We start from the raw sequence: 72,089 nt of genomic DNA on the forward strand, positions 1-72,089 counted from the left end.
CCTTCTCCAGGTCGAGTTGTTCTGATGTCATTTCGGATTAGGACGAGGTCATTCTCGGCAAAACCTCGTGGCACTACCTTTTAATTGTATCTTGAATCCATTCGATGTTTTAATGCCTCTTCCCTGATCTGAGCTCTTTCTCGGATTTCTGGAAGTAGGTTGAGTTCTTCCCTTTGAAATTGGGAGTTGGCCTCTTTGCTATAGTGGATCACTCTAGGCAATCCTTCTTCAACTTCTACTGGGATCATTGCCTCCATTCCATAAGCTAATCGGAAAGGTGATTCCCTTGTGGTAGAGTGTAGAGTTGTCCGATATGCCCATAGGACTTGCGAGAGCTCTTCAGTCCATGCTCCCTTTGCGTCCTGTAATCCCCATTTTAACCCGGCTAATATGACCTTGTTAGTAGCTTCTGCTTGTCCGTTGGCCTATGGGTGTTCTACGGATGTGAACTGGTGTTTTATGTTCAGATCGGCCACCAATTTTTTGAAGCCTGCATATGTAAATTGAGTGCCATTGTCTGTGGTGATGGAGTATGGAACCCCAAACCTTGTGATGATGTTTCTATATAGAAATTTCTGACTTTTTTGGGCAGTGGCGTTAGCTAGGGGTTCCGCCTCAATCCATTTTATGAAATAGTCTACCCCCACGATGAGGAATTTGACTTGCCCGAATCCTTGAGGGAAGGGACCGAGAAGGTCGAGTCCCCATTTTGTGAATGGTCAGGGTGAGGTTACGCTGATAAGCTCTTCTGGTGGGGCGATGTGAAAGTTGGCATGTTTCTGACATGGTGGACATGTCTTTACGAATTCTGCCACTTCTTTTTGTAGAGTTGGCCAATAGAATCCGGACCGGAGTACTTTTTTGGTAAGAGCCTGTGCTCCAAGATGGTTGCCGCAAATGCCGCTGTGTACTTCTTCTAATACTTCTTTTGTGTTGGAAGTCGGCACACATTTTAAAAGTGGTATTAAAATCCCTCTCTTGTATAGAGTATTGTTTATGATGGTGTAGTATTGTGCCTCCCGTTTTAACCTCTTTGCTTCCTTTGTATTTGTAGGCAGTATTTCTGTCTTGAGGTAACTGACTATGGGAGCCATCCATCCTTGATCCTGCCCTGTTTTGGCTAGGACCTTTTCTTCTTCCGAGATTGACGGGTTCTGCAGCATTTCCTGGATGAGGCTTCTATTGTTGCCCCCTGGTTTGGTGTTGGAAAATTTTGAGAGTGCATCAGCTTGAGCATTCTGTTTCCAGGGTATATGGCAGACCTCATATTCCCCGAGTTGTCCGAGCTATTCCTTGGTTTTGTCCAAGTACTTTTTCATAGTGGGATCCTTGGCTTGATAGCTCCCTATTAATTGTGAGGTGATTACTTGTGAGTCAATGAAGATGACAAGCTTTTGAGCTCCTACCTCCTTAGCCAGCTTCAAACCAGCTAGTAGTGCCTCAAATTCGGCTTGGTTATTCGAGGCAGGGAACCCGAATTTGAGAGAAAGTTCAATTTGGGTTCCCTGATTGCTTTCTATTATCACGCCTGCGCCACTTCCAGTTTTGTTTGAGGAACCGTCTACGTAGAGATTCCACTTTATAGGGATTCTGGGGTGTCCGTAAACTCTACAATGAAGTCGGCCAGGTATTGTGATTTGATGGCTGTCCGAGTTTCATATTGAAGGTCAAATTCGGATAATTCGACTGCCCATTGCAAGATTCTTCCTACTAAATCTGTTTTTTGTAGAATGCCTTTTATGGGCTGGTTGGTCCGAACCCTGATACTGTGGGCTTGGAAATATGGGCGAAGTCGTCGAGATGTTAGTATGAGGGCATGGGCGAATTTTTCTATTTTTTGATAGTTCAATTCGGACCCTTGTAGTGCTTTGCTGATGAAGTATATGGGTTGTTGGCCGCTGTCATCTTCTTGAATCAGTGCCGAAGCTACTGCCCGATTTCCTACTGCGAGGTACAATACAAGCGGTTCTCCTTCCCGTGTCCGGGTTAGAATAGGTGGTTATCCTAGGAATCTATTGAAATCCTGGAAGGCTTGTTCTCACTCCGCCGTCCATTTAAACCTCTTTCTCTTCTGTAGGGTGGCATAGAAGGGGAGAGATCTTATTGCTGATCCAGCTAGGAATCTGGACAAGGCTGCCAATCTTCCATTGAGTTGTTGTACCTTTTTAACACATGTCGGACTCTTCATGTCGAGTATAGCTTTGCATTTATCTGGGTTTGCCTTGATTCCTCTTTGTGTGAGCATAAAACCCAAGAATTTGCTAGCCTCTACTGCGAAGGTGCACTTTGCAGGATTAAGTCGCAGGCCATGCTTTCTTATGGTATTGAATACTTGGGGCGAGGTCGGATAGTAGCGACTCTCTGCTTTGTGTTTTTACTAACATGTCATCTACATATACCTCCATTAGTTTTTCGACGTGCTCTGCAAAGACTTTGTTCATTAACCTTTGGTAGGTAGCTCCTGCGTTTTTGAGTCTGAAGGGCATGACGATGTAACAGTAGTTTGCTTTGGGAGTTAAAAATGAAGTTTTTTCTTGATCAGGCGGATACATTGGGATTTGATTGTATCCTGAATAAGCGTCCATAAATGAGAGGTACTTGTAGTTGGAGGCGTCCACTAGAGTATCGATACTTGGGAGCGGATAGGGATCTTTGGGGCAGGCTTTGTTGAGATCAGTGTAGTCGGTGCACATCCGTCACTTCCCATTTAATTTTTTCACTAAGACCACGTTGGCTAACCATAATGGGTATTTGACCTCTCTGATGAATCCTGCCTCCAGTAGGTCTTGTACCTGTTCTTTGACAGTTTGGGATCTTTCTGGTCTAAGCTTTCTACACCTTTGCTGTACTGGCCAAGACCTTGGATATACTGCCAGTTTGTGGCACATTAGCTTGGGGTCTATGCCCGGCATGTCTGCAGCTTTCTATGCGAAGAGGTCGACGTTATCCTTTAAGAACTGTATGAGGGACTTTAAAAAAGGATTGCACCAACGTTGGTTGTTTTGTCCGGTAAATCTCCAATCTGGACTTTTTCTATCTCGCCTTCTGGTTTTGGACGAAATTTTTCTCGACCTCGAACTCCTCCGAGTTTGATGGTGTGGATTTCTTCTCCTTTGCCTCTGAGGTTTAGACTTTCGTTGTAACAGCGGCGGGCCATCTTCTGGTCTCCCTTTATCGTAGCGATCCCTTCTGTAGTTGGGAACTTCATGCATAGGTGTGGAGTTGAGACTACTGCTCCAAGCTGGTTTAGAGTTGTCCGACCTATTAAGGCATTGTAGGCTGAGTTCACGTCAACCACGATGTAGTCTATGTTGAGGGTCCTAGACTGGTTCCCTTTTCCAAAAGTTGTGTGTATCGAGATGTAACCAAGTGGTTGGATTGGGGTGTCTCCAACTCCAAATAAGCTGTCCGAATATGCTCTGAGCTCTTTTTCTTCTAGGCCGAGTTTGTCGAAGGCTGTTTTGAATAAAATGTTGGCCGAGCTTCCTTGGTCCACCGGTGTTCTGTGGAGATTAGCATTGGCTAATATGATAGTGATGACCATGTGATCGTCATGTCCCGAGATGGCGCCAGCTGCGTCCTCTTTAGTAAAGGTGATAGTAGGGAGGTCGGGTGCCTCGTCTCCTCCCTCGACGTGGTATACTTCTTTGAGGTGTCTTTTGCGAGATGATTTGGAGATTCCTCCTCCCGCGAATCCCCTATGTATCATGTGAACATGCCTCTCTGGGGTACGAGGTGGTCGTTCTGTTCGGCCAACCTCTTCGTCTCTTCTTCTCTTTCTGGGCTCATCTGTCTTATTGGCTAGGTACCGATCTAGTCTCCCTTCTCTTACCAATTTCTCTATGACATTCTTCAAGTCGAAGCACTCGTTGGTGGGATGTCCATAGATTCGATGGTATTCGCAATATATTGTCCGATTTCCTCCTCCCTTTTTGCTTTTAAGTGGACGGGGTGGTGGAATCTTCTCCGTGTGGCATACTTCTCTGTAAACTTCCACAAGAGACACCGAGAGAAGGGTGTAATTGTGGTATTTCTTAATCTTCTCTCCATGCGGATTGAAGAGAGAACTTTTGCGTGGTCTAGAATTTAGAATAAATTCTCGTTGCAAGTATAGCTTCTAAACCAACAAAAGTCCTTTCTTACAAACGTTTTGGTTGTCACAAGTAACAAACCCCTTAAAATTGATAACCGAAGTATTTAAACCTCTGGTCGTCTTCTCAAGGAATTGCAGGGAGGTATGTTCTAATTATTGGTTATGGATCTTGTAAATTGGGGGTTTTGAAAGTAAGGAAGAAGTATGTTAATTGACAAGTAAAATAAATAAATGACTATAAAATAAACTCTTGGCAAGATATGAGAAATTGGAAGTCCTATCCTAGTTATCTTTATCGATGGTAATGAGAATTGAGTTTTAATCCCACTTAGTTAACCTTTACTAAAGCAAAGGAAAGTCAAGTGGACTAATTAGTTTGATCCTCGGGTCCTAGCCAATTCCTAAGAAAGGACTAGAGTTATTGGAATTCAATTTAATTAGCGAACATAAAAATTATCAATCACGATGAGTTTGATAACTCAAGAGTTTCCAATTAATCAATTAAAGCCAAGAATATAAAAAGTTAGATACAAATCATATGTCTGAAAATACCTCAATTTATATCAAATAAAGAAAATCATAACATGAATGGTTATTAAACAAATAAAAGAGAAAATAAATAAATAAGACCATTGAACCTGAGATGAAGAAGATAAAAATATTCCTAAGTTCTAAAAATCCTAATCCTAAATCCTAAGAGAGAGGAGAGAGCCTCTCTCTCTCTCTCTCTAAAAACTACATCTAAAACCTAAAATTGTGATTAATGATTTAATCTCCAGTCATCCTCTGAGTCTCAGCATGTTCCCTGACTTTAATATGTATTTTTGGGCCGAAAACTGGGTTGAAATGCGGCCCAGAATCTCTGCCAGCGACTTTTGTAACTTTGCAGATCGCGCACGTCACGTGGCCGCATCATCTACGCAATCGCGTCACTCAGCGTTCTTCGTACCACGTGTGCGCGTCGTCCACGAATTCGTGTCGTTCGTGCAGCTTCCAATCCGCGCGCGTCACTCTGATTTCTTCCATTTCGCGCGGTCGGGTGAGCCATGCAACCGTGTGACTTCTCACTGGTCATCTCCTCAATTCCTTGTGTTCATTCCATTTTTGCACGCTTCCTTTTTATTCTCTAAGCCATTCTTTCCCTATGAAGCCTGAAACACTTAACACACAGATCAAGGCATCAAATGGTAATAAGAGAGGATTAAGATTAGCTAAATTAAGACCAAAGAAGCATGTTTTCAATCATAGAACTAAACTAGGAAAGAATTGTAAAATCATGCAAATCATATGAATAAGTGGGTGAAAATCTTGATGAAACCACTCAATTAAATACAATATAAACCATAAAATAGTGGTTTATCAACCTCCCCGCACTTAATCATTAGCATGTCCTCATGCTAAGCTCAAGGAGACAAAATAAATGAGTAGGAAAAAGGCAAGACTCATGCAATGCAACCTATAAATGTGAATGCAACTAGATGCTAAAATGATTCTACCTACTTGGTGAAAAAGTAAATAAATCTTTCAAGGATAAATATGAGCTGGATTTCACTAATTCAAATTACAAAATAAAGTACAGATAACTTGCAAGAAGAAGATAGCTCATGAAAGCAGGGAACATAGAATTAAGCACTGAACCCTTACTGGTAGTGTATATCATTCTAACTCTCAAGTGTCTAGGGTCAATTCTCTCAATTCTCTACTAATCTTGCTTTCTATAGCTTGCTCTTCATCTAACAATCAACAAAAATTTAATGCACCAATACACAAATCAAGAGGTTTTTTTAAGGGTTGTAATGGGGTTAGGGTCAAGGTGGGATTGTATTTGGCCAAGTGGACTAAAATCTGAATCCTTAATTAACATAAACTTTCCACCTAACTTAAGACAATCCATTTAATTAAAATACAAAATCTAACTTCCCATTAACTGTGTTTTCCACATATTCATGCATCCTAAATTTGAGTTCAGTACATATGCATTGATACCAACACTTACTTTGGGGCATTTTGTCCCCTTTTATTATTTGCTTTTTTTTCTTTTTCACTTTTTTTATTATTATTTTTTTTATTCTTCTCAATGCATATGATTAAAGTATTCAGTGTAATAATATGTGCTCAATTATTATTTTGCACATTTTCACTAAAATATACAACACCCAATTATTCAAACCAAATATTTTCAAATCCAACTTCCCCACACTTAAATCATTAGCACTTTTACTAGTCTAAGCTAACCAAGGATTCAAATTAAGGACATTATTGTTTTCCGCTTAGAGTTAGTAATGAGCTAAAGTAAAGAACAAATGGGTAAAATAGGCTCAAATTGGTTTGCAAAGGATAATTGAAGGGTAAGGCCATATGGGTATGTAAGCTTAGTGAAACAAAGCCTCAATCATATAAGTGCATGCATACATCAAATAATGGAAATATAGAATTAAGCAAGACAAAGATCACTAATTTTAGAGAGAAAAACACACACCAAAAATAAAATATTGGTTGATAGAATGCAATCAATCAAATAGGCTCAAAATCTCACTGGTTTTGTGTGTTCGAGTTTTAAACCATGTTCCAAAATAAGATTTCTTCAAACAAGTTCAATAAAAATTTTAATTCAAATTAGTGAAATACTATAAAAAGTTTCTTGAGAAAGAAAATATTACTTCAACCAAGTAATGGTAATATATGCGCAAAATCAAACAAACATACAATCAAACATGCAAATGCAACAATGAAAAATAAAAATTGGTGTTGAGAAGAAGGTGACTAACCCACGGAGATTGGTATCGACCTCCCCACACTTAAAGATTGCACCATCCTCAGTGCATGCAAAGCTGTACAGGTGGGCGGGGGTTGTGGTTCCTCAGCGGGTGCTCTTGGTATAGTCTTTCTCTTTACCCTTCCTGGTGGCCATCCTGAAAAGTGAGAAGAAAAAAGGGACATGAGGTCAAAGGGATAGAGCAGAGAGGAGCACAATATGAGTGATAATCATGCCAAAGTAAGGAAGAAAGTCGTTAACACATGGTCGCGGCTCCATGAAATTAGGACAACAATGGAAACAGGGTGGTGGGCGAAATTGTGATCATCAATGGCGCCATCAATATGGTACGCACAATTGTAATCTCAACTCTTTATCACAACTTCGCACAACTAACCAGCAAGTGTACTGGGTCGTCCAAGTAATAAACCTTACGCGAGTAAGGGTCGATCCCATAGAGATTGTTGGTATGAAGCAAGCTATAGTCACCTTGTAAATCTTAGTCAGGCAAACCTAAATGATTATGGATGATGTATGAATAAAACATAAAGATAATGATAGAGATACTTATGTATTTCATTGGTAAGAACTTCAGACAAGTGTATGAAGATGCTTTGTCCCTTTTGTCTCTCTGCTTTCCTACTGTCTTCATCCAATCCTTCTTACTCCTTTCCATGGCAAGCTGTATGTAGGGTTTCACCGTTGTCAGTGGCTACCTCCCATCCTCTCAATGAAAATGTTCAACGCACCCTGTCACGGCACGACTATTCAGCTGTTGGTTCTCGATCATGTCGGAATAGAATCCAGTGATTCTTTTGCGTCTGTCACTAACGCCCCACAATCGCGAGTTTGAAGCTCGTCACAGTCATTCAATCATTGAATCCTACTCAGAATACCACAGACAAGCTTTAGACCTTCTGGATTCTCTTGAATGCCACCATCAGTTCTAGCTTATACCACAAAGATTCCGATTAAGGGATCCAAGAGATAAACATTCAAGCCTTGTTTGCTTGTAGAACAGAAGTGGTTGTCAGGCACTCGTTCATAAGTGAGAATGATGATGAGTGTCACATAATCATCACATTCACCATGTTCTTGGGTGCAAATGAATATCTTAGAACAAGAATAAGCTGAATTGAATAGAAGAACAATAGTAATTGCATTAATACTCGAGGTACAGCAGAGCTCCACACCTTAATCTATGGTGTGTAGAAACTCCACCGTTGAAAATACATAAGAACAAGGTCTAGGCATGGCCGTGAGGCCAGCCTCCAAACGTGATCAAAAGATCTAAAATGATTCAAAGATTCAAAGATCTAAAGATTCAAAGATCTAAAGATTCAAAGATCTAAAGATAAAAATACAATAGCAAAAGGTCCTACTTATAGAGAACTGGTAGCCTAAGGTTTACAAAGATGAGTAAATGACATAAAAATCCACATCTGGGCCCACTTGGTGTGTGCTTGGGCTGAGCATTGAAGCATTTTCATGTAGAGACTCTTCTTGGAGTTAAACGTCAGCTTTTGTGCCAGTTTGGGCGTTTAACTCCCATTCTTGTGCCAGTTCCGGCGTTTAACGCTGGGCATTCTTGAGCTGATTTGGAACGCCGGTTTGGGCCATCAAATCTCGGGCAAAGTATGGACTATTATACATTGCTGGAAAGCCCAGGATGTCTACTTTCCAACTCCGTTGAGAGCGCGCCAATTAGCCTTCTGTAACTCCAAAAAATCTACTTCGAGTGCAGGGAGGTCAGAATCCAACAGCATCTGCAGTCCTTTTTAGTCTCTGAATCAGATTTTTGCTCAGGTCCCTCAATTTCAGCCAGAAAATACCTGAAATCATAGAAAACCACACAAACTCATAGTAAAGTCCAGAAAAGTGAGTTTTAACTAAAAACTAATAAAAATATACTAAAAACTAACTAGAACATACTAAAAACATACTAAAAACAATGCCAAAAAGCGTACAAATTATCCACTCATCACAACACCAAACTTAAATTGTTGCTTGTCCCCAAGCAACTGAAAATCAAATAAGATAAAAAGAAGAGAATATACAATTAATTCCAAAAACATCTATGAAGATCAGCATTAATTAGATGAGCGGGGCTTTTAGCTTTTTGCCTCTGAACAATTTTGGCATCTCACTCTATCCTTTGAAATTCAAAATGATTGGCTTCTTTAGGAACTCAGAATCCAGATATTGTTATTGATTCTCCTAGTTGAGTATGATGATTCTTGAACACAGCTACTTATTGAGTCTTGGCCGTGGCCCAAAGCACTCTGTCTTCCAGTATTACCACCGGATACATACATGCCACAGACACATAATTGGGTGAACCTTTTCAGATTGTGACTCAGCTTTGCTAGAGTCCCCAATTAGAGGTGTCCAGGGTTCTTAAGCACACTCTTTTTGCCTTGGATCACAACTTTATTTCTTTCTTTTTCTCTCTTTTTTTTCGTTTTCTTTTCTTCTCTTTTTTTTTCCGTTTTTCTTCTTCTCTTTCTTTTTTTTTTGTATTCACTGCTTTTCTTGCTTCAAGAATCATTTTTATGATTTTTTAGATCCTCAGTAACATGTCTCCTTTTTCATCATTCTTTCAAGAGCCAACATTCATGAACCACAAATTCAAAAGACATATGCACTGTTTAAGCATACATTCAGAAAACAAAAGTATTGCCACCACATCAAAATAATTAAACTGTTATAAAATTCAAAATTCATGCAATTCTTCTCTTTTTCAATTAAGAACATTTTTCATTCAAGAAAGGTGATGGATTCATAGGACATTCATAACTTTAAGGCATAGACACTAAGACACTAATGATCATAAGACACAAACATAGATAAACATAAGCATAATTTTCGAAAAACAGGAAAATAAGGAACAAGGAGATTAAAGAACGGGTCCACCTCAGTGATGGCGGCTTGTTCTTCCTCTTGAAGATCTTATGGAGTGCTTGAGCTCCTCAATGTCTCTTCCTTGTCTTTGTTGCTCCTCTCTCATGATTCTTTGATCTTCTCTAATTTCATGGAGGAGGATGGAGTGTTCTTGGTGCTCCACCCTTAGTTGTCCCATATTAGAACTCAATTCTCCTAGGGAGGTGTTCAGTTGCTCCCAATAGTTTTGTGGAGGAAAGGGCATCCCTTGAGGCATCTCAGGGATTTGATGATGAGAGGGGTCTCTTGTTTGCTCCATCCTCTTCTTAGTGATGGGCTTGTCCTCATCAATAGGGATGTCTCCCTCTATGTCATCTCCAACTAAATAACAGAGGTGACAAATGAGATGAGGAAAGGCTAACCTTACCAAGGTAGAGGGCTTGTCCGCCACCTTATAAAGTTCTTGGGATATAACCTCATGAACCTCTATTTCTTCTCCAATCATGATGCTATGAATCATGATAGCCCGGTCTATAGTAACTTCGGACCGGTTGCTAGTGGGAATGATTGAGCGTTGGATAAACTCCAACCATCCCCTAGCCACAGGCTTGAGGTCATGCCTTCTCAGTTGAACCGGCTTTCCTCTTGAATCTCTCTTCCATTGGGCGCCCTCTTCACAAATGACTGTGAGGACTTGGTCCAACCATTGATCAAAGTTGACCCTTCTAGTGTAAGGGTGTTCATCTCCTTGCATCATGGGCAAGTTGAATGCCAACCGTACATTTTCCGGACTAAAATCCAAGTATTTCCCCCGAACCATAGTAAGCCAATTCTTTGGGTCCGGGTTCACACTTTGATCATGGTTCTTGGTGATCCATGCATTGGCATAGAACTCTTGAACCATTAAGATTCCGACTTGTTGAATGGGGTTGGTAAGAACTTCCCAACCTCTTCTTCGAATCTCATGTCGGATCTCCGGATATTCACTCTTTTTGAGTTTGAAAGGGACCTCGGGGATCACCTCCTTCAAGGCCACAACTTCATAGAAGTGGTCTTGATGCACCCTTGAGATGAATCTCTCCATCTCCCATGACTCGGAGGTGGAAGCTTTTGCCTTCCCTTTCCTCTTTCTAGAGGTTTCTCCAGCCTTGAATGCCATAAATGGTTATGGAAAAACAAAAAGCAATGCTTTTACCACACCAAACTTAAAAGGTTTGCTCGTCCTCGAGCAAAAGAAGAAAGAAGAGAGTAGAAGAAGAAGAAATGAAGGAGATGGAAATGGCTATGTTGTTCGGCCAATGGGGGAGAAGGGGTGTTTAGGTTGTGTGAAAATGAAGGAGTGAAGAGGGGTTTATATAGGGGTGAAGAGAGGGGTAGGGTTCGGCTATGGGAGGGTGGGTTTGGGTGGGAAAGTGGTTTGAATTTGAATGGTGAGGTAGGTGGGGTTTTATGAAGGATGGATGTGAGTGGTGAAGAGAAAGATGGGATTTGATAGGTGAAGGGTTTTTGGGGAAGAGGTGTTGAGGTGATTGGTGAATGGGTGAAGAAGAGAGAGAGTGGTGGGGTAGGTGGGGATCCTGTGGGGTCCACAGATCCTGAGGTGTCAAGGAAAAGTCATCCCTGCACCAAGTGGCGAGCAAAATTGCTTCCTGTGCCAATTCTGGCGTTAAACGCCGGGCTGGTGCCCATTTCTGGCGTTTAACGCCAACTTCTTGCGCTTTCCTGGCGTTTAACGCCAGTCTGGTGCCCGTTTCTGCCGTTAAACGCCCAGAATGGTGCTAGACTGGGCGTTAAACGCCCATCTGCTAGCCTTACTGGCATTCAAACGCCAGCAAATTCTCCTCCAGGGTGTGTTGTTTTTCTTTCTGTTTTTGCCTTTTTCAATTGATTTTGTGACTTCTCATGATCATCAACCTACAGAAAACATAAAAATAACAAAGGAAAATATATAAAATATAACATTGGGTTGCCTCCCAACAAGCGTTTCTTTAATGTCAGTAGCTTGACAGAGGGCTCTCATGGAGCCTCACAGATGCTCAGAGCCATGTTGGAACCTCCCAACACCAAACTTAGAGTTTGAATGTGGAGGTTCAACACCAAACTTAGAATTTGGTTGTGGCCTCCCAACACCAAACTTAGAGTTTGACTGTGGGGGCTCTCTTTGACTCTGTTTTGAGAGAAGCTCTTCATGCTTCCTCTCCATGGTGACAGAGGGATATCCTTGAGTCTTAAACACAAAGGATTCTTCATTCACTTGAATGATCAATTCTCCTCTATCAACATCAATCACAGCCTTTGCTGTTACTAGGAAGGTTCTGCCAAGGATGATGGACTCATCCATGCACTTCCCAGTCTCTAGGACTATGAAATCAGCAGGGATGTAATGGTCTTCAACTTTTACCAGAACATCCTCTACAAGTCCATAAGCTTGTTTTCTTGAATTGTTTGCCATCTCTAGTGAGATTTTTGCAGCTTGCACCTCAAAGATCCCTAGCTTCTCCATTACAGAGAGAGGCATGAGGTTACACTTGACCCTAGGTCACACAAGGCCTTCTTGAAGGTCATGGTGCCTATGGCTCAAGGTATTGAGAACTTCCCAGGATCTTGTCTCTTTTGAGGTAGTTTCTGCCTAGACAAGTCATCCAGTTCTTTGGTGAGCAAATGAGGTTCATCCTCCCAAGTCTCATTACAAAATAACTTGTCATTTAGCTTCATGATTACTCCAAGGTATTTAGCAACTTGCTCTTCAGTGAGATACTCATCCTCTTCAGAGGAAGAATACTCATCAAAGCTCATGAATGGCAGAAGTAAATCCAATGGAATCTCTATGGTCTCATTTTGAGCCTCAGATTCCCATGGTTCCTCATTGGGGAACTCATTGGAGGCCAATGGACGTCCATTGAGGTCTTCCTCAGTGGTGTTCACTGCCTCTCCCTCCTCTCCAAATTCGGCCATGTTGATGGCTTTGCACTCTCCTTTTGGATTTTCTTCTGTATTGCTTGGAAGAGTACTAGGAGGGAGTTCAGTAATTTTCTTGCTCAGTTGACCCACTTGTGCCTCCAAGTTTCTAATGGAGGACCTTGTTTCAGTCATGAAACTTTGAGTGGTTTTGATTAGATCAGAGACCATGGTTGCTAAGTCAGAGGTGTTCTACTTAGAACTCTCTGTCTGTTGCTGAGAAGATGATGGAAAAGGCTTGCCATTGCTAAACATGTTTCTTCCACCATTATTGTTGTTGAAACCTTGTTGAGGTCTCTGTTGATCCTTCCATGAGAGATTTGGATGATTTCTCCATGAAGGATTATAGGTGTTTCCATAGGGTTCTCCCATGTAATTCACCTCTTCCATTGAAGGGTTCTCAGGATCATAAGCTTCTTCTTCAGATGAAGCTTCCTTATTACTGCCTGGTGCATTTTGCATTCCAGAAAGACTTTGAGAAATCAAATTGACTTGCTGAGTCAATATCTTGTTCTGAGCCAATATGGCATTCAGAGTATCAATCTCAAGAACTCCTTTCTTCTGATTAGTCCCATTGTTCACAGAATTCCTTTCAGAAGTATACATGAATTGGTTATTTGTAACCATTTCAATTAGTTCTTGAGCTTCTGTAAGCGTCTTCTTCAGATGAAGAGATCCTCCAGCAGAGCTATCCAAAGACATCTTGGACAGTTTAGACAGACCATCATAGAAAATACCTATGATGCTCCATTCAGAAAGCATATCAGAGGGACACTTTCTGATTAATTGTTTGTATCTTTCCCAAGCTTCATAGAGGGATTCTCCTTCCTTCTGTCTGAAGGTTTGGACTTCCACTCTAAGCTTACTCAATTTTTGAGGTGGAAAGAACTTTGCCAAGAAGGCATTGACTAGCTTTTCCCAAGAGTTCAGGCTTTCTTTAGGTTGTGAGTCCAACCATATCCTAGCTCTGTCTCTTACAGCAAAAGGGAATAGCATAAGTCTGTAGACCTCAGGGTCAACCCCATTGGTCTTGACAGTGTCACAGATTTGCAAGAATTAAGCTAAAAACTGATGAGGATCTTCCAATGGAAGTCCATGAAACTTGCAATTCTGTTGCATTAGAGAAACTAATTGAGGCTTAAGCTCAAAATTGTTTGCTCCAATGGCAGGGACAGAGATGCTTCTCCCATAGAAGTCGGGAGTAGGTGCAGTAAAGTCACCCAGCACTTTCCTTGCATTGTTAGCATTGTTGTTGTTTTCAGCTGCCATGGGTTCTTCTTCTTTGAAGATTTCTGTTAGGTCCTCTACAGAGAATTGTGCCTTAGCTTCTCTTAGCTTTCGCTTCAAGGTCCTTTCAGGTTCAGGATCAGCCTCAACAAGAATGCTTTTGTCTTTGCTCCTGCTCATATGCAAGAGAAGAGAACAAGAAAATATGGAATCCTCTATGTCACAGTATAGAGATTCCTTGAGGTGTCAGAGGAAAAGAAAAATGGAAGGAAGAGGAAGAAAATTCGAACTTATCAAGAAAGATGGAGTTCGAATTGTGCATTAAGGAATAGTGTTAGTCCATAAATAGGAGGATGTGAGAAGAGGGAAAGAAATTTTTGAAAATAATTTAAAAAGATTTTAAAAACATTTTGAAAAACTTTAATTGATTTTCGAAAACCAAGATTGAGAAAGAAGTAAAGTGATTTTTGAAAAAGATTTTGAAATTAGAAATTAAAAAGATATGATTGAAAACTATTTTGAAAAAGATGTGATTAGGAAGATATGATTGGTTTTAAAAAGATGTGATTGAGAAGATATGATTTGAAAAACATTTTAAAAAGATTTGATTTTAAAAAGTAATAACTTAGCTAACAAGAAAAGATATGATTCAAACATTAAACCTTTCCCAACAGAAAAGGCAACATACTTGAAATGTTGAATCAAATCATTAATTGATAGCAAGTATTTTTGAAAATAGAAAGAAATTGATTTTGAAAAAGATTTAATTGAAAAAAAATTTGATTTGAAAAAGATTTGATTTTGAAAAGATTTTGAAAACTAAAAAAAATTTGATTTGAAAACAAAATCTTCCTTCTCGTGCCATCCTGGCGTTAAACGCCCAGAATGGTACACATTCTGGCGTTTAAACGCCAGTTTGCCTTCCTCACTGGGCATTTTGAACGCCCAGCTTTTCCTGTGTAATTCCTCTGCAGTATGTTCTGAATCTTCAATTCTCTGTATTATTGACTTGAAAAGACACAAATTAAAAAATTTTTTTGATTTTTTAATAATCAACATGTAACTAAAATCAAATAACAATGCATGCAAGACACCAAACTTAGCAGTTTGTATACCATTGACACAACAAAATGAGAATGCATATGAGAAACACAAAACACTCAAGTCAAGAGAATCTAAAGATCAGAGTAATGATATCATCAAGAACATCTTGAAGATCACTTAAGACACATGAATGAATGCAAGAAGAACAGAAACATGCAATTGACACCAAACTTAACATGAGACTCTAAACTCAACAAGAAACATAAAATATTTTTGGTTTTTATGATTTTGTAATTTTTTTTGGATTTTTCGAAAATTAAGTGAAGAGGAAAAATAAAAATATCAAAATTCTTAATGAGAATTCCAGGAATCATGCAATGTTAGTCTAAAGCTTCAGTCTAAAGAAATTAAACATGGCTGAACAAGCTTCAGCAGGACATTGCATTCAAGAGCTAAATTGATGAAGATCAATCAGCTTTGGTGATGATAAGAACATCACCTTGAAACACTAGAATTCATTCTTAAGAACTCTGAAAAAAAATACCTAATCTAAGCAACAAGATGAACTGTCAGTTGTCCAAACTCAAACAATCCCCGACAACGGCGCCAAAAACTTGGTGGGCGAAATTGTGATCATCAATGGCGCCATCAACATGGTACGCACAATTGTAATCTCAACTCTTTATCACAACTTCGCACAACTAACCAGCAAGTGTACTGGGTCGTCCAAGTAATAAACCTTACGCGAGTAAGGGTCGATCCCACAGAGATTGTTGGTATGAAGCAAGCTATGGTCACCTTGTAAATCTTAGTCAGGCAAACTCAAATGATTATGGATGATGTATGAATAAAACATAAAGATAAGATACTTATGTATTTCATTGGTAAGAACTTCAGACAAGTGTATGAAGATGCTTTGTCCCTTTTGTCTCTCTGCTTTCCTACTGTCTTCATCCAATCCTTCTTACTCCTTTCCATGGCAAGCTGTATGTAGGGTTTCACCGTTGTCAGTGGCTACCTCCCATCCTCTCAATGAAAATTTTCAACGCACCCTGTCACGGCACGGCTATTCAGCTGTTGGTTCTCGATCATGTCGGAATAGAATCCAGTGATTCTTTTGCGTCTGTCACTAACGCCCCACAATCGCGAGTTTGAAGCTCGTCACAGTCATTCAATCATTGAATCCTACTCAGAATACCACAGACAAGGTTTAGACCTTCCGGATTCTCTTGAATGCCGCCATCAGTTCTAGCTTATACCACGAAGATTCCGATTAAGGGATCCAAGAGAAAAACATTCAAGCCTTGTTTGCTTGTAGAACAGAAGTGGTTGTCAGGCACTCGTTCATAAGTGAGAATGATGATGAGTGTCACATAATCATCACATCCATCATGTTATTGGGTGCAAATGAATATCTTAGAACAAGAATAAGCTGAATTGAATAGAAGAACAATAGTAATTGCATTAATACTCGAGGTACAGTAGAGCTCCACACCTTAATCTATGGTGTGTAGAAACTCCACTGTTGAAAATACATAAGAACAAGGTCTAGGCATGGCCGTGAGGCCAGCCTCCAAACGTGATCAAAAGATCTAAAATGATTCAAAGATTCAAAGATCTAAAGATAAAAATACAATAGCAAAAGGTCCTACTTATAGAGAACTGGTAGCCTAATGTTTACAAAGATGAGTAAATGACATAAAAATCCACTTTCGGGCCCACTTGGTGTGTGCTTGGGCTGAGCATTGAAGCATTTTCGTGTAGAGACTCTTCTTGGAGTTAAACGCCAGCTTTGGTGCCAGTTTGGGCGTTTAACTCCCATTCTTGTGCCAGTTCCGGCGTTTAACGCCGGGCATTCTTGAGCTGATTTGGAACGCCGGTTTGGGCCATCAAATCTCGGGCAAAGTATGGACTATTATACATTTCTGGAAAGCACAGGATGTCTACTTTCCAACGCCATTGAGAGCACGCCAATTGGGCTTCTGTAGCTTCAGAAAATTTACTTTGAGTGCAGGGAGGTCAGAATCCAACAGCATCTGCAGTCCTTTTTAGTCTCTGAATCAGATTTTTGCTCAGGTCCCTCAATTTTAGCAAGAAAATACCTAAAATCACAGAAAAACACACAAACTCATAGTAAAGTCCAGAAAAGTGAGTTTTAACTAAAAACTAATAAAAATATACTAAAAACTAACTAGAACATACTAAAAACATACTAAAAACAATGCCAAAAAGCGTACAAATTATCCGCTCATCACAACACCAAACTTAAATTGTTGCTTGTCCCCAAGCAACTGAAAATCAAATAAGATAAAAAGAAGAGAATATACAATGAATTCCAAAAACATCTATGAAGATCAGCATTAATTAGATGAGCGGGGCTTTTAGCTTTTTGCCTCTGAACAGTTTTGGCATCTCACTCTATCCTTTGAAATTCAGAATGATTGGCTTCTTTAGGAACTCAGAATCCAGATAGTGTTATTGATTCTCCTAGTTGAGTATGATGATTCTTGAACACAGCTACTTATTGAGTCTTGGCCGTGGCCCAAAGCACTCTGTCTTCCAGTATTACCACCGGATACATACATGCCACAGACACATAATTGGGTGAACCTTTTCAGATTGTGACTCAGCTTTGCTAGAGTCCCCAATTAGAGGTGTCCAGGGTTCTTAAGCACACTCTTTTTGCCTTGGATCACAACTTTATTTCTTTCTTTTTCTCTCTTTTTTTTTTCGTTTTCTTTTCTTCTTTTTTTTCTGTTTTTCTTCTTCTCTCTCTTTTTTTTTGTATTCACTGCTTTTTCTTGCTTCAAGAATCATTTTTATGATTTTTCAGATCCTCAGTAACATGTCTCCTTTTTCATCATTCTTTCAAGAGCCAACATTCATGAACCACAAATTCAAAAGACATATGCACTGTTTAAGCATATATTCAGAAAACAAAAGTATTGCCACCACATCAAAATAATTAAACTGTTATAAAATTCAAAATTCATGCAATTCTTCTCTTTTTCAATTAAGAACATTTTTCATTCAAGAAAGGTGATGGATTCATAGGACATTCATAACTTTAAGGCATAGACACTAAGACACTAATGATCATAAGACACAAACATAGATAAACATAAGCATAATTTTCGAAAAACAGGAAAATAAGGAACAAGGAGATTAAAGAACGGGTCCACCTCAGTGATGGCGGCTTGTTCTTCCTCTTGAAGATCTTAGGAGTGCTTGAGCTCCTCAATGTCTCTTCCTTGTCTTTGTTGCTCCTCTCTCATGATTCTTTGATCTTCTCTAATTTCATGGAGGAGGATGGAGTGTTCTTGGTGCTCCACCCTTAGTTGTCCCATATTGGAACTCAATTCTCCTAGGGAGGTGTTCAGTTGCTCCCAATAGTTTTATGGAGGAAAGTGCATCCCTTGAGGCATCTTAGGGATTTGATGATGAGAGGGGTCTCTTGTTTGCTCCATCCTCTTCTTAGTGATGGGCTTGTCCTCATCAATGGGGATGTCTCCCTCTATGTCAACTCCAACTGAATAACAGAGGTGACAAATGACATGAGGAAAGGCTAACCTTGCCAAGGTAGAGGGCTTGTTCGCCACCTTATAAAGTTCTTGGGATATAACCTCATGAACTTCTATTTCTTCTCCAATCATGATGCTATGAATCATGATAGCCCGGTCTATAGTAACTTCGGACCGGTTGCTAGTGGGAATGATTGAGCGTTGGATAAACTCCAACCATCCCCTAGCCACAGGCTTGAGGTCATGCCTTCTCAGTTGAACCGGCTTTCCTCTTGAATCTCTCTTCCATTGGGTGCCCTCTTCACAAATGACTGTGAGGACTTGGTCCAACCATTGATCAAAGTTGACCCTTCTAGTGTAAGGGTGTTCATCTCCTTGCATCATGGGCAAGTTGAATGCCAACCGTACATTTTCCGGACTAAAATCCAAGTATTTCCCCCGAACCATAGTAAGCCAATTCTTTGGGTCCGGGTTCACACTTTGATCATGGTTCTTGGTGATCCATGCATTGGCATAGAACTCTTGAACCATTAAGATTCTGACTTGTTGAATGGGGTTGGTAAGAACTTCCCAACCTCTTCTTCGGATCTCATGTCGGATCTCCGGATATTCACTCTTTTTGCGTTTGAAAGGGACCTCGGGGATCACCTTCTTCAAGGCCACAACTTCATAGAAGTGGTCTTGATGCACCCTCGAGATGAATCTCTCCATCTCCCATGACTCGGAGGTGAAAGCTTTTGCCTTCCCTTTCCTCTTTCTAGAGGTTTTTCTGGCCTTGGATGCCATAAATGGTTATGGAAAAACAAAAAGCAATGCTTTTACCACACCAAACTTAAAAGGTTTGCTCCTCCTCGAGCAAAAGAAGAAAGAAGAGAGTAGAAGAAGAAGAAATGAAGGAGATGGAAATGGCTATGTTGTTCGGCCAAAGGGGGAGAAGGGGTGTTTAGGTTGTGTGAAAATGAAGGAGTGAAGAGGGGTTTATATAGGGGTGAAGAGAGGGGTAGGGTTCGGCTATGGGAGGGTGGGTTTGGGTGGGAAAGTGGTTTGAATTTGAATGGTGAGGTAGGTGGGGTTTTATGAAGGATGGATGTGAGTGGTGAAGAGAAAGATGGGATTTGATAGGTGAAGGGTTTTTGGGGAAGAGGTGTTGAGGTGATTGGTGAATGGGTGAAGAAGAGAGAGAGTGGTGGGGTAGGTGGGGATCCTGTGGGGTCCACAGATCCTGAGGTGTCAAGGAAAAGTCATCCCTGCACCAAGTGGCGAGCAAAATTGCTCCCTGTGCCAATTCTGGCGTTAAACGCCGGGCTGGTGCCCATTTCTGGCGTTTAACGCTAACTTCTTGCCCTTTCCTGGCGTTTAACGCCAGTCTGGTGCCCCTTTCTGGCGTTAAACACCCAGAATGGTGCCAGACTAGGCGTTAAACGCTCATCTGCTAGCCTTACTGGCGTTCAAACGCCAGCAAATTCTCCTCCAGGGTGTGCTGTTTTTCTTTCTGTTTTTCTTTCTATTTTTGCCTTTTTCAATTGATTTTGTGACTTCTCATGATCATCATCCTACAGAAAACATAAAAATAACAAAGAAAAATAGATAAAATATAACATTGGGTTGCCTCCCAACAAGAGCTTCTTTAATGTCAGTAGCTTGACAGAGGGCTCTCATGGAGCCTCACAGATGCTCAGAGCCATGTTGGAACCTCCCAACACCAAACTTAGAGTTTGAATGTGGGGGTTCAACACCAAACTTAGAATTTGGTTGTGGCCTCCCAACACCAAACTTAGAGTTTGACTGTGGGGGCTCTGTTTGACTCTATTTTGAGAGAAGCTCTTCATGCTTCCTCTCTATGGTGACAGAGGGATATCCTTGAGTCTTAAACACAAAGGATTCTTCATTCACTTGAATGATCAATTCTCCTCTATCAACATCAATCACAGCCTTTGTTGTGGCTAGGAAGGGTCTGCCAAGGATGATGGACTCATCCATGCACTTCCCAGTCTCTAGGGCTATGAAATCAGCAGGGATGTAATGGTCTTCAACTTTTACCAGAACATCCTCTACAAGTCCATAAGCTTGTTTTCTTGAATTGTCTGCCATCTCTAGTGAGATTTTTGCAGCTTGCACCTCAAAGATCCCTAGCTTCTCCATTACAGAGAGAGGCATGAGGTTACACTTGACCCAAGGTCACACAAGGCCTTCTTGAAGGTCATGGTGCCTATGGCACAAGATATTGAGAACTTCCCAGGATCTTGTCTCTTTTGAGGTAGTTTCTGCCTAGACAAGTCATCCAGTTCTTTGGTGAGCAAATGAGGTTCATCCTCCCAAGTCTCATTACCAAATAACTTGTCATTTAGCTTCATGATTGCTCCAAGGTATTTAGCAACTTGCTCTTCAGTGACATACTCATCCTCTTCAGAGGAAGAATACTCATCAAAGCTCATGAATGGCAGAAGTAAATCCAATGGAATCTCTATGGTCTCATTTTGAGCCTCAGATTCCCATGGTTCCTCATTGGGGAACTCATTGGAGGCCAATAGACGTCCATTGAGGTCTTCCTCAGTGGTGTTCACTGCCTCTCCCTCCTCTCCAAATTCGGCCATGTTGATGGCTGTGCACTCTCCTTTTGGATTTTCTTCTGTATTGCTTGGAAGAGTACTAGGAGGGAGTTCAGTAATTTTCTTGCTCAGTTGACCCACTTGTGCCTCCAAGTTTCTAATGGAGGACCTTGTTTCAGTCATGAAACTTTGAGTGGTTTTGATTAGATCAGAGACCATGGTTGCTAAGTCAGAGGTGTTCTGCTTAGAACTCTCTGTCTGTTGCTGAGAAGATGATGGAAAAGGCTTGCCATTGCTAAACCTGTTTCTTCCACCATTATTGTTGTTGAAACCTTGTTGAGGTCTCTGTTGATCCTTCCATGAGAGATTTGGATGATTTCTCCATGAAGGATTATAGGTGTTTCCATAGGGTTCTCCCATGTAATTCACCTCTTCCATTGAAGGGTTCTCAGGATCATAAGCTTCTTCTTCAGATGAAGCTTCCTTAGTACTGCCTGGTACATTTTGTATTCCAGACAGACTTTGAGAAATCAAATTGACTTGCTGAGTCAATATCTTGTTCTAAGCCAATATGGCATTCAGAGTATCAATCTCAAGAACTCCTTTCTTCAGATTAGTCCCATTGTTCACAGAATTCCTTTCAGAAGTATACATGAATTGGTTATTTGCAACCATTTCAATTAGTTCTTGAGCTTCTGTAGGTGTCTTCTTCAGATGAAGAGATCCTCCAGCAGAGCTATCCAAAGACATCTTGGACAGTTCAGACAGACCATCACAGAAAATACCTATGATGCTCCATTCAGAAAGCATATCAGAGTGACACTTTCTGATTAATTGTTTGTATCTTTCCCAAGCTTCATAGAGGGATTCTCCTTCCTTCTGTCTGAAGGTTTGGACTTCCACTCTAAGCTTACTTAATTTTTGAGGTGGAAAGAACTTTGCCAAGAAGGCATTGACTAGCTTTCTTTAGGTTGTGAGTCCAACCATATCCTAGCTCTGTCTCTTACAGCAAAAGGGAATAGCATAAGTCTGTAGACCTCAGGGTCAACCCCATTGGTCTTTACAGTGTCACAGATTTGCAAGAATTAAGCTAAAAACTGATGAGGATCTTCCAATGGAAGTCTATGAAACTTGCAATTCTGTTGCATTAGAGAAACTAATTGAGGCTTAAGCTCAAAATTGTTTGCTCCAATGGCAGGGACAGAGATGCTTCTCCCATAGAAGTCGGGAGTAGGTGCAGTAAAGTCACCCAGCACTTTCCTTGCATTGTTGGCATTGTTGTTGTTTTCAGCTGCCATGGGTTCTTCTTCTTTGAAGATTTCTGTTAGGTCCTCTACAGAGAATTGTGCCTTAGCTTCTCTTAGCTTTCGCTTCAAGGTCCTTTCAGGTTCAGGATCAGCCTCAACAAGAATGCTTTTGTCTTTGCTCCTACTCATATGCAAGAGAAGAGAACAAGAAAATATGGAATCCTCTATGTCACAGTATAGAGATTCCTTGAGGTGTCAGAGGAAAAGAAAAATGGAAGGAAGAGGTAGAAAATTCGAACTTATCAAGAAAGATGGAGTTCGAATTGTGCATTAAGGAATAGTGTTAGTCCATAAATAGGAGGATGTGAGAAGAGGGGAAGAAATTTTCGAAAATAATTTAAAAAGATTTTAAAAACATTTTGAAAAACTTTAATTGATTTTCGAAAACCAAGATTGAGAAAGAAGTAAAGTGATTTTTGAAAAAGATTTTGAAATTAGAAATTAAAAAGATATGATTGAAAACTATTTTGAAAAAGATGTGATTAGGAAGATATGATTGGTTTTAAAAAGATGTGATTGAGAAGATATGATTTGAAAAACATTTTAAAAAGATTTGATTTTAAAAATTAATAACTTAGCTAACAAGAAAAGATATGATTCAAACATTAAACCTTTCCCAACAGAAAAGGCAACATACTTGAAATGTTGAATCAAATCATTAATTGATAGCAAGTATTTTTGAAAATAGAAAGAAATTGATTTTGAAAAAGATTTAATTGAAAAAAAATTTGATTTGAAAAAGATTTGATTTTGAAAAGATTTTGAAAACTAAAAAAAAATTTGATTTGAAAACAAAATCTTCCTTCTCGTGCCATCCTGGCGTTAAACGCCCAGAATGGTACACATTCTGGCGTTTAAACACCAGTTTGCCTTCCTCACTGGGCATTTTGAACGCCCAGCTTTTCCTGTGTAATTCCTCTGCAGTATGTTCTGAATCTTCAATTCTCTGTATTATTGACTTGAAAAGACACAAATTAAAAATTTTTTTGGATTTTTTAGTAATCAACATGTAACTAAAATCAAATAACAATAAATGCAAGACACCAAACTTAGCAGTTTGTATAACATTGACACAACAAAATGAGAATGCATATGAGAAACACAAAAAACTCAAGTCAAGAGAATCTAAAGATCAGAGTAATGAAATCGTCAAGAACATCTTGAAGATCACTTAAGACACATGAATGAATGCAAGAAGAACAGAAACATGCAATTGACACCAAACTTAACATGAGACTCTAGACTCAACAAGAAACATAAAATATTTTTGGTTTTTATGATTTTGTAATTTTTTTTTTTGGATTTTTCGAAAATTAAGTGAAGAGGAAAAATAAAAATATCAAAATTCTTAATGAGAATTCCAGGAATCATGCAATGTTAGTCTAAAGCTTCAGTCTAAAGAAATTAGACATGGCTGAACAAGCTTCAGCAGGACATTGCATTCAAGAGCTAAATTGATGAAGATCAATCAGCTTTGGTGATGATAAGAACATCACCTTGAAACACTATAATTCATTCTTAAGAACTCTGAAAAAAATACCTAATCTAAGCAACAAGATGAACCGTCAGTTGTCCAAACTCAAACAATCCCCGGCAACGGCGCCAAACACTTGGTGGGCGAAATTGTGATCATCAATGGCGCCATCAACATGGTACACACAATTGTAATCACAACTTCGCACAACTAACCAGCAAGTGTACTGGGTCGTCCATGTAATAAACCTTACGCGAGTAAGGGTCGATCCCACAGAGATTGTTGGTATGAAGCAAGCTATGGTCACCTTGTAAATCTTAGTCAGGCAAACTCAAATGATTATGGATGATGTATGAATAAAATATAAAGATAAGATACTTATGTATTTCATTGGTAAGAACTTCAGACAAGTGAATGAAGATGCTTTGTCCCTTTTGTCTCTCTGCTTTCCTACTGTCTTCATCCAATCCTTCTTACTCCTTTCCATGGCAAGCTGTATGTAGGGTTTCACCGTTGTCAGTGGCTACCTCCCATCCTCTCAGTGAAAATGTTCAACACACCCTGTCACGGCACGACTATTTAGCTGTTGGTTCTCGATCATGTCGGAATAGAATCCAGTGATTCTTTTGCGTCTGTCACTAACGCCCCACAATCGCGAGTTTGAAACTCATCACAGTCATTCAATCATTGAATCCTACTCAGAATACCACAGACAAGGTTTAGACCTTCCGGATTCTCTTGAATGCCGCCATCAGTTCTAGCTTATACCACGAAGATTCCGATTAAGGGATCCAAGAGATAAACATTCAAGCCTTGTTTGCTTGTAGAATAGAAGTGGTTGTCAGGCACTCGTTCATAAGTGAGAATGATGATGAGTGTCACATAATCATCACATTCATCATGTTCTTGGGTGCAAATGAATATCTTAGAACAAGAATAAGCTGAATTGAATAGAAGAACAATAGTAATTGCATTAATACTCGAGGTACAGCAGAGCTCCACACCTTAATCTATGGTGTGTAGAAACTCCACCGTTGAAAATACATAAGAACAAGGTCTAGACATGGCCGTGAGGCCAGCCTCCAAACGTGATCAAAAGATCTAAAATGATTCAAAGATTCAAAGATCTAAAGATTCAAAGATCTAAAGATAAAAATACAATAGCAAAAGGTCCTACTTATAGAGAACTAGTAGCCTAAGGTTTACAAAGATGAGTAAATGACATAAAAATCCACTTCCGGGCCCACTTGGTGTGTGCTTGGGCTGAGCATTGAAGCATTTTCATGTAGAGACTCTTCTTGGAGTTAAACGCCAGCTTTTGTGCCAGTTTGGGCGTTTAACTCCCATTCTTGTGCCAGTTCCGGCGTTTAACGCCGGGCATTCTTGAGCTGATTTGGAACGCCAGTTTGAGCCATCAAATCTCAGGCAAAGTATAGACTATTATACATTGCTGGAAAGCCCAGGATGTCTACTTTCCAACACCGTTGAGAGCGCGCCAATTGGGCTTCTATAGCGCCAGAAAATCCACTTTGAGTGCAGGGAGGTCAGAATCCAACAGCATCTGCAGTCCATTTTAGTCTCTGAATCAGATTTTTGCTCAGGTCCCTCAATTTCAGCCAGAAAATACCTGGAATCACAGAAAAACACACAACTCATAGTAAAGTCCAGAAAAGTGAGTTTTAACTAAAAACTAATAAAAATATACTAAAAACTAACTAGAACATACTAAAAACATACTAAAAACAATGCCAAAAAGCGTACAAATTATCCGCTCATCACAGGGCATGATAAATTGAGGCAATTAAATGCAAGATGTTTATTGGCATGATGGAAAAGGCATGAGTAGCGTAAATCAAGCATTAAAAGCCATAATGTATTATTAGTCGTAAGAAACTAACAATAACGTTTGTATTGACAATCATTTTTAATTAATAAAATATTGGAAAGGATTTTGTGAAAAAATAGGGATTAGAGTAGAAGGATAGAATAATGAAGAATGCACAATGCCATACGGGCTTTTTCACAAATACATAGCGTGCATGGTAAATAAGTTATTGAAAGTGTTAAATTGAACATGCAAGCACCCTATAAAAAGCAATATATAATTGTCAAACAATTCCTTAATAATTCACAAGCAAAATATGAAAAATAATGACCCAAATGAATTTTCAACACCAAATAAAAGAAAAAGAAAGAAAAAGAAAAGGAAGGAAGAAAGAAATAAGAAGGGAAAGGAAAGATTTAGATTGGGGAAGAAAAGATAAGATATTTGGCTGTTTTGGATAAGCTATGCTGCGCAGGCGACGCGAGCGCGTGGGGCATGCGGTCGCGTGGATAGCGCTTCGATGAAGTGACGCGAACGCGTCATCCACACGGTCGCATGGATCAGTTTGTGCCATTAGCGCGAGGGCAGCCTCGCGGTCGCGCAACTCTCTGTTTGAAACTTATGTTCCCAAATCTTTGGGTGACGCGATCGCGTGGATGGCCTGAATTTGAAAATGGCGCGGACGCATGGGGCACGCGTACGCGTGGCAGGGCTTGTGCTTCTAGCACGAGTCCAGCACAATTCTAGCTCAACATTCGGCCATAAACCCTTTTTACGTCGATTTTGAGGCACGTGCTCGCGTGGGTGACGCAGACGCGTGGGAGGCATTTTTCCCACATGACGCGACACGTCATCGTCGCGGTTATGTGGATCAATTTGTGCCAAAGGCACGCCTCCAGCTGCGCTTTTGCGTGACTCTCTGTTCAGTTTCCTTTTCTTCCCAACGTACATTTGACGCGGACGCGTCAGCGACGCTTACGTGTCGCGTGCGGAAAATTTTTTTATGCAGTATGCAGAATGCAAAATGCAATGAATGTCATGCAAAAATTTCAGGTTCAATCAAAATTCAAAAATAGACTAAAATGGAAGAGGAACAATCATACCATGGTGGGTTGTCTCCCACCTAGCACTTTTAGTTAAAGTCCTTAAGTTGGACATTTCGTGAGCTTCCTGTTATGGTGGCTTGTGCTTGTACTGATCCAGGAATCTCCACCAATGCTTGGACTTCGAATAAGCTCTATCAATACCAAGTAAATTTACCAAGCGTTGATGAAGTTCTCCACATGCTTCGAGCTCCCAAAGTTGATCCTCATATATTCCTGGATCCCAAATCTTGTTTCTACACCCATCTTCAAGTTGATTATTATAATTCCATCCGGGTGGAAAGTAGTCTGAATTCTCACTAAAGCGGCCAAACAACTTCTTAGACCCATTGATAAACCACTATTTTATGGTTTATCTTATGCTCAATTGAGTGGTTTTTATCAACTCTTTACTCACTTATTCATACAATTCGCATGTTTTACATTTTTCTTCCTGATTTTGTGCTATAATTGAAAACATGCTTCTTTGATCTTATATTTGCTTATTATTAATCCTCTCTTATTACCATTAGATGCCTTGATATGTGTGTTAAGTGATTTTAGGGATTACAGGGCAAGAATGGCTTAGAGGATGGAAAGGAAGCATGCAAAAGTGGAAGGAATACAAGAAGTTGAAGAAACTGCAAAGCTGTCAGCCTGACCCTCTCGCACTAAAACGATCATAACTTGAGCTACAGAGGTCCAAATGACGCAGTTCTACTTCTGTTGGAAAGCTAACATCCGGGGCTTTGATTTGATATATAATTTGTCATAGTGGCCGTACAGATAGGCGACGCGAACGCGTCATCCACGCGGACACGTCGCATCTGTGAAAATCAGCGTGGCAGAATTCGCAAACAGCGAATCCTGGGCTATTTCCAGCCCATATTCAAGCCCAGAAAACACGGATTAAAGGCTGCAAAGTGGAGGAATGAAAGGAACTTCAGATTAGGCTCTCATAATTCATAATTTTAGTTTTAGATGTAGTTTTTAGAGAGAGAGAGGTTCTCTCCTCTCTCTTAGGATTTAGGTAGGATTTTTAGAAATTAGGATTTAATTCGACTCTTCATCAGGTTCAATATTTCCTTTACTTTATATTTATCTCTTATCTTAGATACTTTAATACTTTTATTGGTATTTGATTTGTGTTGCCCAATTGGCTTATGAACTTTTCATGTTAGGATTATACATTATTGAGATGTTTTTAGATTTATGATTTCAATTTAGCTTTCCACCTTTTTGGTCTTGGTTAAGAAATCAGTAACTCAGGAGTTATCTTAGCTCAACATAATTGATAACTGTTATCTTTGCTAATTGAATTGAACTTCAATAATCCCAACATTTTCTTAGGAAATAAATAGGATTCGAAGGTCAAACTAATTAGTCCCTTGACTTTCCTTTGGTTTAGCAAAGGTTAACTAAGTGGAATTAAGATTCAACTTTTATTATTATTGATAAGAATAACTACGTCTGGACTTCCAATTTCTCATACCTTGCCAAAGGGTTTGCTTTACAGTATTTATTTATTTTAATTGTCATTTGAATTACTTGTCATACTTCTTACTTATTTCCAAAACCCCTAATTTTACCTTTTTCATAGCCAATAATAAGAACATACCTCCCTGTAATTCCTTGAGAAGATGACCGAGGTTTAAATACTCGGTTATCAATTTTAAAGCGGTTTGTTACTTGTGACAACCAAAACATTTGCACGAAGGGATTTCTGTTGGTTTAGAATCTATATCTACAACGCGACTATTTTTATAAAATTCTTTACTAGCAAAAATCCTAAGGTCAAAATGGCGCCGTTGCCGGGGAATTGCAAACGTGTGCCTTATTATTGGTTATTGTAAATATTTTTCAAAAAAAAAATTTCCTTTTTTTTGTTAGTTTTTGTTTTTATTATCTCTCACTACTATGAACTCTCACTCCTTTGGCTATGAGTCTGGGTATAATTATGTTGCAGGAAGAGGAGATTATAATGACAATATGCATCAAGGTTGGAACAATCAAAGATGGGAGGAGCCACAAGGATTTGATCAACCCTCATGGCAACAACCACCTCCAATGGACTATCAACAACCACCACCATATGCCTATGAACCCTCTCCTCAATATAATTTTGAACCACCATACTCACAAGCTCCTTTCCACCAAACACCTCCGTATGACCCTAATCCATATCCACCATACCAACCACCTTATGAGCCAAATGAACCATACAGAGAACCACCACCTCAATATACACCATCTCCTTATCATTATCAAAATGAACCCTCTTTTCCACCCCAAACCTCCATGGAAAAAGTATTTGCCGATTTAAACTCTACTATACAAGCTCTGGTCACCCAAATCGGACCACTGAATACCTTTAACAATCAACCCTCAAGCTCTAGTGCACTTCCTTTTCAACCATATAATGATCCACCCATTCCATCACCACCCATCCCATCACCACCATCTATGGAAGAGCACCCACATCCATCAATCCAAGAGCAAGATGATCCTAGTTATTGATGCCAGGGCATTTTGGCCAGTTTCACTGACCTTTTCTTCACTGTTTTTAAGGTAGTTTCATGCATTTTCTTAGGAAATAAGCTAGTTTTGGGTAGAATTTCACTTACTTCTTGATTCAAATATACATTGTGCACTTTACATGATTTCATGAGGATTTTGCATGAATTATATGATAAATTAGATGATGCATGATCCCATGATTAAGAGCAAGACTTTGATGCACTCTGTTTGTTTGATTTCAGGCAAAAAGAAGCAGAGAAGAGCCACGTTAGTGGCTACGTTAGTTACAATAACGTGGGCACTAACGTGGAAGGAAGGAAAGTTGGAACGTTAGTGGCATTAACTTTGAAGAAAGGAAATGGAGCCAACGTTAGTGACACTTAACATTATCACTAACGTTGGACCAAGCTCATAAGTGCCACGTTAGAGTCCACGTTAGCTTAGTTAACGTGGTCTCTAACGTTAAAAGGGGGAAGGACGCCAACGTTAGTGACATTCAACATTGTCACTAACGTTGGCCTAAGTGCAAAATGCAACGTTAACTCCCACGTTAACTTGGTTAACGTGGGAGCTAACGTAAGAGGCAAGGGTGGTCGACAACATTAGTGACACCCAACATTGTCACTAACGTTGAAAGCAACCACACAACCCCCAAGGAAGCCACGTTAACTTCCACGTTAACTTAGTTAACGTGGAAGCTAACGTGGATGAAAGAAGGTGATGGCCAACGTTAGTGACACTCAACATTGTCACTAACGTTGGAAGGAGCCACACAAGCCACAATGAGCCATGTTAACTCCCACGTTAACTAAACGTGGGCAAAAGTCCCACCTGGCAGCCTGACCATGCCTTCTTCAAACATGCATAACTTGAGCCACAAAGCTCCAAATGAGGTGATTCCAGTGGCATTGGAAAGTAGGATTCCAAAGCTTTCCAAGAATATATGGAACTACATGGTTGACACTAAAGTTGAGGGAGAAAACCTGCCCCGAAAGTGCAATGATGAACATGGTATCAACCTGATTTAAGGCCAACTGACCTCTTCACCTTCCAAGAAGTATAACTCGAGTTGTAGAGCTCCAAATGATGCGCTTCCAAAGGCATTGGAAAGTAGATATCCAAGGCCTTCCAAAAATATATAATAGTATGGGGTGGACACTAAGTTTGAGCTTCAAACACGGGAAATTGCTGGCGTTATTGAGACTCAACATTTTCATTAACGTTGGCGACCATGTGAGCGACCATGTCCAATTCAAAGGAGCATAACTTGAGCTACAGAGGTCCAATTGAGGTGATTCTTGTTGCGTTAGAAAGCTGACATTCAGAGCTTTCCAACGATATATAATACTCTATAGTGGGCATGAAATTGGAGCACAAACAAGAGGCATCTTTTAAGCCCCAAAAACACTAACTGGGCAGCAAGTGCAACGTTAGCCACAATAACTTTAGCACTAACGCCACACTTAGCGTTAGTGTGGCTAACTTTAGCTCTAACTTTAGCACCTAGACCTCAACCTGAATCACTTCTCTCTCAAGTCCACTTAAAAGCCCAAGCAAGCAAGCCCACAATTGTCAACCAATCAAGACTACAAGAAGCATCTAGAATAGGAATTTTCATTTAATTGTAATTTACTTTTAATTTCATTTTGTAATTGAGGAGAGCCTATATAAAGGCCTTAGTCTTTACATTGAAAGCATTCTGGAATGGGGGATTGACGAGGGGTCTTCGGACTTTCCCCCCTTCACACACCATCTTTGATTTTGATTTCTAGAGCTATGAACAATTAAACCCCTTTCATTGGGTTAGGGAGCTCTGTTGTAATTTGATGGATCAACACCAATTTTTTTCTTCTTCTTCTATATTTCCTTTTGATTTTACTTGAAAGCTTTCGATCTTCATCCAATTGGATAGTGATCTTGGAAAAGAAGCTATTCAAACATGGATCTCTTCGGATCCTTGAAAGAGGAATGAAGAGATTAGCTAGAAATGCTTTCTCATGCTGGACCAAATTGAGTGTGGATGGGTATGTGGCTATAACCCTCTAAGCATTTGATTTGGGAAGTGCATGTGGTATAATCAGTGACCACACTTCATCTCGTCTCATGAGCAATTGACCAAGGAATTGGCTATTGATCAAGATTTGAGAGATTGAATTGCAAGAAATTGTGATTCAATCACTTAAGATTGCCAAGGAGATCAATGAGTGCATTGATTGAGGAAGAGATGAAAATGAAATTGATCCGGAGAATGCAACATCTCCTAAGCCCAATGAACTCCCCATTTCTGATCTTACCCATTCTCTTTATTTTCTGCAATTTACTTTTATGAGCAATTCCCCTATTCCTATTTACAATTCTGCCATTTACTTTCAGTCATTTACTTTCTTGCCATTTTAATTTCTGCAATTATCAACTCTCTTCATGGATTCGCTCAACTAGATCATTCCTCTAATTAAAGTTGCTTGATCAATCAATTCCTGTGGGATTTGACCTCACTCTATTGTGAGTTTTTACTTGACGACAAATTCGGTACACTTGCCGAATGGGAATTTGTTGAGAGACAAGTTTTCCCCCGATCAAGTTTATGGCGCCGTTGCCGGGGATTGATTGTGCATCGACAATGATTAAATTAGAGGATCACTAGATTGAGTATTTTTATTTTTTTGCTTTAATTTTCTGTTTAAGTAATTTACTTTCTGTCTTAGTTAATTTCTTTCCTTCACCCTGTTTCTTAGTTTTTCTGTGTTATTTACAATTCAGTTCACTAACCTACTAACTGTTTGTGATATTGCCTCACTGGGAATTTCCTCATCTGTGACAATGGAGATTCCAATTTCTTTTGGTGATTATTGTTTGAGATAGAGCTTTCTGCAGGAAAGAAAGGAGCATCCATCATCTTTTGGTGATTATTGTTTGAGACAGAGCTTTCTCCAGGAAAGAAAGGAGCATCCATCATCTTTTGGTGATTATTGTTTGAGACAGAGCTTTCTGCAGGAAAAAAAGGAGCATCCATCATATTTTAGGCAATCAAATTTCATGGGAAACTCTCCACCACCCCAGAATGATTCACTTTACTATGCTCATGGTGGGTGGGAGTATCAAGAACATGAAATGGGGTACTTTCCAGAGCCACAAAATGATCCATATTTTGGTGAAATTGATCACTACTCAAGTTGTGGCTGGGAAGATCATAATCAAAGAGATTTCACTCATTCATACCCCATTCATCAAGAGCCATCACCTCTCAATTATATAACCTCACCTCCAAGTTTTACATGCCTAAATTCTTCATCACTTGATTATGCCTCAACACAAAGTCCATACAAGTCATCCCATCAATCACACAACTCATTTCACACCCCTCAGCACAACTTCACCACAACACATCCATGTCACCAAGATTATTCTCAACCTTCATACATAGAAATACATAGAAAACTCGTGGAAAGATACACACGACCCCAATCCTGGAAAGAAATCATCCTCAAGAAGATGAATGGGCCCTTAGAGCAGACAAGGGGGAACTTAGAACCATCAAACAGTGAGAATGAAGACCAATTTGTGGGTGAGGAAGTGGAAAAACAAGAACAAAAGATCCCTGTGTCAAGTGAAATTGCAATAAAAGATGAGGAACATGCAAACTCACTCCCAAAAGACACAATGCAACATCATGTAGAAGAAAGGGAGGAAGTCAATCAAGGGAGTCCACACTACTCCAATAAAACAGAGAGTTGCATAGAGGGTGAGTTCATTGAACCACCAATTCAAGAAGTTCTTGATGAAGATGTTGCTCCAACCCTCATACAACACCCAAGTACTGAAACTAAGGTGGTGAAGGCAATCAACATGAGCACTAAAAAGAGGATGGTGACCAAGAAAAGAAGGACAATATCCATGAAGAAGAAAAGGTCAACCAAAAGCCATCCCACCCCTACCCCATCAAGCAAGTTCACACAAGCTAACAACAGAAGAAGGCTTGCTGGAGAGAGGCACTCAAAACAAGGGGCATTAACTGGCTCGTCTTTCCTCTTAAGGTCATTCCTCTTAACAAACTGGAAGAAGAGGAAGAAAGTCATGAACAACATGTCAAGATAATGACATTAAAAAAGCGCTTGTTGGGAGGCAACCCAACCGTAGGTAACATTTCCTTGCTTTGCTTAGTTTGCTTTCAATAATTTGGCATATGATTGCATTCTATGTTTGGTGTTGCTATGCAACAATTTGATTTTCAATCTTCACTGGGTACTTGCAACATTCTAAATTGATAGTGGCACACTAAGTTTGGTGTTGCCACTTAACTTTCAAGCAAGTACCATGCCAACACCACTTATTAATGCAATCAAAATGTCTCTGTTTGTATCTTTTGTGTCTTTATTGTATCCTTAACCTTGCTTGCTAAAACACATGCATACTCACACTTCATTCTAAGACATTCATGATCCATCATGGACCCCATCACCACTGTTTTAATTGTTGCTTGAGTATAAGCAATCATTCTATGTCTGGTGTGGCAAGGGGAAGAATAGGAGGAAAAGGGCAACAACAATGAAGATAAAATACAAGGTGGTAAAGTTCCTTTCTCCTCTTACTTATTTCCAGCACTTTAATTTGCATGATTGTCTTCTAAGTTCTTTGTATGTATGTGTGCTTGCTCCTTGTGAATAAGCATGTCAATTCTGTCTTTTTAAACATTTTATTGATTAAGGCTGTGTTTTCTAGTCTGAATGTCATTACTGCATCCTTACTTTGCTTACTTGTATGCTTGTCCCTTTTGAATCAAATGAAAAGAGAATGAGTGTTTTATAAAAGACCAGAGTGGAGTTCATACTATGGAGTAAGTTCCTGAGTTTGTGGTGTGGTAATAAGTTGGCTAAGTTGGTTCAACCACAAGGTGGAGGACAACTATCTGTCATGAATACTATGCTGGAGACACACCCCATGAGACTAACTAAATAAGAAGATCCTAAGAAGAAAAAGGGAAAGAACAATAAAGGTTGAAAAACAAAAGAAAAAGAGTAAGCAATAAGGCTAGGCACCAATGGTTTTGAGCTTGAGGCATGTGTCTGTGGTGCTCATGTGTGAGGGATCTACTTGGATGAATAAGCTCTTTGGGGTGCCTTATCACTTGGTAACTTGGGTTAACTAACTCGGGATTATCAGCTGAAAGTCCACTATCAAGAGTAACCCTCACTACAGAGCATTTAGTAACCCAAAGAGGTCCTGGACACCAAGGTCTTAAGAAAAGAAAATAAATAAACTATATGCCTGTGGTGTGTATGTATGGGGGAGAGACTTGAGCAAGTAAGTCCTTAGAGGTGCTTCAACACCTAGCACATTGAACCAACTGGTTCGGGAGTGTTGGCTGAAAGCTTATTTTAAAGAGTTGCCCCCTTACAGAACACCTACCCCAAGAACACAAATAAACCCTGAATTGACAACAAAATGATCAATTAATAGAAGTCTCATGGTATGCAGTCACAGTGAGTATTCTAGGACATGATAAAGGTCTGAAAGCCAGGAATGAACCTAAGTTGCTATGCATGAAACCACCATAAAACCAGGGACATGACTTCCACAAGAACGACTCATTACTCTTGGCATTCCATTCATCATTCTCTTGTTCCAGTACTTGCTTAGGGACAAGCAAGCTTTAAGTTTGGTGTTGTGATGCCAGGGCATTTTGGCCAGTTTCACTGACCTTTTCTTCACTATTTTTAAGGTAGTTTCATGCATTTTCTTAGGAAATAAGCTAGTTTTGGGTAGAATTTCACTTACTTCTTGATTCAAGTATACATTGTGCACCTTACATGATTTCATGAGGATTTTGCATGAATTATATGATAAATTGGATGATGCATGATCCCATGATTAAGAGCAAGACTTTGATGCACTCCGTTTGTTTGATTTCAGGCAAAAAGAAGCAGAGAAGAGCCACGTTAGTGGATACGTTAGTTACACTAACGTGGGCACTAACGTGGAAGGAAGGAAAGTTGGAACGTTAGTGGCATTAACTTTGAAGAAAGGAAATGGAGCCAACGTTAGTGACACTTAACATTATTACTAACGTTGGACCAAGCTCATAAGTGGCCACGTTAGAGTCCACGTTAGCTTAGTTAACGTGGCCTCTAACGTTAAAAGGGGGAAGAAAGCCAACGTTAGTGACATTCAACATTGTCACTAACGTTGGCCTAAGTGAAAAATGCAACGTTAACTCCCACGTTAACTTGGTTAACGTGGGAGCTAACGTAAGAGGCAAGGGTGGTCGACAACATTAATGACACCCAACATTGTCACTAACGTTGAAAGCAACCACACAACCACCAAGGAAGCCACGTTAACTTCCACGTTAACATAGTTAACGTGGAAGCTAACGTGGATGAAAGAAGGTGATGGCCAATGTTAGTGACATTCAACATTGTCACTAACATTGGAAGGAGCCACACAAGCCACAATGAGCCACGTTAACTCCCACGTTAACTCAGTTAACGTGGAAGTTAACGTGGGCAAAAGTCCCACCTGGCAGCCTGACCATGCCTTCTTCAAACATGCATAACTTGAGCCACAAAGCTCCTAATGAGGTGATTCCAGTGGCATTAGAAAGTAGGATTCTAAAGCTTTCCAAGCATATATGGCACTACATGGTTGACACTAAAGTTGAGGGAGAAAACCTGCCCCGAAAGTGCAATGATGAACATGGTATCAACCTGATTTAAGGCCAACTGACGTCTTCACCTTCCAAGAACTATAACTCAAGTTGTAGAGCTCCAAATGATGCGCTTCCAAAGGCATTGGAAAGTAGACATCCAGCGCTTTCCAACAATATTTAATAGTATGGGGTGGACACTAAATTTGAGCTTCAAAAATGGGAAATCGCTGGCGTTATTGAGACTCAACATTTTCATTAACGTTGGCGACCATGCCAGCGACCATGTCCACTTCAAAGGAGCATAACGTAAGCTACAGAGGTCCAATTGAGGTGACTCCAGTTGCGTTAAAAAGCTGACATTCAGAGCTTTCCAACGATATATAATACTCTATAGTGGGCATGAAATTGGAGCTCAAACAAGAGGCATCTTTTAAGCCCCAAAAACACCAACTGGGCAGCAAGTGCAACGTTAGCCACAATAACTTTAGCACTAATGCCACACTTAGCGTTAGTGTGGCTAACTTTAGCACTAACTTTAGCACCTGGACCTCAACTTGACTCACTTCTCTCTCAAGTCCACTTCAAAGCCCAAGCAAGCAAGCCCACAATTGTCAACCAATCAAGACTACAAGAAGCATCTAGAATAGGAATTTTCATTTAATTGTAATTTGCTTTTAATTTCATTTTGTAATTGAGGAGAGCCTATATAAAGGCCTTAGTCTTTACATTGAAAGCATTCTGGAATGGGGGATTGACGAGGGGTCTTCGGACTTTCCCCCCCCTTCACACACCATCTTTGATTTTGATTTCTAGAGCTATGAACAACTAAACCCCTTTCATTGGGTTAGGGAGCTCTGTTGTAATTTGATGGATCAACACTAATTTTTTTCTTCTTCTTCTATCTTTCCTTTTGATTTTACTTGAAAGCTTTCGATCTTCATCCAATTGGATAGTGATCTTGGAAAAGAAGCTATTCAAACATGGATCTCTTCGGATCCTTGAAAGAGGAATGAAGAGATTAGCTAGAAATGCTTTCTCATGCTGGACCAAATTGAGTGTGGATGGGTATGCGGCTATAACCCTCTAAGCATTTGATTTGGGAAGTGCATGTGGTATAATCAGTGACCACACTTCATCTCTTCTCATGAACAATTGACCAAGGAATTGGCTATTGATCAAGATTTGAGAGATTGAATTGCAAGAAATTGTGATTCAGTCACTTAAGATTGCCAAGAAGATCAATGAGTGCATTGATTGAGGAAGAGATGAAAATGAAATTGATCCGGAGAATGCAACATCTCCTAAGCCCAATGAACTCTCCATTTCTGATCTTACCCATTCTCTTTATTTTCTGCAATTTACTTTTATGAGCAATTCCCCCATTCCCATTTACAATTCTGCCATTTACTTTCAGTCATTTACTTTCTTGCCATTTTAATTTCTGCAATTTTCAACTCTATTCATGGATTCGCTCAACTAGATTATTCCTCTAATTAAAGTTGCTTGATCAATCAATCCCTGTGGGATTCGACCTCACTCTATTGTAAGTTTTTACTTGACGACAAATTCGGTACACTTGCCGAATGGGAATTTGTTGAGAGACAAGTTTTCCCCCGATCAGTTATGCTATTGAAATGGAACAAGAGTCAAGGGATCGTCTCAAGGAAACAGTAGATCAATTTCATGCAACCCTTCATCAATTGGAGCAAGTAATAAATCAATTACCTTCTAGAAGTTCGGACACTCAAGGAACCCCCATGGCTTCATGTGGAGAATCTAATGAAGAACGTAGCATGAAGGAGACACTAGAAACTCCAGTGGACAGTAAGGAGCATGACTTCGTACTGGAACAAGTGGAGGAAGCCATAATTATTGAAGAGGAAGAAGCGGTTGCAGACTTAGGAGATGCAGAACCTCCATGGGAAATTCAAGTCATAAAACCTCCTTCCAAGGTATTTGAAATTGATGTTGAGGAGGGTGTACAACCTCCAAGGCATGTCATAATAGAAGACTTGGAAGAGGTTAATCCAGAGATGGAGATTCAAGAAGAAGAGACACAACCTCCCATGCCCTTGGTGCGCAATAAAGAAGAGATTAAATTGGAAGAAAGCTACCAAGAGGAAGAGGTTGAAATTGAAGAAGCTTGCAAAGAGGTGGAAGATGTCAAAGAAGAGCACAAGGGAGTGGAGCTTGCACGTTTATTAAAAACACCTCCCCCTAAGTTGCCATCATCCTTCACAACATTCAAGTGGGTAAAATTCATATCCCTTAACTTTCCAATTCCACTTGAATATGGGCTACTGGAGATGGATGGTCAACTTAGAGCTCTTTGTGACATTAAGAGTAAGCGGAAGATGGCCAGTGGTAAGAATTGTCTTGCAAGATTCATTATGGTTGGAAGCTTTAACTTTAAACGCAAAGGTCGGTGTAAAGCTCAACTGAATGGGTCTAGGAAGCTGTTTGGTCACTGCAGTGAGAATTCGGATCACTTTTCACCCGGCTGGAAAAATGCAGATCGAGACAAAAACGGGTGTAAAAGTAAGGTTTGGGATCCTGGAATCTGTTTTGACATTTGTCACCCCGGGAGCCTAAGAATCTGTTTGAAGCTTCTTAAGGGCTTTAGATGCTTAGTTTGGGACCCTGGAGGCTACTGGAAGTACAAACATTGGTGGGGATTCCTGGATCAGTACAAGCATAAACCACCATAACAGGGAGCTTACCAAATGTCCAACTTAAGGACTTTAACTAAAAGCGCTAGGTGGGAGACAACCCACCATGGTATGATCGTTTTTTTTTTTCATTTTTATCTAGTTTTATTTGTTTCCAAGTCTTCTTTTATCTTATTATATTGAACTTGGAGTTTTGCATAATATTCATATTAGCATTGCATTCTGCATTTTTCATGCATATAAAAAAAATGCCACGCGACGCGACCGCATCAGCGACGCGTCCGCGTCGCAAGGAGAGGGGAGAAAATAAAAACGAACAGAGAATCACGCTGGAGCGTGGCTGGAGGCATGCCAGTGGCACAAATCATCTCACACGACCGTGTCGCTGACGCATCCGCGTCACATGGGAATAATGGCCTCCCACGCGACCGCGTGCCCCATGCGGCCGCGTGCCCTGATTTTTCGACGTAAAAAGGGTGCACAACGAATTATTGTGCGAGAGTGGTGCTGGATTGGTGCTGAACGCACAATTCTACCCACGCGGACGTATGGTTCACGCGTCCGCGTCATTCCCTTCTAAAGCCCACTCACGCGATCGCATACCCCAAATTTGGAAAATAAAATAATTGGAACAGAGAGTTGTGCAGGCGCGAGGCTGCACTCGCGCCAGAAGCATAACATGTGTCACGCGACCGCGTGACCAACGCGACCGCGTCGATTAACTTAAAGCGCAAGTCACGTGACCGCGTCGCTTGCGCCGCACAGCTTATCCTAATTTGCCAAATATATTATCTTTTCTTTCCCAATCCTAATTTTTCCCTCCCTCCTTTCTTACTCACTTCTTTCCCTTCTCATTCTTCTTATCTTTCATTTTATTGATTTGCATATTCCATTCATTGCATTTTAATTTAGTGTATATTCTTCCTTCTTTTCTAAATTCATTATTTTTCCTTTGGTGTTCAATTTTCTTATTTAACTGTTGCATCTTCTCTCGAATTATTTTGAGTGCTTAGTGACTTGTTTTATTCTGGTTAGGTAATATTATTTAGATCAATGCCAATCTTTCATACATGTATCACTTTTGCATTGACATGAATTTATATTATCTCTCCTTACCCACACTCTCTTCCTTCATTTTTGCAAATTTTTACATTATTGATATGCCATGTGTCTCTACTATTTTCTCACTTGCATGTTGTAGCTACCATGTAATTAAGACCCCCATTATTTGGCATTAACCCACCCAGACTTTATTTATATTCTTATTTTTATTTCTGGGTTACTTTTTCTTTTTTTTTCCCTCTTCTTTCAAGATGGCCACCACAAAGGGAGAGGAAAAGCTTTTTACTGGGGAGACAAACAAGTTCATCTGCTCAATCTTTGGAGAAAAGCATCAGTTGAAGCAACCCGTCCACCTGCACATCTTAGCATGCATCGAGGACGGTGCAATCTTTAAGTGTGGGGAGGTCGATACCGATCTCCATAGGTTAGTTACTCTTCTATCTCAACACCAATGGTTTATTTTCCTTGTTAGTTATTGCATTTGCATGTTTGATTGCATATTTTACCACTTGGTTGAAGTAATAAATTTCTTTTCAAGACTTTATTTTATAATATTTCACTAATTTAAATTGAAAATTTTTGTGTTAAATTTGTTTGAAGTTGTATTTGGAACATGGTTTTTGAGCCAAAGAACACACAACCTGTGAGATTTTAAGCTTATTTACATGGTTACATTATTTAACCATAAATTTTTATTCTTGTGTGTTTTCTTCTCTATAATTGTAATCTTTGCTTTGTTCCATTCTATATGTCCAATATTTAATATATTTACATGGTTGCATATGATTGAGGTCATTGTTTGATTCTAGCTCACTTATCCCAAAATTAGCCTACCTTTTACATCACCCTTATTAGCCCCCTTGAGCCTTTAATTCCCTCTTATTCTATAAACCACAACACTAGCCTTAAGCAGAAAAACAAATTTAAAATCCCAAGTTGAATCCTTGGTTAGCTTAAGATAAAAATTGTGTAATTGTTTAAGTATGGGAAACCTATTGGGAACATGGATGATAAAACCAAAGGGTGGGAAGTTGAAAAGAATGAAATAATCCAAAATAAATTTTTTTGGGAAGCATGCTCATGTGAAATCAAAATAATTGAATTACCATGTGCATTAAATAAATAAATAAATAAATATAATTCAGTATTTGAATAAAGGGGATACAAAAGAATTCCCCATATGCAAAATAAAGCAATGCACATGGGACAAAATTAAAACTAATGCATGAGCATGTAACATCAAAAGTGGAAAAAATATGGGAGAATAGGTAAAGAAGCTTTGCTTTACAAAGTATGTATGTTAGGTGAGATCTTAGACTAATCAAGGATTCACTTAATTAGCTCACTTAGCCTTGTATATATATCCCTACCTTTACCTCAGCCCCATTACAACCCTGAAAAGACCTCATGATGTTTGCATTAGTATACTAAATATTTGTTGATTAGTTAGATGAAGAACAAATTTTTAGAAAGCATGATTAGAGAAGAGTAGAGAGATTGACCCTAGACACTTGAGAGATTTGAGCGCATATACACTACCAGTGAGGGTTCAATGCTTGATTCTATGTTCCCTGCTTTCATGATCTATCTTCTTACAAGTTTACTTGTTTTCACTGTATGATTTGAATTAGTGAAATCTGATTTATGTTTGTCTTGGAGAACTTATTTATTTTTAACCAAGTAGGTAGAAACATTTTGCATTTAGTTGCATTCATAGGTTGCATCTCATACATTCTATCATTCCTCTTCATCTCTTTATAGTTTCTCTTGAGCTTAGCATGAGGACATGCTATTGTTTAAGTGTGGGGAGGTTGATAAACCACTATTTTATGGTTTATCTTATGCTCAATTGAGTGGTTTTTATAACCTCTTTACACACTTATTCATACAATTCGCATGTTTTACATTTTCCTTCCTGATTTTGTGCTATGATTGAAAACATGCTTCTTTGATCTTATATTTGCTTATTATTAATCCTCTCTTATTACCATTAGATGCCTTGATATGTGTGTTAAGTGATTTCATGGATTACAGGGCAAGAATGGCTTAGAGGATGGAAAGGAAGCATGCAAAAGTGGAAGGAATACAAGAAGTTAAAGAAACTGCAAAGCTGTCAGCCTGACCCTCTCGCACTAAAACGACCATAACTTGAGCTATAGAGGTCCAAATGACGCGGTTCTACTTGCGTTGGAAAGCTAACATTCGGAGCTTTGATTTGATATATAATTTATCATAGTGGCCGTACAGATAGGAGATGCGAACGCGTCATCCACGCGGACACGTCGCATTTGCGAAAATCAGCGTGGCAGAATTCGCAAACAGCGACTCCTGGGCTATTTCCGGCCCAGTTTCAAGCCCAGAAAACATGGATTAAAGGCTGAAAAAGTGGAGGAATGAAAGGGACTTCAGATTAGGCTCTCATAATTCATAATTTTAGTTTTAGATGTAGTTTTTAGAGAGAGAGAGAGAGGTTATCTCCTCTCTCTTAGGATTTAGGTATGATTTTTAGAAATTAGGATTTAATTCGACTCTTCATCAGGTTCAATATTTCCTTTACTTTATATTTATCTCTTATCTTAGATACTTTAATGCTTTTATTGGTATTTGATTTGTGTTGCCCAATTGGCTTATGAACTTTTCATGTTAGGATTATACATTATTGAGATGTTTTTAGATTTATGATTTCAATTTAGCTTTCCACCTTTTTGGTCTTGGTTAAGAAATCAGTAACTCAGGAGTTATCTTAGCTCAACATAATTGATAACTGTTATCTTTGCTAATTAAATTGAACTTCAATAATCCCAACCTTTTCTTAGGAAATAAATAGGATTCGAAGGTCAAACTAATTAGTCCCTTGACTTTCCTTTGCTTTAGCAAAGGTTAACTAAGTAGAATTAAGATTCAACTTTCATTATTATCTGGACTTCCAATTTCTCATACCTTTCCAAAGGGTTTGCTTTACAGAATTTATTTATTTTAATTGTCATTTGAATTACTTGTCATACTTCTTCCTTATTTTCAAAACCCCCAATTTTACCTTTTTCATAGCCAATAATAAGAACATACCTCCCTGCAATTTCTTGAGAAGACGACCCGAGGTTTAAATACTTGGTTATCAATTTTAAAGGGGTTTGTTACTTGTGACAACCAAAACATTTGCACGAAGGGATTTCTGTTGATTTAGAATCTATATCTACAACGCGACTATTTTTATAAAATTCTTTACTAGCAAAACTCCTAACGTCACCCATTCAGTTGAGCTCTACACCAACCTTTGCATTTAAACTTAAAGCTTCCAACCATAATGAACCTTGCAGGACAATTCTTACCACTGACCATCTTCCTCTTACTCTTAACGCCACAAAGAGCTCTAAGTTGACCATCCGTCTCCAGTAGCTCATATTCAAGTGGAATTAGAAAGCTAAGGGATATGCATTTTATCCACTTGAATGTTGTGAAGGATGATGGCAACTTAGGGGGAGGGGTTTCTAATGAACCTACAAGCTCCACTCCTTTGTGTTCTTCGTTGACAACTACCACCTCTTTGCAAGCTTCTTCAATATCAACCTCTTCCTCTTGGTAGCTTTCTTCCAATTTAATCTCTTCTTTATTGCTCACCAAGGGCATGGGAGGTTGTGCCTCTTCTTCTTTAATCTCCATGTCAAGTCCAATGGGAGAGGATTCAAATTTAGATAAGAATTCATCAATGATTGAATCCATCTCTTGATTGTCCCCTTCAAAGTCTTCAACCATGATATGCTTTGGAGGTTGTACACCATCCTCAACATCAAATTAAAACTCCTTAGAAGGGGCTCTATGAATGGACTTTCCAATGGAGGCTCAGCATCTCCTAAGTCTTCGACCACTTCTTCTTCTTAAATAATTCCGGCTTCATCCACTTGTTCTAGTACAAAGTCATGATCCTTACTGTCCACTGGAGTTTCTAGTATCTCCTTCATGCTACGTTCTTCATTAGATTCTCCACATGAAGCCATGGGGGTTCCTTGAGTATCCAAACGTCTGGAAGGTAATTGATTTATTGCTTGCTCCAGTTGATGAAGGGTTGCATGAAATTGATCTACTGATTCCTTGAGGTGAGCCTGTGATTCTTGGGTCGATCCAAAAATTGGCAGTGGTGGTTCTTGGGAGTAATTGGGGTGGTTCTATATATGGTTCATACGGTTCATAGGGTGGTTGGTATGGTGGATATGGGTTAGGGTCATATGGAGGTGAATGGTTGTAGGGGGCTTGTGAGTATGGTGGTCCAATGCTATGTTGATGAGGGGTTTCATAGGTGTATGATGGTGGTTGTTGATAATCAAAAGAGTGCTCACCATAGCCGTTATCTTGGTATGCATCACAGAATGGTTGTTGATAGTCCATTGGAGGTGGTTGTTGCCATGAGGGTTGATCAAATCCATGTGGCTCCTCCCATCTTTGAGTGTCCCAACCTTGATGCATGTTCTCATTGTAATCTCCTCTTCCTGCCACATAGTTATAACCATACTCATAGCCAAAGGGGTGAGAGTTCATAGTAGTAGGAGAAAATAGAAATAAAAACTAACAAAAAGAAAATATTTTGAAAAAGATAAGATTTTGAAAAAGATAAGATAGGATTTTGAAAAAGATATAATTTTTGAAAAAAGATTTGAATTTTGAAAAATAAGATAAGATAAGATAAAAATTTAAAAAAAAAATTTGAAAAATATTTACAATAACCAATAATAAGGCACACGTTTGCAATTTCCCGGCAACGGCGCCATTTTGAAGAGAGAACTTTTGCATGGTCTAGAATTTAGAATAAATTCCCGTTACAAGTATAGCTTCTAAACCAACAAAAGTCCTTTCTTACAAACGTTTTGGTTGTCACAAGTAACAAACCCCTTAAAATTGATAACTGAGGTATTTAAACCTTAGGTTGTCTTCTCAAGGAATTGCAGGGAGATATGTTCTTATTATTGGTTATGGATCTTGTAAATTGGGGTTTTGAAAGTAAGGAAGAAGTATGTTAATTGACAAGTAAAATAAATAAATGACTATAAAATAAACTCTTGGCAAGATATGAGAAATTGGAAGTCCTATCCTAGTTATCTTTATCGATGGTAATGGGAATTGAGTTTTAATCCCACTTAGTTAACCTTTACTAAAGCAAAGGAAGTCAAGTGGACTAATTAGTTTGATCCTCGGGTCCTAGCCAATTCCTAAGAAAGGACTAGAGTTATTGGAATTCAATTCAATTAGCAAAAATAACAATTATCAATCACGATGAGTTTGATAACTCAAGAGTCTCCAATTAATCAATTAAAGCCAAGAATATAAAAAGCTAGATAAAAATCATATGTCTGAAAATACCTCAATTTATATCAAATAAAGAAAATCATAACATGAATGGTCATTAAACAAATAAAAGAGAAAATAAATAAATAAGAACATTGAACCTGAGATGAAGAAGATAAAAATATTCCTAAGTTCTAAAAATCCTAATCCTAAATCCTAAGGGAGAGAAGAGAGCCCCTCTCTCTCTAAAAACTACATCTAAAACCTAAAATTGTGAGTAATGATTGAATCTCCAGTCATCCTCTGAGTCTCTGCATGTTCCCTGACCTTAGTCTGTGTTTATGGGCCTAAAACTGGGTTGAAATGCGGCCCAAAATCTCTGCTAGTGACTTTTGTAATTCTGCAGATCGCGCACGTCACGCGGCCGTGTCGTCCACGCGATCGCGTCACTCAGCGTTTTTCGTACCACGCGTGCGTGTTGTCCACGCATTCGCGTTGATCATGCAGCTTCCAATCCGCGCAGTCGCGTCAGTCACGCAAACGCGTCACTCTGATTTCTTCCATTTCGCGCGGTCGCGTGAGCCATGCGACCGCGTGACTTATCGCTGGTCATCTCCTCAATTCCTTGTGTTCCTTCCATTTTTGCACGCTTCCTCTTTATTCTCTAAGCCATTCCTGCCCTATGAAGCATGAAACACTTAACACACAGATCAAGGCATCGAATGGTAATAAAACAGGATTAAGATTAGCAAAATTAAGACCAAAGAAGCATGTTTTCAATCATAGAACTAAACTAGGAAGGAATTGTAAAATCATGCAAATCATATGAATAAGTGGGTGAAAAGCTTGATAAAACCATTTAATTAAATACAATATAAACCATAAAATAGTGGTTTATCACGGGTCATCTTTTTTCTTGGAATCTTTGGCTTTATCTCAGGAGGAGTTGGAGAATCCAGATTTTGGGGTTTCTCCTAGTTGAGTGTTTTCCTCCATGTTAATGTACTTTTCTGCTCGTTCTTGTACCTCATTTAGAGATGTGGGATGTTTTCTCGATATGGAGTGACTAACAGGTCCTTCTCATAGGCCATTGATGAGTTCCATAATGGCTGCTTCTGTTGGTAGATTTTGTATGTCCAAACATGCCTCGTTGAATCTTTCTATGTAGCTACGAAGACATTCCCGATCTCCTTGCTTGATCCCTAGTAGACTTGGGGCGTGTTTAGTTTTGTCCTTTTGGATGGAGAATTGATTTAAGAGATTTGCTCGATGGTCTAGATTTTCTTCTTATAGAAAAGAATTACTTCATTGCAAGCATAGCTCCAAACCAACAAACAATTCTCCCAATAAAAAATTTTGAGTTGTCACGTGTACAAACCCCAAATAAGAATTAACCGGAGTATTTGGACTCCGGGTCGTCTCACGAGGATTGCAACGAAGTGGTCAATTATTGGCTATGAAGGAATATTTTGGGGTTTTTGGAATAAGAGACATGAAAAGTAAATGATAAGGAAATTCAAATAACAAAAAGGCCATGGCAAGGGTTGGTAGTCAAGGATCTCTATCCTTATCACTAACTACAACATGAGAATTGGCATGGATCAACCCCATTAAGTCATCCTCTAAATGATAAAGGAAAGTCAAATGAGCTATGTCAATCCAAGTCCATAAGTCCTAGTTCTCCACCAATTCAATTAGTGAGATCTAAGGTCAATAGCTCCCAATCATCAATCACTTGGACATTAGCAACTCAAGAGTTCCTAAGTTACCTTCCCAAGCCAAGAGCATAAAATTCTACTTTAAAACTCAACCAAATATTTTGTCAAACACTTGGTGGGTACAAATGGAAAGCATGGTAAATTGCAAGGAAGATAAAATCTACCAACTACCAATTGCAAGAAAAGTAAAATCACAACTCCATTCAATAATAAAAGAAACATCAAACATTAAATTGCATTAAAAATGAACCGAATCCATCATGAGTGCATGATTACAAAAGAGAGCAAAGAGGAAAATTAACACTACAAACCATGAGAATGAAATAGTAGAAGCAAGAAATCATAAAGGAAATGAGATGGAAACATGAAATTATACCTAGATCTAGAAGAGATTAACCTAACCTAACCTAATTCTAGAGAGAAGATGGAGCTTCTCTCTCTAGAAATTACACTACATGATGCTAATACTACAACCAATTGGTCCCCTTGCTTGGCCTTCAATTCTGCATGAAATACACTCAGAAACATGTTGGAATTGGGCCTGGGCTGCTCAGAAATCACCCCCAGCGTTTTGCCTTTAAGTGAGTCACGTGCGAGTATCGGCGCGTACGCGCCATGTGCGCGTGCGCGTCGATTGGCTAATTCGTCATCCCCGCGAACGCGGCATGTACGCATGCGCGTCCTTAGGCGAACTCACTTTTGCGCCTGCGCTTTATACGCATGCGCGCCCATTGATGCATTCCCAATCTTGGTTTCTTCATGCATTCTCCACTTTGTATGTTTTTCTTCTTATTTCTTCCATCCAATACTTGCCCTATGATCCTGAAATCACTCAACAAACATATCAAGGCATCGGATGGAATTAAAGTGAGTTAAAATCACCAATTTAAGGGCCTAAAAAGCATGTTTTTACACTTAAGCACAATTCAAGGGAGAATTACAATACCATGCTATTTCATTGAATAAATGTGGGAAAAGGTGATAAAATCCCCTCAAATTAAGCACAAAATAAACCACGAAATCGGGGTTTATCAAATCTCCCCACACTTAAACTAAGCATGTACTCATGCTAAAATTAAGAAAGAAGCAAAGGGGTATCAACATTTATTCAATGCAAACTAACTAAATGCAACCTATCTATGTGCAATCTATCTATATGAATGCATCCACTTGGTCAAAACAAGTCAATTTTCAAGAATACATATATAAGTACAAGGGCTGAGGGAATAGCAACCAAATCAACCCACAATTGAGTTGAATCATTGAAAGATTTTACAAACTTGCAAGAAAAGATGATCATGGGTAGAGACATGTAATTGAGCGATCGAACCCTCACCGGATGTGTATCCGCTCTAGGCACTCAAGTGTATGGGGTTGATTCACTCAATTCTCCCCTAATCATGCTTTCCAAGATTTGTTTTTCATCTAACAATCAACAATTATTTCATGCATGCATACAAATATCAAGAGGTCTTTCCATAGGTTGTGATGGGGCTAAGGTCAAGGTAGGATGCATATAGTCAAGTGGACTAGAATTTGAATCTTTGATTAACCTAACCTTTCCACCTAACCTATGACAACCTATAAAATTCAAAGCTAACCTAACTACCCATTCTTCACTTTTCACACACACTCATGTATTCTCTTTTTGATCACCACACATATGCATTGATTCTTATTGAGCTTTACTTGGGGCATTTTGTCCCCTTTTTTATTGCAATTCTTTTTCTTTCTTTTTTTTGACATATATATATATATATATATATATATATATATTGTATATATCTTTTTTTCTTTTTGCAATAAAGTATATACAAAAGTATCAATGCATATGGTTTTACATTCAAAGCATGAGTATGTACCCAATTCCTAAAATTTGACAAAAATACAAAAATACACTTTCATCCCAACCAATGTTCCCAACTCTCCCAAACTTGAATGATAAGCACTCTCACTAGCCTAAGCTAATCAAAGATCCAAACAAGGGACATTTATTGTTTTTCGCTTAGGCTTATAATGTGCTACAATTAAGAACAAATGGGTTAAGCATAGGCTCAAAATTGGCTAACAATGGAAGATAAAAGGTAGGCTATTTGGGTAAGTGAGCTAATGAAACAATGGCCTCAATCATATAAGTGCATATATGCATAAAATAATGGACATATAGAATTAAACAAATCAAAGATCACAATCATAGGAAGAGAATAATGCACACAAGAATGAAAATAAGTGGTTATGTATGATGTAACCACACAATTAGGCTCAAATCTCACATGCTTGTGTTCTTAGCTCAAGAATATGATCCACAAAATATATAATTCAAGCAAGTTCTGAAAAAAAAAATTTCAATCAATTGTGGTGCCCTATAGATAAAATCCTTGGAAAATATCATGATTTTGACTAAGCTTAATATATACATATGCAAAATAAGAAAATGCAACTAAAAATCCTAAAATAAAATGCAAAAGTGTTGGGATTAGAAACTTGTCACCCAAAAACGCCGAGTGGTCGGATGACCTCCCCACACTTAAAAGTTTGCACCGTCCTCGGTGGATTCAAAGATGAGCAAGGGGGGTACGGCGACTTTCCTAGTTGCTACCTTCAGCTGGTAGGTCAACTGGTGCTGCATGTCCTTCTCTTGCTTCTATTTTTGCTTATGATGATTCATCCTGAAAATAGAAAACAGGAGATATTAAGACAAGTAAATGTACAAGCAAGGAAGCATAGATTGTTGGAATGAGGTAATTCACTAGAATTGAGTGGGTGAATTGGTGTGACATTAATGAGAGATAGGTGTGTGGGTTCTAAAATTGCGCGCGATTTAGAATTCACATACACTAGTACAGAAAGTTATGTCACAATTACACAAAAGAAAACATGCACTTCACTCATTCTAGTGTGCTTGAGATACTTTAAAAGACTTGTAGGTTAAGGCAACCAAACAAGTAGTGAAGAAGCATAAAAGCATTCAAGCAAAAATCTAGCAATTGTGAAATTGGATAATGCATGGACATTGATTGATGTGTAAGTGAACTTAATGAACATAATGGTATATGAAACTTACACCACAATCAATGACACCTATTGAAGTTATTGCAACACCTAAGTGACATAGAGGTGAAACACATGGATGCTATGGAACTTAGGGAAAAGAATATAGAAGTCAAAATCAATCACATAGCAAACATGGTCCACAAAGTTTAGAAAGCTCAAAAATATGTCGCTAGGCAAGCTTTCGATCCAATTTCATAATTCCACAATCTCAATGTATAAAATAGGTAGTATGAACAAAGGGTAGATCACAAACAAGCATCACCTAAAAAAATGCAATGATAATATACAATTGTCTAGCAATGGATGATGAATGCATGGTGGCCAAAACATGCAATTCAAGAGGTAAGACGCATGAAGGCAATGTAACATGTACTTAGTGTTCACAAATATTAAACATGAAAACTCAAAACCAAGTGACAAAATATAACCTCAACAAAGAAATCCAATAATGAAAATTAAAAATAATGATGTTAAAATAACATCTCATCAATAATCAGCAGCAAGAAATAGTAAACAATATTAATAATCCAACACTTATAAAGAAAAATAAAAAATAAAATAAAAATGTACTAATTAAACAATTAACTAACTAACTAAAAGAAGTGGTTATGGATAGTATTTGGTAGTGTTGGATGATGATTGAAGGGTGGAAAGAGAAGAGAAGAAGGAAAGAAATGGAATGATGAGAAAAAAAGAAGGTGGGTAAAACAGGGCAATACACGCGTACGCATCATGTACGCGTAAGCGTGGATTGATGAAATGGTAGCGACGCGTACGTGAAAGGTATGCATGTGCGTCGATGGGTTATTTCGCAACGACGCGTACACGTGAAGTGCGTGTATGCGTGCATTGGGCACAAAGTTGGCACACTTCAGGCACAACTCTCGGGTGAATGTATGGGAAGTGGAAAACTTCAATCCACGCATGTGCGTGCATGACGCGTGTGCGTGGATGGTTGAAATTACTTGGGTCATGCGTACGCATGGAGTGCGCGTGCGCGTGGATGGTGCTCTATTTTTCAAAATTTTTCTATGTTTTTGCACCAAACTAAGAATTCCAAACCTCCAAACAACTACCAAAACATCATAAAACCTTATTTAACATACTAAACTCCCAAATAAACATATCTAACTAAACAAAACATAAAATTAAACTAATTATTAGCAATATTTACAAAAAGAAAAAAGGAAAGATGTTACCATGGTGGGGTGTCTCCCACCTAGCACTTTTGTTTATTGTCCTTAAGTTGGACTTATGGGGAGCTCTTATCGAGGTGGCTTGTGCTTGAATCTATCCTTGAACATCCACCAATGCTTGGACTTCCATTGTGCTTCATCATTCAAAGTTACTATCTCCAAGCTTTGATGGAGTTCTTCACAAACCATGAGCTCCCAAAGTTGATATTCCTTGTGCGATCCAGGATCCCACACTTTGTTTTCACACCCGTCCTTAAGTTGATCATGGTGATTTTCTCTGGGTGGCAAGAGAGATGAATTCTCATAGAAGCACCAAACTAACCTCCTAGACCCATCAAATTGAGCACTAGTCCAACCCTTGCTCCTTGAAGCTTCAACCATAATGAGCCTAGACTTACAACGCCAACCACTAAACATCCTCCTCTTACGCTTAATTCCGCAAAGCACCCTAAGTTGGCCATCCGTCTCAAGCAAACCAAATTCAAGTGGGATAATAAAGCTAAGAGTTAGAAGTTTTACCCACTCAAATGAAGGATTAGATGACAACCTAGGTGGAGGAGTTCCCAATGATCTTGACAAGGCGCACTCTACTCCCGTCCATCCTCTTCTAGAGGCTTTCACCACTTGGCAAGGTTCTTCAAGCTTTACCTCTTGCCAAGCTTTCTCAAGTTCCCATTCTTATTCACCAATGCCTTCAATCTCTTCCCCATCACTCAAATCATAGATAAGAGGTTTAGTAAAATCTACCTCGTCATCAATTCCAAGTCCAATGGAGAAGGATTCTTTCAGCTCAAAAGGATCATGTGTTGATGCGGAATCATCATAAATAGGAGGGCCTATTGCTTGGGACACTTCTTCCGATTCTTCAATCACATTGTGCCTTGGAGGTCGTATGTCCTCGACAACTTTGCTTTCTAATTCACTGGAAGAAAGCTCAACAAGATCATCAAGGTGGTTGATCAACGTGGACAAAAAATCACTAGTGATGGAATCCATTTCTTGATCAATTTCCTCCGACTCTCTATCTATTTTCTCAATATCACTTCCGTCCTTAATACTCCTTCCACTCTCCGTGGAAGAGGGTCTTTCAAATTGAGATTCCTTTATGTGTTCAACATATCCTAAACTTCCAACCACTACTTCCTTTGGTTCAATCATCTTTACCTTCTCCTTTTGTTGCACTTCTTGCTTTAGCTCCTCTTTTTCACCTTGGAGTTTCAAGTTCACTCCCTCACTAAGCTCCTTGGTTACTTCTCCACATTTAACAATGGGAGTCCCTTGGTCGCATAAGCTTGGGCGGAATGAGACCATGTTACCAATGGCTTCTACCATGATAGCCATTTTTGCTCTTAACTCCACAAACTTCTTTTCATCCTCCTCTTATTGCCTTAAGCGATGAGATTCAAGATCTCTCAATTTTAGCATGGGGGCTTCATCAGGAGGCGATAGTGGAAGAGAGGGTTCATTGTTTGAGGAAAAGTTGTTGTAATTGAAAGGTGGTTCATATTGGTGAAATTTTTGAGGTGTTGTGTATGGACTTTGTGGTTCATGGGAGTATTGGTATTGGAATAGTGGTGGTTCTAGATATGGTTCATATGGTGGTTGGTATGGTGGATATGGGTTAGGATCATATGGAGGTGGTTGGGGGTATAAGGTTTGTGAGTGTGGTTGAGGGTTATGTTGAAGAGAGGGTTCATATGCATATGATGATTGTGGTTGACAACCACAATAAGGATCATCACATACATTAGATTGGTATGCATCAAGATTTGAATTGTACTCATAAAAAGCTGGAGGAGGTTGTTGCCAAGAAGGTTGTCCATAAGCTTGGGGCTCCTCCCACCTTCGATCTCTAAATCCTTGATGCATGTTGTCATTATAATTTCCATCTCCTACAACATAGTTAGAACCACACTCATAGCCAAAGTCATGAGAATTCATAGTAAAAGAGAAAATAAAAACAAAAGCTAACAAGAAACAAAGAGAACAAAATCCTACAAGTAGCAAAAACTAACAAACAAACCAAAAATCAAGATATTCACAATATATATAATAGCCAATAACATTGCACCATTGCGTTCCTCGGTAACGGCGCCATTTTGATTTAAGAGATTTGCTCGATGGTCTAGATTTTCTTCTTATAGAAAAGAATTACTTCGTTGCAAGCATAGTTCCAAACCAACAAACAATTCTCCCAATAAAAAATTTTGAGTTGTCACGTGTACAAACCCAAATTATTATTAACCAGAGTATTTGGACTCCGGGTCGTCTCACGAGGATTGCAATGAAGTGGTCAATTATTGGCTATGAAGGAATATTTTGGGGTTTTTGGAATAAGAGAAATGAAAAGTAAATGATAAGGAAATTCAAATAACAAAAAGGCCTTGGCAAGGGTTGGTAGTCAAGGATCTCTATCCTTATCACTAACCACAACATGATAATTGGCATGGATCAACCCCATTAAGTCATCCTCTAAATGATAAAGGAAAGTAAAATGACCTATGACAATCCAAGTCCATAAGTCCTAGTTCTCCACCAATTCAATTAGTGAGATCTAAGGTCAATGGCTCCCAATCATCAATCACTTGGACATTAGCGACTCAAGAGTTCCTAAGTTACCTTCCTAAGCTAAGAGCATAAAATTCTACTCTAAAACTCAACCAAGTATTTTGTCAAACACTTGGTGGATACAAATAGAAAACATGGTAAATTACAAGGAAGATAAAATCTACCAACTACCAATTGCAAAAAAAGTAAAATCACAACTCCATTCAACAATAAAAGAAACATCAAACATTAAATTGCATTAAAAATGAACTGAATCCATCATGAGTGCATGATTACAAAAGAGAGCAAAGAGGAAAATTAACACTACAAACCATGAGAATGAAATAGTAGAAGCAAGAAATCATAAAGGAAATGAGATGGAAACATGAAATTAGACCTAGATCTAGAAGAGATTAACCTAACCTAACCTAATTCTAGAGAGAAGAGGGAGCTTCTCTCTCTAGAAATTACACTACATGATGCTAATGCTACAACCAATTGCTCCCCCCTTGCTTGGCCTTCAATTTTGCATGAAATACACTCAAAAACATGTTGAAATTGTGCCTGGGCTACTCAGAAATCGCCCCCAGTGTTTTGCCTTTAAGTGAGTCACGTGCGAGTATCGGCGTGTACGCACCATGTGCGCGTGCGCGTCGATTGGCTAATTCTTCATCCGCGAGAACGCGGCATGTACGCTTGCGCGTCCTTAGGCGAACTCACTTTTGCGCGTGCGCCTTATACGCGTGCGCGCCCATTGATGCATTCCCAATCTTGGTTTCTTCATGCATTCTCCACTTTGTATGCTTTTCTTCTTATTTCTTCTATCCAATACTTGCCCTATGAACCTGAAATCACTCAACAAACATATCAAGGCATCGGATGGAATTAAAGTGAGTTAAAATCACTAATTTAAGGGCCTAAAAAGCATGTTTTTACACTTAATCACAATTCAAGGGAGAATTACAAAACCATGCTATTTCATTGAATAAATGTGAGAAAATATGATAAAATCCCCCCAAATTAAGCACAAAATAAACCACGAAATCAGAGTTTATCAAGAATCTGGCTAGAAACGTTTTGGCTAAGTCGTCAAAGCTTGAGATGGACTTGGGGGGCAGGTTGTCAAACCATTTAATCGCCGTTTTTGTCAGAGTAGTTGGGAAGGCTTTGCACCGAATTACATCTGAGGTGTCGGTGAGATACATTCTACTTCAGAAGTTGCTGAGATGATGGCTGGGATCTGTCGTGCCATCGTACAGGGTCATGTCGGGAGGTTTGAAGTCTTTTGGGATTTGGCTATCATGATCTCTTTAGTGAATGTGTCTTGGTCTTTGCGGGAGCTATCCTCGTGGCTGGATCGGGTAGTTTTAGTTTTGAGATCGGCTTCGATCTTCAGGAGCTTGTCCTCTAATTCGCGACGTTGCCTAGCTTCTCTTCGTAAGTCTCTCTCGGCTTCCCGCTGGTACTCGACCTCCTTTTCAAGTTGTTTTAGGCGATCCTGAAGTGCCTCCATGGCTCCCGTGCTTGGGGAGTTCTTGTTTTTGTTAGGTTGAGAAGTGTCATCTAGTGTAACCTCTGCGTTCTTATGTGGCGTTTGGTTCTCTAAATCAGAGTTGTGGTCGTTGTCCAGGTTGTCAGCCATGATGATGGGATGACTTCCAGGTTCCTCGGCAACGGCGCCAATGTTCCGAGGGTTACTTAAAACTGTAGGTCAATCTTGGACGAGATCTTCTGTACTGATCAGAGATGACGGGTCCGGCCTGTGCGTGGCGGCCAGAGCTGTCGTGTCCGACTTGTTGGACTGGCAATGCTATTGATCCTTTGTCACCGAAGGGTGGTGGTACCTGTAAGGGACTCCAATGCTTAAGTTAGCATGGGTATTAAGCAGGTTTTATGTGGAATTAGAGTATGAGTTATACCTGGGTGCTCTAGTGTATTTATAATAGTGTGGAATGATCTTTCTGGAGATAAGATAGTTATCTTATCTTATCTTTGAGTGAAGTCATCTTATCTTTAAAGGAACCGCCCTTATCTCTCTAGGCTTTAGGCTGCCTTTAGATTTGGGTCGTGTTCCTTTGTTTGGGCCTGCTTGGGCCTCTTATGGCGATTTGGCCGAGCTCTTTAAGAAGAGGTCGGATAGCCCTGACCTGAAGAGGTCGGTTGACTTGTCGTTTAAACATCCTAGGTCAGACAGTTCGACCCAAGGTATGAACAAAACTATTTGATATTTTTGTATTTAATATAATTAAAAGATGTCCTATGTAAAAAAATATATATGTTTGTATTAAAAAACATGTATTAAATGAAAATATTTTAATTTGGATTTATATTAAATACATGTTTCTTTTAATACAAACATATTTTTTAAAATAAGACATTTTTTATTATATTAATTACAAGAGTTTCAAATGATTTTAACCTTAAATTTCTTGTAAAATAATTTCTAATAAATTTATTATTATTATTATTATTATTATTATTATTATTATTATTATTATTGTTGAGTGATTATATATATATATATATATATATATATCTAATGAATAAATTTATCATTACTTTTTATTAAAAAATACAAAAAATTATAGTACAATATTATTATGTAATTAATAATATTAATAATTATTTTATTTTATTTTTGAACAGAAAATTGTTATGTCTAAGAGAAAAAAATATTGAGAATTGATTTGTACATTAATTGTTCTTGAATACTAAAATATGTATTTTCAAAATCCTTGGGATGAATCTATTTTTTGGATATGTTTTACTCTGGTGTCTTTGCCTAAAAGTACCATACCATCTTAGTAATTTTTTTTGACCAACTTTATGATGCCTAATTTTTGTTTAAATTACTTTTTATAGTAACTTTAAAATATTTAAAATTTTTTAACTTTTATACTTTTGAATTTAAAATTAATTATTTTACCTATTTTAGTAATTAGACAATACTTTTTAGACACCATAGCAAACACCTTTTTTTTTTTACCTTCTTCCTGACTTTGCCGTGTTCGGCGGCTGTTCCATACCAAGTTAACACGTAAAAGTATTTTGTAACTTGGGTCAATATTTTTGGAGAAGGCTTTACCTAATTACAACTCTTCCACACCTAACTCAAACACTGCATGATTAATTCCTAAAGGGGGGAAAAAACGGAGGTAATCTGTCTAAATGAAATGAAGGAAAAGGACAAGCTTTTAATGAAATTCCTTCCCATATTTAGCACACAACACACTAGTACGGAGGCAACCTACTAGCAAAAACAAGGCTTAAACATGTGAATTTAATTCTAGCTTGCCAAACATCACTATTATTTTCTCTTGCTGATGCGGCAAGATTAATTTTTTTACGTGAAATGAAACATTTTATAATTAGAAACCAAACCCATTCATCATTAAACGAATACTAGGTATCTCATATAGACGTGCACCGCTCACTCTCAAAGCCCAAGCAAGCTTGAATGGGTTAATATCACACAAAGGATCAAATTTCATGAGCATTTGATTGATGGGCCATTTGGCTAGGGCACAAATTCAGAACAGAAGGAACTCAAACTAGAGAGGGAAAGTGGAATGAGTTATTAGAATATCTGGACTTATTTATAATTCCCAGTAAAAAAAAAAAAAAAAAAAAAAAAAAAAAAAAAAAAAAGAAGAAGAAAGAAAAAGTAAGTTTTGAATTTATATCGCCCTCCATTTTTCGCTATTTGCTTCAGACACTTCCTGCGCACATGTGGATGTTGTTATATCTGGTTTGTTTGTAACTAACTTCATTCAAATCCATTAGGACCTTTGCACTTTCAGATGTCAAGATTTGAGCATCCACAAACAGTTGCTATTTTGAGGCAACACTGTTCTGCCTCTTTTGGTGAGCTATCCAATTTTCTATTTTTAAATCCCAAAACATTGCTACTCATATACCAAAATGAACCGTGTATATGATTTAATTTAACCAATCCCGGGTTATCAAAAATCATCATTATTTCCTTAGCTGATGGTACAAGACTAATTTATCACGGTATGAGGCTTTGTAATATCTAAAGCCAAAGTCACAGTCAATCAAGTGCATGCAAATCTTGATTCATTAGCCTTCACCTTAATGTTTCAGGAACAAACAGAAAAGGGATCACTGCAATAATTTCATCCCCTTTCTAAATACACCCAAAATTACAGAAGAATTAGGCTCAATAACTGGTATATGAGTATACAAATGTAATAACAATACAATCTGATGGAATTCTTGTATCAATATCAAGAATGATGCAAGTTAAATCCTGTGCTAATGGAGGTGAAAATGCAAATATGATCAGAATAGTTGCAAATTAGACTAACCGTAAATATCCAACAAAAGAATGTATCCAACAATATGCCTAACCTCCTTATAGAGAAAGATGGGTTGTTTTGGGCACTATAATTGATTGATTGGAAAAGATTAAAAAGAAAAACTTTGCTTGTTGGAGATATTGTTAAGCACATTTGATTGTATGATATAGCAGTACTCATATCCAATTTAAGGATGTGGGGAACTAACAAACCATCGGAAGATCAAAAAAGTCATGACGAAAAATAAAGAAATCCAACAGTTCAAGTAAAAGAATATGATTCTTAAAAATAAGAAAGAAATCTGATCTGAAATTCTGTATTGAATAAAAGTACATCACTGTGATATCAGCAGGGTCATTGTTTCTACAACACACCTAATAGAAACAAACTCAATTCCCCAATTTAGTGCTTTTAGGGAACTAGCAAACTGACAATAGGAAAACAAAGTAAAATAAAAATGAAAATAAGAAAGACCTTGAAATTGTTCTGAACCATAAAAAAATATTGAAGTGCCTCAGCCATGAGTATTAACAGCTTCCCACAACAAATTTTGGGGAGCAGGGTTGGTTAGGTCCCTGGCTTGCAAAGCAGCCTTCCTTAATGTCCGAATAGTCCACCGATTTGCCTCCCAGAACGACAAACTCCTGTAAGGCAAATTGTGCTTCTTGCAGAGAGCCTGTACCAAAGGCGAAATCTGCCTCAATTGGCACCTCGGCAACCTCGGAAACAAATGGTGCTCAAGCTGGAACTGCAAACCCCCAAAGAACCAATCCATCCAAGTCACGCAACTGATATCCAACGTCCCACTCGTCTGCTTCTCAAACCAATCATTCCCACTTGGCTTACCAAGATACACATTTGCAGCGAAATGGTTCAAACAGAACTGAATATGCTGGATAGAACAAACAGCAAAACTAGCAAGCACAAACATGATCCTTTCGCCGCAATTCGGCAAACAGGAAACAAGGAGAGGGAACCAAGTCCAAAACACAAGGATCCCAATTATGTTCAATGCCCTATCAGGCACACTCCGCTTAGTTGAAAACAACAACAAGAAAGTCTGAACATACAAGTTGATCCTAGCAATGCACATAACAGGATAGAAAGTCCAATGCTGGTAACTAATCAAGAACCTCGCCAAAGAATCAAACTTCAACTCCCTACCATAAAAACGAGAAGTAATCGAATTAAAGAACCTCGAGGAGACTGCAAAAACCGGCATGTGCTGGAGATCAGGGTCATGATCAAGGCTATTGCAGGCAATGTGATGAGCATTGTGAGTCCATTTCCACCACGCAATGCTGATCCCAGTCAAGCAGTTCCCTGCAACGATCTGCGCAAGCTTGTTAAACCCTTTGTTAGTCATAACAACATAGTGGCCGGAATCATGACCCACATAAGCGCTTTGCATCCAAAGCAAACCAAGCATCATACCGGAACCCAAATGGGCCCAAACACTCTGACACCAAAGAACTCCATATATCACAACCAGGAACATCACTGAAACCGATAAGAAAGTAAAAGATGTTACATGGTTCTTCTTATCAAAGAGTCCATGCTTCGAGAACTGAGAAGCAAGGTTCCTGTAGTCTCTTGAAACCTCAGAGACCTTGAAGTCCTTGAGATGGTAGCCAGTGAAGAATTTGTCAAGGTAGGACCATGCAGTTCCTGGATGGTATGCTATAAATGCATCTGTGACATCTTGGCCAGCCAGGGACAAAATGGGAACATCACCACCAGGGTGTTCTTTGGCCCAATCTGTGACATTGTAAACTTTTCCTTGGATTGAGATCCATAGATCCCCTGGCTTGTTGTGGAGACTTAACTCTTCTTGCGTTATGTACTCTTTTTGCTTCTTCTGCTCCTGCTGGCTCTTCTTCTCAATCTCACCCTCCATATCCCAAAACAACAGAAGAAAGAGACGACAATGAGAATGAGATTGTGAACAATGAAAGAAGGGTATATAATATATATGAATCGGTGAAAAGAAGAGAAAAAAGGATAAATGTGGGGTTTGTTAATGTTGTTTGGTTTCTGATTCTACAATGCAAAACCAAAGGGATCACCTTTTTTTTCTTTGTATTTCTGAACTGGAATGGGGTTGTCGTTGTTCAGAATGACAACCCCATAGAAAGTGATATTTGTAATTTGAATCGTTCGGGGGGTTGAGGAGGGATCTCTAATACCCAATTCAAAGTACCTAATATCTCTGTTCAATATCTTCGGTTTGTTTTGAACTTTATTCTGTTTTATTGTTATTGTTATTGGTATTGGCTGTTATACGGTTTGAAATTGAAACGTTTAGAGTGTATTTGGAAAGCATTTAAGTGAGAAAAAAAATTATTTTTTTAAGAAATGAATTTTAGTTCTATTTCAGATTTAAATTCATGATTTGAAATAATTAACTGCATGAATAAAATTTTGTCTGTTTTTAATTGTTTTGTCTTTGTGATTTCTTTATTTGTCTTTATTTATTTATTTATCAAGAATAATTTTGACATTTTAATTTTTAGTAATAATGGAATTGCAAATTAGACTTTTTTTTAGTTTGATTTAATAATTTGAACACTAATGCAAGAATTAAAATTCTCTTGAGAATTTTTTTGTGAGAATTTTATTCTCAAAGGGTTACAAATACATTCTTAATGTTTTTACCATAGATGTTATGTATCATTCTAGCTCATAATGAAAACAGTTTAGATCATTCAGTTTTTTTTTTTTTTATTGAAATATTAATGGTGTTATTATTATTTTATTCAGTTTTGGAGAACTGCATTAAATTTTGTTAATTAATTAATGCATTTTATTTATCTATTTGTTCCAAGATCAGAAAAGAGAAGTGTAGCAAAATCACAAGGTGAGTTCTATGGTGTTTTTTACCATGGTGTTTAAATTGCCTAACTTACTTTTAAAAATAAAAAATAAAATGTTTAAAGCAAAAAATAAAATATTTAAAATTTACTACATATTATCTATTTGCCTTTTCTAATAAGTTAGGCACAATCTCAAAGGCACCATAGCATTCACCAAATCACAATGCTAAGCTAAGAGAGGGTATTTCATCACCACTAGGAGTGGCAAACGAAAAAGTTCTGTCTCGTTCCGCCAAAGGTTCGCTATTTGACAGGTTGGCTCATTCCGTTCCATCTAGTGAGACGGTTCTTAATTCTTTTTCAGTCTTGTTTAACGGCAGGCTAGCAGGTTGGCAGGCCAAACCCGACAAATTTTTTTATAAACCATTAAATATTAAATAATATATAATTTCACAACCATTTTAATAAAGTTATAATTTCTAAAGACATAAAAAACTTATAATTTTTAAATTCACAAACATTAAAGTCTTTACAATTAGAAATATGTAATAAATATAATCATAAATAAAATTTTTTGAAACAAAATAATAAAATCAATATTATCCAAAGCAAAACAAACATTGTCCAAAACATATAATTAAACATCTTCAAGTTTATAACCAATCAAACATAAAATATAATCCAAAATATAACTTAGAACATCTTTAATTATCATCTTCATCCTCTTGTAGATCAATAATATATAGAAATTTGTCAAAATATGCTTAGCCCATCGGAGAAGCCCGCCCCATCTCGCTGAAGCCCACCAAAGCCCATGGATTAGGCAATGCGGGTTAGGTGAACTTTTTAAATTTGATAGTTTTAAATCTCCAGCCCAACCCGCCTTTTTTGGCAGGTTACACGGACCAACCCAACAGATTTTAACCCATTTGCCACTCCTAATCACCGCTAGAGAGGTGTGTCTGCAAGGCTAGGAATAGAACATACGCTTATTGTTCTTAGGCTTAGTTTGATAAAGTTTACCTTGTAAAAGTAGCTTAGAAAAATTAATTTTAAAAAATAATTTTTTTAAATAATAGTATTTATATTCGTTAAATCAAATTAAAAATAATTTTTAATAAATACAAGTAACAATAATTACGTTTGGTAAAATAGTTTTTAAAATTAAAAAATACTGTAATAGATATAAATATAAGAGTTAAATTTGGTATTAATTAAAGTATGGGATTATATTAGACTTGTGAATTTTTTAAATACAAGCTAACTTTAAAAAATTTCATTAGGTGCTTTCAAAAGCACCTAAATTTTTAAAAACTGTAAATATAAGCACTTTTTAATTTACTAATGAGCGGATATTTTATACGCTTTTTGGTAGTGTTTTCATATAGTTCTTAGCATGTTTTATTCACTTTTTATTATATTTTTATTAGTTTTTATGCAAAAAATACATTTCTGGACTTTACTATGAGTTTGTGTATTTTTCTGTAATTTCAGGTATTTTCTGGCTGAAATTGAGGGACCTGAACAAAAACCTGATTCAGAGGCTGAGAAAGGACGGCAGATGTTGTTGGATTCTGACCCTCCTGCACTCGAAGTGGATTTTTTTGAGCTACAGAAGCCTAATTGGCACGTTCTCAAATGCGTTGGAAAGTAGACATCTTGGACTTTCCAGCAATGTATAATAGTCCATACTTTACCCGAGATATGATGACCCAAACTGGCGTTAAATGCCAGCCAGAGACCCTTTTCTGGCGTAAAACGCCAGAACTGGCACCAAAACTGGAGTTAAACGCCCAAACTGGCACCCAAGCTAGCGTTTAACTCCAAGAATGGCCTATGCACGTGAAAGCTTCAAAGCTCAGTCTAAACACTCACCAAGTGGACCCCGGAAGTGGATTTCTGCACTATCTGTACTTAGTTACTCATTTTCTATAAACCTAGGTTACTAGTTTAGTATAAAAACTACTTTTAGAGATTCATTTTGTAACTTATGACATTTTACATCTCTTATTGTATCTTCTACGGCATGAGTCTCTAAACTCCATGGGTGGGGATGAGGAGCTCTGTTGTGTTTCAATGGATTAATACAATTACTACTGTTTTCTATTCAATCACGCTTGCTTCTGTTCTAAGATACTCATTCACACTTTAATATGAAGAATGTGATGATCCGTGACACTTATTATCATTCTTAATTTTATGAACGCGTGCCTGACACCCACTTCCGTTCTATTTGAGCTCAACATATTTATTGGGCGACAGCTTGAGTGCGTATCTCTTGGGTTTCCGATCCACATTTTTGAATTGCATCTCTTGATAATAGATCATTCAAACCCGTGAGATCAGAACCTTCGTGGTAGAGGCTAGAACCAATTGGCAGCATTCCTGAGATCTAGAAAGTCTAAACCTTGTCTGTGGTATTCCGAGTAGGATCTGGGAAGGGATGACCGTGACGAGCTTCAAACTCACGAATGTTGGGCGTAGTGACAGTGTGAAAAAGGATAGAGAGATCCTATTCCGACACAAGTGAGAACCGACAGATGATTAGCCGTGCGGAACCCGTACCTGGACCATTTTCACTGAGAGGACGGAAGGTAGCCATTGACAACAGTGATCCACCAACATACAGCTTGCCATAGAAAGAGCCATGCGTGTTTAGAGAAGAAGATAGTAGGAAAGCAGAGATTCAGATGACAGAGCATCTCCGGAACCTTAACCTGTTCCTCATTACTGAACCACAAGTATCATTCAATTTATGCTCTTTTACTTTTTATAAACAAAACCCTTTTTATTATTAATTTCCTGACTAAGAGTACAAGATAACCATAGCTTGCTTCAAGCCGACAATCTCCGTGAGATCGACCCTTACTCACGTAAGGTATTACTTGGACGACCCAATGCACTTGCTGGTTAATTGTCCAGAGTTGCAAAAGTGTGATTGCAATTTCATGCACCAAATTTTTGGTGCCGTTGCCAGGGATTGTTCGAGTTTGGACAACTGACGGTTCATCTTGTTGCTTTGATTAGGTAATTTTCTTCTTGTTTCAACCTTTATTTTCTTTTAAAAAAATATTCAAAAATCTTTGAAAAAAATTTTGGGTTTCTTGTTTGTGTCTTGTGTCAAATTTTAAGTTTGATGTCAATTGCATGTTTTAATTTTTCTAAAATTTTCGAAAATATATGCATTGTGTTCTTTCTTGATCTTCAAGTTGTTCTTGTTTATTTTCCTTGTTTGATCTTTAGTTTTTCTTGTTCGGTGTCTTTCCTTGTTTTTCTTATCCATTTTCGAATTATTAGTATCCAAAGTATAAAGTTTTTTAAGTTTGGTGTTTTTTGTGTCCTTATTTCCTTAAAAATTTTTAAAATTTGTTCTTGGTGTTCATCTTGACATTCAAAGTTCTCTTGTTTGTTTTCTTTGTTTTGATCTAAAAATTTTAAGTTTGGTGTCATTTTAGTATTTTTCTCTTTCCTCATTAAATTAAAACAAATATCTTTTCCTTTCTTTACTCATCAGTCTCGAATTCCTTAGGTTGACTTAGTCAAAATTTTTAAAAATTTGGTAGTCTCTTGTTAATCAAGTCAAAATTTCAGTTTTAAAAGTTTACCTTTTTAAATCTTTTTCAAAACAAATTCTTCTTCAATTTTCTTTTTATATTTTTTGAAAATCCTTTATAAACTTTTTTTCAAAATCTTGTTCTTTTTTTATATAATTTTCGAATTACTTGTCTTAGTTTATTATTTTGATTGAAAAATTTTAAATTTGGTGCTTTCTTGTTAAGAAAGTTTCAATCTTTAAAATTTTAAAATCATATCTTTTTCAAAATCTTTTCTTTTATTTAGTTTCTTACAAGTATCTTTAATTTTAAGATATATCTTTTTCAAAACTTCCTAATCACTCTCTCTCTTCATTTTTCGAAAATCCACACCTATAATTCTTCAAATCTTATTTAATTAATTATTTTAGTTTTTAATTTTCTTTTATTTATTTTTCTAATTTATATTCAATTTTTCATTTATTTTATTTTATTTTATTTTCTTTTAATTTCGTTTTTTTTTTAAAAAGATATATATAAATAAATATTTTTATTTGTAATCCACATCATCTCCCTTTCTCCATCATGGACCTAAGTGAAAATGAATAGTCCAGATAGACTCTGGGGTCATACGCTAACCCCACTACTGCTTCATATAGGAGTAGTATCTGTATACCTCTCATCAGAGCCAGCAATTTTAAGCTAAACCCTCAGCTCATTAACATGGTGTAGTAAAATTGCCAGTATTCCAGTCTTTCACAAGAAGAACCTACTGAGTTTCTGGCATAGTTCTTACAAATTGCTAACACAGTGCGTGATAAGGAAGTAGATCATGATGTCTACAGATTATTGCTATTTCCATTTGCTGTAAAAGATCAAGCTAAGAGGTGGTTAAACAATCAACCCAAAGCTAGCATAAGAACATGGAAACAGTTGTCAGACAAATTCATGAATCAATATTTCCCTCCAAAAAGGATGACACAACTAAGGCTGGACATCTAAGGCTTTAAACAAGAGGATAATAAATCTCTTTATAATGCCTGGAAGAGGTACAGAGAGATGCTAAGGAAATGTCCCTTTGAAATATTTTCAGAATGGGTGCAGTTAGACATCTTCTACTACGGGCTTACAGAAAAGGCCCAGATATCTCTAGACCACTCAGCTAGTGGATCTATACACATGAGAAAAATAGTTGAAGAGGCTCAAGAGCTCATTGATATAGTTGCTAGAAATTAGCATATGTACTTAAGTAGTGAATCCTCCAGGAAAGAAGAGGCTAAAGCAGTATCCACTGAACCTAGTCCTCCAAAACAAATTACTAAACTCAATCAGCAATTTCTTTTTCTAACAAAACAGTTAGCGGAATTCAAGGAGATGCTACAAGATACCAAAAATGCTAACAATAATATGGAAGCACAATTGGATCAGACAAGATAGTAGTTATCTAAATAGATAACAGAAGAATGCCAAGCAAATCATCTAAGGAGTGGAAAGACATTGAATGTCTCAACTCAAAGTAGCAGAAAGCCAAGAAAGGAACAACTGAAAGAGGATGATCAATTCACTGCCCAAAATCCCTCTGAGGATAGTAAGAGCCCAGAGAGGAATGATTCTGGCGTTCAAACGCCAGAAAAGGATCAGAAGTTGGCGTTAAACGCCAATACTGCAGTCAATTATGGCGTTCAAACGCCAGAAAAGGGTGGCAACCTGGCATTAAACGCCCATACAGCACCCAATTCTAGCATTCAAACGCCAATGAGGGCTCAGACACCTGCAAGTGCTGATAACAACCCCTTAAGCAGGCTTCTCTAACCACTTTTGTAGGAAATAAACCTGTAGCAACTAAGGCTGAAGAATATAAAGCCAAGATGCCTTATCCTCAGAAACCCCGTCAAGCGGAACAGGATAAACAATTTGCCTGCTTTGCAGACTATCTCAGAACTCTTGAAATAAAGATTCCGTTTGCAGAGGCACTTGAGCAAATACCCTCTTATGCTAAGTTCATGAAGGAGATCTTAAGTCATAAGAAGGATTGGAGGGAGACTGAAAAAGTTTTTCTCACTGAAGAATGTAGTGCAGTCATATTAAAGAGCTTACCAGAGAAGCTTAAAGATCCTGGAAGCTTTATGATACCATGCACATTAGAGGAAGCTTGTACCAAGATAGCTTTATGTGATCTTGGGGCAAGTATCAACCTGATACCTGCATCCACTATTAGAAAGCTTGGTTTGACTGAAGAAGTCAAACCAACCCGAATATGTCTCCAACTTGCTGATGGCTCCATTAAATTTCCATCAGGAGTAATTGAGGACATGATTGTCAAGGTTGGGCCATTTGCCTTTCCCACTGACTTTGTAGTGCTGGAAATAGAGGAGCACAAGAGTGCAACCCTCATTCTGGGAAGACCTTTCCTAGCAACTGGACGAACTCTCATTGACGTCCTAAAAGGGGAAGTAACCCTGAGAGTCAATGAGGATGAGTTTAAGTTGAATGCTGTCAAAGCTATGCAGAAAAATAATATCACCCAAAGTAAATGGTGATAGCAATGCATATGTACTGTACTCAAATCAGGATGCATGAATATGTGGAAAACATGGTTAATGGACAATTAGATTTTGTATTGTGATTACATGGATTGTCTTAAGCTAGGTGGGAAGTTTAGGTTAATTAAGGATTCAGATTTTAGTCCACTTGACCAAATACAATCCTACCTTTACCTTAACCCCATTACAACCCTCAAAAGACCTCTTGATTTGTGAATTTGTGCATTAAATTTATGTTGATTGGTAGAAGAAGAGCAAGTCTTAGAAAGCAAGATTAGTAGAGAACTAAGAGAGTCGAACCTTAAACACTTGAGCGATTAGAGTGTATACATTTCCAGTGAGGGTTCAATGCTCGATTCCTTGTTGCCGGCTTTCATGAGCTATTTTCTTCTGCAAGTCTACTTGTACTTTATTTTGTGATTTGAATTAGTGAAATCCAGTTCATATTTGTTCTTGAAGGATTTGTTTACTTTTAACCAAGTAGATAGAAACATCTTAGCATATAGTTGCATTCATATACATAGGTTGCATTGCATTGCATTGCATGAGTCTTACTTTCCCCCATTCACTCTTTTAGCTTCTCTTGAGCTTAGCATGAGGACATACTAATGTTTAAGTGTTGGGAGATTGATAAACCACTATTTTATGATTTATATTATGCTCAATTGAGTGGTTTCTATCAAGTCTTTGCTTACTTATTCATATAAATTGTATGGTTTTACAAATTCTTCCTTATTCCTTAATATATGTGAAAATATGTTTCCTAGACCATAAAATTATTAATTTTAATTATCCTTTATTACAATTCGATGCTGTGATCTGTGTGTTGAGTATTTTTAGCCTTTATAAGGCAGGAATGGCTTAGAAAATAGAAAGGAAACATGCAAAAGTGGAAGGAACGCGCAAAAATGAAGTTTTGACAGAAATGGCAGTGATGCGCATGCATGGACGATGCGGACGCGTGACTCGCGCAGAACCCAAGCGACACGCACGCATAGACGACGTGAACGCATGTCTAGAGCAAAACACAAGCGATGCGTACGTGTGACAAGGAAAACTTCCAAATGACACGCATGCGTGACCCACGCGCACGCGTGATGGATGCCACATGCAAAAAATTGCAGAAAAAGTCCCCGACGATTTCTGGGCTATTTTTGGCCCAGTTTTCGCCCCAGAAAACACAGATTAGAGGCTATAAAGTGGAGGAATTCATTCATTCATGATACAACATTCATTATTCACAATTTTAGCTTTAGATGTAGTTTTCTAGAGAGAGAGGCTCTCTCCTCTCTCTCTTAGGTCTTAGGATTTAGGATTAGGATTCCTCTTAAAGGTTAGATTTACTTCTTCTTCATTCCAGGTTCAATGTTCCTTTACTTTGGTTTCTCTTCTATTTTTATTTATTCTATTACTTTGATTTATGAATTCTCATGTTAGATTTGATTCTATATTTAATATAATTTGAGGTATTTAAAATTTATGACTTTTTTCTTCCATTCATGATATAAATAATTTGGATATTCCCCTTTTGGCTTTGGTTGAGTAAGTGGTGACACTTGAGTTATCAAACTCAGCTGTTGATTGAAAATTGAAGTTTGCTGGTTGATTTGGATCCCTCTAAAGCTAGTCTTTCCATAGGAGTTGACTAGGACTTGAGGAATCAAGTTGATTAGTGATGACAGGTCATCATATACCCATTTTTCAAGCTAATTTCACTTGTTTTGTTAGCATTTATGCACTTTCTTGCATCCTAAGTAAGTGATTTGGAGTGAAAATGCATAACTTCTTTAAATCAAGCAACCACCATGAATTTAATGTTAATCATTGAGGTTTGAGCTAATTTTAATTGCATTTTAATTGATTTATAAGCCTCTTGAATTTAGTGATACTTTGAGTGGTTGTTTGGTTTATTATAGGTGAAGAAAAGAAAAGAAAATGAAAAGCGTGGCCTAAAAAGTGTGACACAAGAAAAGGAAAGCGTGGCCAAAGAGGAGAGAAGCGTGCCGCATCACAATGGGGAAGCAACATTGCCCTCCACAAGGGCAGAATGCCCTCTAGGAGGGCAGCATTAGGTGACCAAGCAAGCATAGGCAACTCTGCCCTGCCCACTCCAAGGGCAGAGCACAAAATGGTGCCTTGGAGCCAAGAGAAGCAAACTCTGCCCTGCCCTTGTGGAGAGCAGAATCGGGCATCTCAAGGAAAGAAATCAAGAAAAAAAAAAGGTCACCTATGCATGCCACAAGGTTCGAACAAAGAACCATGAGGAAGCCAAGCCTTGAGACCCACTACCGTGCCAAGAAGCCAAAAAAATAAAATAGCGTGTTTGCACTCTCCCAGGATCGAACCCGAGACGTGAAGGAAGGACCCTGCCCTGCCCTTGGCGCGGGCAGGGCAGCAATTGAACTAGGCGCACCAATTTTGAAATCTGGCGCACCAGCGTTCCTTCCCTGGCGCACCAACCCGTTCCTGCCCTGCCCTTGGCGCGGGCAGGGCAGCGTTTAACGTCCCACGCACCAAACACTCTTCCTGGCGCACCAAATTTCCTTCTGGCAGCACCATCCGCACGCACGCCTCACATCCTGGCGCATCAGCTCTCCCGCCCTGCCCTTGGCGCGGGCAGGGCAGCCTCTGGCGCACCAACCTCGCACCAGACGCGCACCAACTCGCACCAAAACGCACCATGGCCGCACCAATTGCTAGCACCAAGCATCAATTTTCTGCCCTGCCCTCCACAAGGGCAGGGCAGCCTCCTGGGAGTGAATCTTTTTGGGCCAAAATTCAAATTAAAATTTCTTTTGAACTCATTTCTTCACCAATTCAAAAGCCCATCCAAATCCCATTATCCAAGAATAGAAAGTGTATAAATAGGACTTAGTTTGATGTAATTAGGACTTTTAGCTACCTTTACTTTGAGCTTTGAATTTTTACTCTTATTTTTGAGAGCTTTTGAATTTCCTTTGTCTTTGAGCTTTCTTGAGAGACTTGTCCGAGAACTAAGAGGATCAAGGGAGAATTGAATGATCTCCTTCCTCATTTCCCTTGGGCAATTCTACTCTTCTGTTTTCTGAGTTGTGGGTGTGTGAAATTGGGGAAATTCTGTCCCAATTCCCATTCAAGCTCTTGGCATTTTGTTTTCTGCATAATTGAATTCCAAATCTGTTCTTCTACTGCTTCATCTTTAATTTTCTGCCAATTGCTTAGATAATTCAGATCTGGGAAGGAAATTGGGTTTTAGGCTTGTTACCTAAGCCCTTGGGATCCTGAGATCACTACTCATTTTGGGTTCTTCTGTGAACCTCTGCTACATTTTATTTCAATTCTGTTTGAATGCTTATTGCTTCTGATTTACTTTTTGCTCAACCATTTACTGCAATTTACTTCTTCTTTGTTTAGATCCTGCAATCCCATTCCTCAATCCCCTTTTATATTCAAGCCATTTATCTTTCTTGCCATTTAAGTTACTGCAATTTAAGTTTCTTGCACTTTAAGTTTCAGTCATTTACTTTCTTGCTCTTTAAGATTCTGCACATTTACAATTCTGTTCTTCAATTTACTGCACTTTTCCCTTCCCCCTTTACATTTAATGTCATTTACTTTCTGTTAAACACAAATCACTCAACTAAAACTTGATTCGCTTGACTAAATCACCCACTAAACTAAAATTGCTCAATCCTTCAATCCCTGTGGGATCGACCTCACTCATGTGAGTTATTATTACTTGATGCGACCCGGTACACTTGCCGGTGAGTTTTGTGTTGGATCGTTTTCCACACATCAAGTTTTTGGCGCCGTTGCCGGGGATTGAAATAGATTGACAATGATTAAGTGAAGTGGAGATCTAGATTAAGCATTTTTCTTTTCTGTTGTTCTAATTCTCGCTAACACACTAACTGTTTGAATTTTTGCTTAAACTAACTAAACCTTCATTCTAGCTATAGATTGAAGTTGCATTAGCTTTCTGGGTTTGTGTGTTTATTGCTGTGTGTTTGTATGTCAGGTATAGGGAGATCCCCTCCTATCATCTCTGAAATTGATCCAAGGACTCTTCGGAGAATAAGAAGAGCTGAAAGAGGGAAGTACATTGTTGGAGAAGAAGAAGAATCTGAGGAGGAATTCCAAGACATGGAAGGAGATACCAATCAACCAGGAGGAGAAGGAACCAACAATAATCAACAACAGAGAAGAGTTTTGGCTTCATACACATTTACAAATGCCAAGCATTGTGGGAGTAGCATTCTTCCTCCCAATGTCAATGCAAACAACTTTGAACTCAAGCCACAACTCATAACTCTGGTTCAAAACAATTGTTCTTTTGGAGGAGGGCCTTTGGAGGATCCAAACCAACATTTGTCTACTTTCCTGAGAATTTGTGACACAGTGAAAACAAATGGTGTGCCCCCTGATAGCTACAAGTTGCTACTCTTCCCATTCTCTCTCAGGGATAAAGCAACTCAATGGCTAGAGACTTTTCCAAAAGAAAGCATCAACACTTGGGATGACTTAGTGAGCAAGTTTCTTGCCAAATTCTACCCCCCTCAAAGAGTCCTAAGGTTGAAGACAGAGGTTCAAACATTCACTCAAATGGAGGCCGAGAACTTATATGAAGCATGGGAGAGATATAAGGCTCTATTGAGGAAGTGTCCACCAGAGATGTTCACTGAGTGGGATAAGTTGCAAAACTTCTATGAGGGACTCACTCTTAAAGCTCAAGAAGCTCTTGATCACTCTGCCGGAGGTTCTCTACAACTCATGAAGACCACAGAGGAAGCTCAAAACCTCATTGAGATGGTGGCCAACAACCAATATTTCTTTGCTCATCAAAGACAACGCCAACCATCACAGAGAAGAGGAGTCATGGAGTTGGAAGGAGTTGATTCAATCTTAGCTCAGAACAAGATGATGCAGCAGCAGATTCAACAACAATTTGAACAAATGGCTAAGAGAATTGATGGTTTGCAAGTGGCAGCAGTGAGCACCACAAGCCAACCTCCAACCACTTGGATGCAAAGTGAAGAAACTCAAGAAGAGCAACAACAAGAGCAAGTCCAATACATGCACAACCAAAATCCTGGAACAAATGAAGTTTATGGTGATACCTACAATCCATCTTGGAAGAACCATCCCAACCTCAGATGGGGAGATAACCATGCTCAAAACCAACAACCATGGCAAAGAAACACAGGCCAAAACAATTGGAAAAACACAAACCACAACCCCCAGCCAAACACTAACCAAAACTCATACAGAAAACCACAAAACAACTACCCAAATTCTAACCAATACCCACCCAATAACCACCCAACTAACCAAAACACTTATCTTCATCCATCAACACCCCAAAATCAAACCATCTCCCAAGACTCACAGAGAATCACCAATCTAGAGCTACTCATGGAGAAACTAATAAAGAACCAAGAATTAACAACCAAGAATCAAGAAGCCTCCATGAAGAACCTAGAGAGGCAGATTGGACAAATCTC

At 38.6% G+C, this 72,089-nt stretch overlaps 1 protein-coding gene and 1 non-coding gene across 2 annotated transcripts; one reads left to right on the top strand and one right to left on the bottom strand.

The window, feature by feature from the left end:
- Positions 1-13,442: 13,442 nt before the first annotated feature.
- Positions 13,443-13,550, top strand: LOC112804283 (small nucleolar RNA R71). Its single transcript, XR_003202898.1, has one exon. It is a non-coding gene; the product is annotated as a small nucleolar RNA R71 (small nucleolar RNA).
- A 44,459-nt stretch (positions 13,551-58,009) lies between these two features.
- Positions 58,010-59,952, bottom strand: LOC112801592 (delta(8)-fatty-acid desaturase 2-like). The gene has a single exon (XM_025844408.3). It carries the CDS (start codon positions 59,615-59,617, stop codon positions 58,235-58,237), a length of 1,383 nt encoding a protein of 460 aa, XP_025700193.1. The 5' UTR covers positions 59,618-59,952; the 3' UTR covers positions 58,010-58,234.
- Between the last annotated feature and the right edge of the window lie 12,137 nt (positions 59,953-72,089).

This window comes from Arachis hypogaea, chromosome 5 (genome assembly GCF_003086295.3).
Source record: "Arachis hypogaea cultivar Tifrunner chromosome 5, arahy.Tifrunner.gnm2.J5K5, whole genome shotgun sequence".
Lineage (NCBI taxonomy): Eukaryota > Viridiplantae > Streptophyta > Magnoliopsida > Fabales > Fabaceae > Arachis > Arachis hypogaea.

Excerpts from the sequence above, each read along its gene's own strand:
- LOC112801592 (XM_025844408.3), bottom strand. The coding sequence starts at position 59,617 with ATGGAGGGTGAGATTGAGAAGAAGAGCCAGCAGGAGCAGAAGAAGCAA.